At 39.5% G+C, this 63,092-nt stretch overlaps 1 protein-coding gene across 1 annotated transcript; it reads right to left on the reverse strand.

The window, feature by feature from the left end:
• Positions 1–605: 605 nt before the first annotated feature.
• LOC135473374 (uncharacterized) lies at positions 606–60,466 on the reverse strand. The gene is made up of 5 exons (XM_064753224.1): positions 60,399–60,466; positions 58,283–58,360; positions 35,992–36,061; positions 20,399–20,499; positions 606–1,008 (listed from the first exon to the last, which is right to left on the reverse strand). Exons 3-5 carry the CDS (start codon positions 36,013–36,015, stop codon positions 606–608), a joined length of 528 nt encoding a protein of 175 aa, XP_064609294.1. The 5' UTR covers positions 36,016–36,061; positions 58,283–58,360; positions 60,399–60,466.
• Positions 60,467–63,092: the final 2,626 nt, after the last annotated feature.

A 63,092-nucleotide genomic window follows, 5' to 3' on the forward strand; every position in this document is an offset into this window, starting at 1 on the left:
GCTGCGTCGCTCCTGCTGTAGAAAACGTCTGAATATTACATTGTCACTGTACTTGATGATAACATAGGGGTTGATTTAACGAAAAAAGCCACGGAGGAAATTTCTGTTTGGCCAACGTGTATTATTGGGTATCTCCACAGTATTTACATTGACGGGTTACCACGGAGACGGCGTATTGAATACCGTCTGACATCCATAGCGAATACACTGGTCACGGTACCACACCATTCTACAAATATTTTTCGTTTTTGTCGATGCGAAGTGATCGTCATAAATTATAACTGCAACACCTTAATAAGATGACGTCAGAGTATTCCATCATCACAGTTGACATTCAGGCCACCGCTTCAATTGTCAGTCTCGTGTATAACATTGAGATGTATTCAGTGTGTGACATTTATCCGGTGAAAACTTACTGGTAAGTTTGACAGTTCAGAGCCATCGATAACGTTTATCTATTTAAACATTCACAACGTCAACTTCGTGTCGCTTAGCATTAAGCATGCCTTCGACTGGACGACAAAATAAGCAACAGATGATTTCAATGGTGGAGAAGGTCTGGATTCGACAGCCCGTTATTCCGTAACGCTTCCCGTACCAGAGCGTCAGCGAACTGTTACTAGGTTCACTCCCTTACTTCTGGGGTTTACCACGCATGCACATCCGGATTTCACTCTTATGTAGTCCAGACGGTATGGTTCGTCTATTTTGTAGTCCTTCACTATCGCGTACATGTACGTGTGCTGCTGTACACACCTGGAGATGACGTCACTGGGGTTGAGAAATCGACAGGGCTTGTTGGCGACGCCGGCCAGGCAGCGCGTCTGGTAAAACCGTTGTTGTGTCTTATGATCCCGATAAAGTTCGAGAAGACGTCGGTCACGTGACAGTCCACCCCTCAAGGAAACACTTTCCGTGATTGATGGACAACACTCGTCAGCAATACCCGGCTTTTTGTGAATCACAGAAAAGGCTCTTTTGTCCACCGTAGCCTCAGGAAGAGGGTATCTGGAATTCAAACAAAAGAAGAAAACGTTCACATTTGATCATTTAAGAAAGCATTGTCGCAAACAGGAGAAACAGGTTAAACAAAATCAGCGCCCACATCACCCCCCCCCCCCCCTTCACCACCTACTCCAGCACCCAAGAGAAATAATTATGTTCAATTCCGACTTAATTTATCTCTAGTTTATTATTTGGAAGTTGTTAGGAGATGATCAATAATAGTTACCTGCTCTATGGCAACCCTTGGTCCTTGGTCAGTTAACCCACTCCCCAATTTATTTATCTCACAGTGGGTACGGTTACATATAGCTACGTTTGACCATTTATGTCCGACCCTGAGATAATTAAGCCAAGGTGCAAGTTAATTGACGGTTGGTCAGTTTTCAAACACCACCGCAAAACAAGAAACATCACTATTGGTCTGTGATCTCCGTGATTTCTACGGTGAGTCCCAATTTCTTTTCTTTTTTCGTGAGGAGGGTAAAACAATTCTAAGGATGTTTCCTTCACCATATGTACCAGTCGTCAACCAATAAGGACGTTCCAGGTCAATTATCACAAGGCCATTTCCCCAAAACGACGTATAACACAAACCACCAAAGAACTAAGAAAGTATATAAACACGAAAATAGGACGGAATCATGCAAAGAGAAACAGTCAGCAGTTTTAAATGATGTTGGATAGACTCAAGGTATATTCTAGGCAACTGAGCGAAATCAGTATTCAAATCGTGTACCATGTACCAGAGCTCCAGTGAATTCTGCATGATCTGTCCATATTTACTTACAAGAGAATTATACTCATTGTAAAACTTAAAAAACTTGGAGTGAAGGTGTTCGATGGAATAACCTTTACACACTAGTTTTTGCAGTAATAACTTGTGATGTTAATTTAAATCGTCACACAACACGCAGGATCTAATAAATGCTACAAGACGATATATGTACACGCTATGTGCAGGACCCTTCGGTATACTGCTGTCCAAGTAAGGACAATTTACAGTGTCCAAATTGAAACCATCCCTCTTGTCATAAAGTATGCAAGAGAAGAAACCGTTTTGGACTTTGTACAGATATAGGTCCAGATAAGAAGTATCATCTGGAGAGTCTGTGTTTCTCTTTAAATCCAGCGCTAAATATCTTTCATAGCCATATACAAATTGTTTAAAGCAAGCAGATCAGCAATATACCGTGTAGTCAATTAGAAAGATCGGGTTTTCATATGTGACTCATAGATTTTCGCCCACAGCCAATTTTTATGTACATGTACATGTCATATTGATATCTGAACCAGTGGCGTAATCTGTGATCCAAATCTTCTTAAATATGGCGGTGTATATCCGGGTAGAGAATGTTGTTGTAGTCAAGGCCATATTACCACCTTTTTGAAGGGAGTGTGATTTTCTTAACCCGAGGGCGACTTTTGGTGAACAAATGCACGATGGGTATGATTTTGGAAATTGTATCAACTATTGATGAAAGTTTGAAATTCTTAGCGAAAAGGTAAAAGGCGTCAAGTAGTGATGAGGCTGCCAGTGACGTCCCATAGACGCTGCTAGGTTCCCGTCCGAGTTGTTGGAATAGGAAGACAGCAACTTTCAAGAGATTAACAACCCTCGAGCTTATGCCAAGATTTTAACACCTGCTCTCTCAGATTTTGGGTGGGGCCTCCGTGGCTCGGTTAGCGCTCTAGCGCATCGTAATGACCCAGGAGCCTCTCACCAATGTGGCCGATGTGAGTTCAAGTCCCGCTCATGCTGGCTTCCTCTCCGGCCGTACGTGGGAAGGTCTGCCAGCAACCTGCGGGTTTCCCCCTGGCTCTGCCCGGTTTCCTCCCACCATAATGCTGGCCGTCGTCGTAAAAGTAAAATTTCTTAAGTACGGCGTAAAACACCAATCAAATAAATAAATCAAAGTAAGGGCAAGGCAGGCACTGATCCTTATTAACCTTGACCTGTTTGACCTGAGTTACAGCACTGAACGTTAACATTGTGGCTTATGGAAAACTGATAGGATGTGAGGTCTATTGTTATGATCAGATATACAGATATATATCTAGCGTGGCCGCAAATGGGACAAAAATAGTGCAAAACGCCAAAGTAAGCATATGTCATATGTTAACGATAAACTGTAAGCGCAGCTGTCACACTGGGATTATTCTAAAAGTTCTGTTATTAGCTCGCACTTGTATAGTAAAAAAATAGGTTATGAATAAAAGGTTGTGCACGACTAGACCCCAAGAATTTTAAACATGTGGGCATGTTGCTGAGAAATTGGGCATATTCCTGTTCTAACAATTTGAGAATCTGGTATTACATAGATTTAACGTAAAGCTTCTACATTGCCTGGGAAGATTAAAACGGCATGGTCGTAATAATATTTACACCAATTCAAGTTAAGAATGTACTTAAAAATAACTATGGCATGGAAGATACAATAAATATATAGGCATACACCATGATACACCATATGGACAATCGTTACGGTACCATTTATCATATAGCTTACTATAGTGACATTATACTATCACTAAGAAAAAAATAAATGTTTAGTACGTTATTTCATGTGCTTAGGTAACTAACTATACGGCAGCATATTAATATTATTTAAAAGAATCATGGCATCCATTTTAATGTAAAACACAAACATACTTTAAACACGAAAAATACTACGAAAGTGAAGACAGCACGCCAGGTAATGGCCCAGGCGTCTCCCACCAGTGCGGTCGCTGTAAGTTCATGTCCAGCTCAAGCTGGCTTCCTCTCCGGCTGTATGTGGGAAGGTTTTCAGCAACCTGTGGACGGTCGTGGGTTTCCCAATGGCGCTGCCCTGCTTCCTCTCACCATAATGCTTGCCGCCGTCGTATAAGTGAAACATTCTCGAGTACGGCTGAGTACGAGCATCTTTTGGACTAGAGACTAAATGGCTGGCACCTTAATTTCAGGTGGTTGACCTTGCTGGAACACCTTTTTAGCCTCGTACTTCCTTTGACACTTAAAGTGCTTCCTTAGTCCCAAGAGAGGCCAGGTGGTAATATTACACTGATATGAGACATCAAATGAAATATAGCTAGAAGCACGGTTCAAAGAATTTACGATGGATAACAAAATTTAAACCCTATAAGTGAAGAGTCCTCAAAAACAAAATCTTCGGCAGTTTCCGTAAAATTTTTCTCATGTGACGTGATAATATTCCTTATATGACGATGAATCAGGCAGGCATGACGTCGAGTTAAAGGCAGTTATGTTGGAATGACGTCAGACGTGTCAGTGATGAGTGACACCTAGTGTCCTAGCGAGGCAAAATTGGAAACGAAAGAAAACTTTTGTTCCCGTATTATCATCCCAAAAATAACAACAGCGGCTTTAATACAGTGCATTTTATTACAATTCAAGAAAGGAATTACAACTATATCGATCTTTTTCATTTAGCCTTGTTTTTAGGACATACAAGTCTTAACGCTAAGGTAGGTCTTCAGGCTTAACCAAAGATTTGAACGACGGTGATAAACTCTTCCACACCCGTCAGTGAACTTTAACGCCGTCTATCTGTGCCTTAGTTCTGTGCCTTCACACTACATGAAACTACTTGAACTACTACACAAAACGTATATACTTTATCCCTGCAATCAGGGATTCCGAGAAGTCGTACTAAACCTCCAGCGCGACAGGCCATGGCCTACCGCCAGTACCTAAAAGCCGACGACAGGTCATTAGGTGTGTGTACATATACTGTGTTTTCTTGTGGCAGTGCGAGACCAAGCCGCCAAGGTACTGAGGTACACTGAAGTATCATGCCGAAGACACCGTACAAATACGATTGTGAGGGCCACCAAAAATTCAAAAACAAAGGCAGACAAAACAAAACAAAAATAAAACAATACTTAAATAACAGACCGCAGGATTGACTGATTGATTGATTTATTTATTTATTTAATGGTGTTTAGAGCCAAAACCTCTCTTTCGTAAAATTCTTATGTAATATAGGCCCATGTACAGTTCGTAAAGTTAAACGTAAGTATACTCTGGACAGTTTTCATAACATGTACTCATACAACAAACTGACTCAAGATATATTTATGTATAAAGGAATATGGTATTGTTCCTCAGTTAACCCCCCTCAATATTAACACGAAAAAGATTTAAACACATGCTTACAAAGTAGCATAACATCCATGGTCGGTAATTTATCGGCCGCTGTTTGCCAAAGACGGCAGCCGTCTGCCATGTTCGGCCACCGTTTACCACGGTTAGTGCTTAGTATGACGGCTTTGAAGTGTCATGTTTTTTATGAACAGTGAATACGATACATAATATTAAAATAACGCTCAAGAAGCTCAAAGGTTAACCTGTTGAATCATTTGAATAAAACAAACACTAGTTCAGCAAGAGTTTTGTGAGCTTTGATATATCAGGAAGACTTAGTGGCAAGGTAAACAATGTGTATAGTCATATCATCCCGACACAGGGTTGCCATAATCTAAATAGAGTTTCATGGCCGGGCAAAACCCTGTAATTATACTTAAAAACACTCATACAGCTGCGCACTTGAACCTACGTTCAATCAAAATGCAGAAAGTCTCAAAGCCGTGAAATATCACGACTATACAGACCGCATTATGAATTCGCCAAGTCCTCTGGATGTGCTTCACAGCTAAATGAGCCATGGTAAATGTGACGATGGAAGAAACAACTCTATGAAAAACTACCAAACGGAACATGTGCCAGGAGCAATCTTTTGAAAAACCCGTCACACTGGATGGTTATGAAGATATCGCGTGGTTCCACGGGATATTGCGTGGGTGTAAACTAATCATTACCGCAAATATAGGGCACGGGCAACTGTTTCGGTTATCCTTATTTCAATCCGTCCCCTTCATTCTGAATCAGTTTGATTTTTTCAACGAGCTATTTACGACTCGTCATATGAGGCTGGGATTTCCTGACTTTAATCTATTCCCCAGTTCGAGTGCTGTCGATTGTCATGCCTTATATCCCTTAGATATCACTATTTTTGTAATTGCAATAGAATAACGAATATTTAGCAATGCCGGAATGGTTTTCTCTTATTTTGTAAATTGGAAACATGCGATCAATACTAAGCTTATCCATCAACAAGGCTGGCTTTCTGGTTAGCAATCCTGTGTGTAACGTCATTAAAGTTTCTTTTAAAGGCTGATGTTAAGTAAGTAAATCAATATTTTGTTATCTGATGACCGGTGATTAAACAGATAGTGAGAGACTTCATTCCAAATAAGTCTGACAAAAATTCAGCAAAAATGTTTTAGCAGTCATTCAACACGCCAGTGCATTAATGTATTAATTGGTATTTAATGATGTAATCTACACTTCAGTTATACCTTAGTTATTCTGTCATCAACTGTCAAGAAATATCAAAACTACTCAATTTCCCAAGACATTTATTTGACGATATAAAAATGTAAGCTATAGGTCAGGTTAGCAATAAGACTGACTTTATGGCAAAGCTTACTCATTGGACAGTCTTTTAGGTGTCGTTTGAATCATGGTGTCAGTTGAGGATGGTGGTCAATCTTGAGCATCCTTAACGTTTTGGCATGCGTAAGATAAGGCCTGCCGTTCCATTATTTAGTTATTTATTTATCTGATTGGTGTTTTACGCCGTACTCAAGAATATTTCACTTATACGACGGCGGCCAGCATTATGGTGGGTGGAAACCGGGCACAGCCAGGGGGAAACCCACGACCATCCGCAGGTTGCTGGAAGACCTTCCCACTTACTGTCGTTCCATTAAATGTACGTTCAAATAATCCAGTCGATCGTGAAAATTAATACACATTAATAAAGAAGTGATTTAGCATTTAATCGTCGATCTGAATGTTTCTTTATAGTAAATTGACGAAAGTGTCATTCTCAAGAACCTAAAAAACGCTTAGCTGAAAAACATCAGTTGATCTAAAAAATGGAGAAACATGTATGGAGCTTTTTTATGATGGAGTGTTATCGCATCGAGACAAAAAAAAACCTGGTGTACTAGTGCTGGCAGCTTCAGTCGAATGATATTTCGGTGAAGACTAGTGAACAGATACGAACGTAGTCACTGTGGAAGAAAATGTGGCGTGGGTGTGTGACTATAGCTACTCTAACCGCGAGGGTTGCATGGGTGCGTGTAACATTCGCACAGAAACCAGTTGTCTCATAAACCACCAAGTCTTTTGCAGTTTAAAGGGCAATTGACAAATAAATCTTGCTATTTGTCGTGTCAAATAGTGCATATATAATGTCTCCTTTGCATAAAAAACAGGCTCTCGACAATAACATTGATAACGATGTATAACACAACTGGCGGGTTTTTCCGTCTAAATACCTTAAAATAAAAGAATATGCTAATCTACATCGTAAAATATTCATGACGCTAAGTCAAAAGCCTGTCCCCGTGAGTAAAGAGAGTCTACAGAAAACAATATATCAAGTCGGCGCTTTTATCGGAGAGACAGGTTGTCACAGACGTGGGAATCAAGGATATGTAAACCTCCTATCGACAACGTTCGATCAAGCCTTAAAACTCAATTAACACCCACGCTAGACAAATCTTTAAGTTTGTAGGATCACGTATCGATGTGTGATCGTCTCATTCGGGACAGAGATATCTCGTTGGCCCCAAAGTTGAAAGGCAAAATCAACCTGTTTCTCTGCGGACAAAGTCTCAACGTTCTTGCTCTTCGGACGTTTCCGGACTCACACAACACACCAATCGCCACTATTTATCATTTCTTGGTTTTTCAAATCCCGAGGACAATTGTGCTGAATTAGTGCCCAAACAGTGCCCAGCAGGTCGACGACTGGGACCAGCATGAGTGACACACCAAACACGCGGGAAACACAGTGAGACTACGGCGAATGGGATCTACAGGGGATATTTTCCCCTGTGTTACATGTTACATGTTACATGTCTATATTACTGACCGTCAAATGCACGTTTATTCTTATAAATTTCCCAGGTATTGATCAATAACCTCACGCATGGTCGATACTCCGGCTAGCTATCAGATGTCTAACAACACATTGTAGTGAAATACAATTTTGAGTTAACGCTAAAACATCAGTCAAATAAGTTAACAAAATGTTAATTCTCAAGAAGACGATTGGTTACAGCGATGAAAGGGCGTAGATTTATTGATTAAGTTTTGATTGATAATAAAAGTGTCTCACAAAAAGTTGGTGAAACTTTTAGTGGAGTAAGTAAAAGTTTGTGTCGTGCCAGAAAAAATCCTTATTTATCTCGATCTGTTCCGATTTAGACTCGTATGTGCTAACACAAGGTAAACGCTGGTAAAATATCAAGAAATGAAAATGCTGTTAATAGAAAGGACTTAAATTTGGAGAGTAACTAGATGAGTTGTTTTATGTTTTTCTGGGTTTAATTCTACTCAAAGGCATACTTCTTTTTAAAGCGGAAATAGGGTAATTTGTTTAGTTTTGAGACAAAGCGAGGTTTGTGTTTTCCGGCAAACTAGTTCAGAAAACAGAAGTATTGTCATAGTGTACCATTATCATGAGGGAGATATTGAGACTGAACCAGTTACAGGAATGTCTAACTGGAGACGAAAATCATTAAGTGTTTAGAAAAGATTAAATAATGAATACAGATGAAAGAGTTGTAAACATTAAAGATTTGTTATTCGTGGTCAACTATTATATTTTATGCATATTATTGAAATAAAAATAATAATTGACTTAGTACTTATTACAGCAAATCTGACGCCTGTGGGCTTTGGGAATAATTGATCTGCTATTATGTATTTCCAGATATGATAATGATGGCAGATTATAGATTAATAGGAACAAATATATTCTCATCAGTTGGAATCTATTTCTGCGTCATTAAGTAAAATAAAATAGCTGGAAGTTTCAACAAACGCAGACGAGGTGTTGTGGGCCATTATTGTAGGGTAAGAATGAATAGAAATATGTAGATATTGGAAACTGGAGTTATATTAAAAAAAAATGCTTTGATGGTTTTAAAAAAGGGGTAGATATAAGCATGAGTAATATGTTTCTACTAGTTTGAAGAAACTGGCACCATACCGAGACTATAAACTGGCACCATACTATAAAGTCTATTAATAGTAACAACAAGAGTGCTACTACACATATCGCTACAAAAGCAATAAAACGTTACAACGCTTCACGCAAATATTTTGCTTTAAATAAAAGCGACACCTTCCGCATATGGCGCCGAGAGGTAATATTAATAACCCGAAGACAATTCTAAGGTTTAACACAGCTTCACTGTCATCAGGGTGAGGGACTACTACTCTGAACAAAAATAACTTGTGTAATTAAAAACAAAACGTCTAAGGTTTTTGTTCATTCATGCTTTGTTCGCTAGGGAGAAACAAAGAAATTGATCGATAGTATGGAAAAACGTCCTGGTCTTTTACTTTGCCTATTAACTAAGGACATGTGTTTATTATAGTAAACATGTCAGAGGTTTACATAATATTGTGGTGGATATTGTTCATAAACATATAGCCCAGTAAACATGATATCAAGTGTTATGTGTAAAAGCCGAAAAACATGTAAAATGTTTACTACAGTAAACATGTGACATGCTTGCACAGTAAATGTCACATGTTTCCATATTAACATGTCACATGCTTATTACAGTAAACACGTTTAAACTGTAACAGAAATGTGTTTAAAAACGAAACAATTCTATTAGTGTGCAATTCACGTTCCATTTCACAAAGTCAAAAAATTCTTTGGGATTCTTTGACAAACGTGTATCCTGTCGTTTAGTAGGTCTAAAAATTGAGCCGACTAAGCAATTTAGTAGGCCTGGTCACTGCTTGTGTCTTGTGAAACAAGATTACTGCTCACCGGTTGCTTTGGTCCCTGTGATAATATTAAAGGTGCATTACACAATGTGATGCGCACACGTTACGGTGATTCTATCAATGCGGATTCCAAGAGTGCCGTTCAAGAGTGGCTGAGCCTCTTGACACCGCCAGAACACTTGGTAAGTTTTATTGCCATCCAATCAGACAAGTTCGTGTTGGCACTAGGGACCCAGCTAATCACTCGATACGTCACAACTGGGGCTGTTCTCAGATATCCTCCTCCGTTTACCGTCGCTAATTTCTATAGTCAAAGAGTGAAGTGCATCATGAGACATATCCTGCCTCCCACGCATCCATCCAGGGCTACCTCGACCATGGAGCGCATAAAACGTCAGACGACTGGGGACCTTTAGATGGGTTATTCGGGAAGCAAGCGAACCGGATTCGCCGTTTCTTTATATGGCTTTGGGTTGCGTCATTAATTGAAATAATAAGAGTCCTTAGAGCGCATCAATTTATATTTATGTGTTTAATTAGTTAATAAATCATACACGATCTGTTTGTTTGCAACTACCGTTTCTAATGGCAATTTGAAGGGGCATCTTCGTCTTAATAACACACGGCCTTTTGTATATGACTGAATAGAGGAAAAGTCCTTCTCAAGTACTGGTATGACGTACACAATATTTCAATAAAATAACAAACTCATGTTTTGAAGTTAGTAAATCGTTGACTGTGATTGATTGATTGATTGGTGATGCTTGGGATGCGATAAACCTGTTTCGGAATAACATTACAGGTTCCGAACATCATATCATTATAAGTCCCTGTACTCATTATAAAAGAAGACCATTAAATGTGTTTTCTTTACACTTTAATGGGGTTGCCACTGTTGCGTCACACCGAATACCGATATCAGCTCAGGGCTTTCCGCGGTAAAGGGCACTTTGAATGTAAAAACTGAAAGTAGTTCCGGCTGTGAGAGGATGTATATACGAACCATTTTATACCAGGAAATATAGGATGCCTCTCTATTAGTTGGGTAACGGCCACAGGTATATGATAAAATGGAGTTAACGGTTATACATGGAACAAAGCACTGCAGTTTGAAGGGAGGCCTAAACAAGAAGAAAAATTTAGTTAAAATATTCTTTGGTTGTCGCAGTTAATGTGCAGTTATCTGTTACTTCCAGTGGTTTCGCAAGAGATTTTAAATACTTTTTAAAGGTATATATTGCGAGGTTTCTAACCGAACTTCGGTCTGAAATTGTCAATTGTCCAGTCGTGCCTGGCAGAATGCCAGTCATGTTTCCTAAAGCAATTATCACATTGCACGGGAAAGCGATAGCGTACAGTGGTTCATGCAAACCTGTTAATTTTATAAATACATATAGTTGTTGTTTAAACAATCACGCCACCTCAAGAAACGTAGACAAACGTTTTGTACAATTTACACAGGAGAGTGATCTTCCCGTATAATGTCAGGCCGGAATTGGTGGTTGAACGACATATCCAGTGTTGCTAATTAAAGGTACACTATTTTATATTACCTAACTCTACATTTTATCATATACCTTTGGCCGTTACCCAACTGATACAGAGACATTCTATATTTTCTGGTATAGGATGGTTCGTATATACATACTCTCACAGCAGAAACTTCAATATTTATATTCAAAGTGCCCAGGGGAAAGCCCTGAACTAAGACCGGAATTCGGTGTGACGCAACAATAGCAACCCCATTAAATTGTAAAGAATTTAATTGTAAAGGACACATTTAATGGTCTTCTTCTTAGCGCTCAAAGAAACGACAAAAATGTTCCGTACAGGCTGGAGGAAATTATGTAACTTTCAAGACCGAAACTGCCCAAACTACCAATCTAACCCGTTCTACGCATCAAGCATGGTTAACACTGCGAAGCTGTAGTATTTATTAAAGCTCATTTAAAATATTGCTGACCTTCTTGGTGAAAATCCTTTACTTTGTTCCCTAAACAACCTATACACAAGGTTGGACAGATAAATGTTGATCAAGCCTGTACGGTCAGTGATCTGATGAAATTGGTTCGATCAAATTGGTCAAATGAATCCGAAATTTGCCGTTTCCATGAAAGCGGTGTCTTTTGCTTTCCCATCTGATGAATGGGAACAGGAAAAATGGCAAATATATTCGTCGCTCACAGACTCACGACAGTCGTCAGTAGTTTCATTCTCAATTCTACCGCTGTGCCATGATCAATGTTAACTGCTCGTCTTGAAAATTTCCACCCAAGCTACAGCAACGCACGATCAGTTCTTACACGGCCGCATAAGGATGATATTTTCAATAAATGCTGACTTTACATCACTGTTGTAGACCCAAACTTTCAATTCAGTCACCATGATGTACTGTAGCCTTTCCTTTCAAACAAGACTTGATTTTAGACCGTACTGCACGTTGAAACTTAGCCAGCATAATCCACGTCTCTCTCACCTGACAACAGAGCGTAAGGGGGACTCTCGTGGCAAAGGGATTTGACCGCATTTCGTGAAGTCGCGGCCTTGTAATATTCTAAGCTCGTGAATGTTCGCTATACTGATTTATTTTAAATAGTCTGCAACTGAAAACTAATGAAATAGAAATTTTAAGAACATAATCATATTCCAGCTGAAAAAAATAGCTCTTTTATAGATGAACTACGTTTTATCGGAGTGGGGTCTCTAGTTGTAGCTAGTCGGCCTACTGATTGATGAAAAACGGTTCGTTTTGACCACGTATTACGCAAAGATAAAGGTATACGATAAATAGATTACCATAAAATTGCGTGTTCCGCGATGTTGTGTCAGCTCTTGTTGTCTACGGTCTGGCTGTCGCATCATCCTCGTTCTTTGAGATCGGCTGACAGATCGGCCTTAGTTAATTCTAGCTGATACATCATCGCGAATCACACATTGTTATGACAATTTCTTTATATGTGTACATTTTGCACGAAAGCTCATGGTGGAGTTCGCTGTTAGTGTGTTTTCAAGTATACTGCTTGTTTCTATGAAGCCTGATATCGACCACTGTGTTATATATAAAACAGAACAGGCAAGATGACAGTTAAGTGTCAGATTTAGTGCTTTTGACCGAGGCATAAACGTAGCAGATAAATTCACAATTTAAGACGCATTTCACCAAGAAAATAAATAAGGCCAATGTTTGAAAATCCCACCTTTAATTTAAGCAAAATCCCGGATAGGGATATTACTTCTCAGAAGTACACTTGTCCGATTTCAAACAGCTCCTGATGTGAGCTAATATTTATGTCAGCTAATTTGCAGGTAGACATCGATATTTGACATTTAGTACCTTCTCCAATGGCGGTAGGCCTTCCATGAACTACGTGGGTGGACAACTATAACAAGCAACGAACTCCAATCCGCCAATGTACATCGTAAATTACAGCCAATTATTCGATAGATGACCTTAAGTCGTACAGATAATGTTCTCATTTAACTAATCTCTTTGACATCTCTGGCCAGGGCAAGTCGCTCAATATGAGCATTTGCTTATCTATAATTCAACCGGACCGATGCCCCTGTCGCCACTGGGCCTCGTCTCTCGCCCTGACATTTCCGTAGCAGTCAGGGATACAGTCTTGGTTGCGACACCAGATTCAGCGGACTTGCCACGGAACTTGTGGTAAATAGCTATCCAGACATTGGGGTGCCAGAAGTGGGCTACACACCAACATCCGCCAACAACTGGTTTACACTTTGACCAATCAAAAGGGACATCCGCTGTAGGCAGGGGGATGGGAAAAGTCTTTTCAGGGACGACTCCATATACAACGCCTTAATACTCTATTCTGTGTCCTTATTCATACAGATTTGGCCTAGATTATTACAGCCCTAAACTTTTGTTCGTCTCGGCAACATACAAGGATGCATATGTTTTGATTCATACAGTTACGCCATAAGAATTTCACAATGTGTAAAAATATATTGTATAGTTCTACTATAGTTTTTTCCCCTGTAAAATGTAGAGTAAGGCATGATACCAAGACGCTTACAGTGAATTACAATACATAGGGAGTGTTATTTGTAATGAAAATAACTCAAAGTCTGACAAACCGTCAACTGGTTGTCAAGCTGATAAATGCAATGAAGAAAGGATCACGGCCCGACAAAGCTGTCACTGGACATATTTACTTTGTTACGTTGTGAACATGTAACATGCCCACTGAAGTGTTATATTAGGCTATACATTAAGACAGTCAATCCCTGTATTCTTTCCACAAGTTTGATGAATCTGACTGTGAATTGTTATTGAATATTTGTGTTGGTTTATTATTGATATTACATACATGCATTTACGAACAACAGATGACGGGATTAAATTATGTAGCACCCTTCTCCGTCAGCTTACCAATGCGAAGTTTTGCAGCAAACATTCACCAAAAACGTAAATCTCCAACACATAGCGGTGTGAAATTTCCTTAACTTCTGCAAAACAGTTTATAGAAGTCAGTCCTAAAGTCAAGTGTCAAGCCTGTAACATGCACCATGCACAATCGACCGTTTCTTAGTGTACCTGATTACAGTTTTTCCCATCCATAACCCGACAACTGCATTTTTATGCACCCTGAAAGCACCATGAATACCAAAAAAGTTACAAGCATAGCTCAACGAAGATCATTTCGCCCTGTGGAACAAAAAGCTTTCAGACAAAATGGCGTTGATCATTCAAAATCCATTTGATCCAGAACTCCCGCAGCCGTCGTATAAGTGAACGATTCTAAAGAACGGGGTAAAACACAAATCAAATAAATAATTAATTTCTTAAAGATATTCTATGATAAAGGATATAATATGCGATTTAATTTGTATGTAAACTTTGAACAGATATCCTATACATTATAGCCTGCATCAAAGGCTAAGTGTGCAAAATGTACCCATAATTCAGCAGAATGTATCATGGGCTATAGCATTTGAACGAATTTTGCACAGTTTTCCTATGATACATACAACCACTGCACTTTGTTCAGGATATAAAATATGATATAATTATGATATCTTAATGTATTTTGATGCTCATGTTATACAATGAGTATCACTGTATTTGGCATAGTTGTATGTGTCATGTGTATGTGACCTGATATATCACCGTATCCCATCACACTCATTTTTTTTGGCCATACAATACCACAGGAGTTCTCTGTTTGTAAGTTATTAACCTGAAAACACTTCTTACTAAAGATAGTGAAGTAATTTAGCCTGACTTGCTATACAGCAACCAATGACGTGTTACTCTACACAACACAGCTTTCTCAGCACGGATATATTAAAGCAAACATTATGTACAATGTATTTTGCTCGAACTGGTTATAACGTAGGAATTCTAAACCTGGTTGCAGTTTCAGGGCTTCCAAGTAGCCTTCACGAATGGGTTTCATCTTCTGCTTCTTTGCAGAGCAGAAACTTGTATATTAAGATACATAATCCGCTTTGCCAAATCATGGACAGTTAACTACGCAGTTAACAAGTCTAAATGAATGGGCTTACATTGCTCTTCTGAAAAATAAGTACGTCATTAATTTAAACATTTCTAGCAAAAAAACTTTTAATCGTAAATCAGATTACAGGGCATTGAAATTACCTTACTCTTAAAATATTTTTAGACCATATTTTTAAAAGTTACAAACCTAGCAAAAATTAAAATCACTGATTTGGAATCACCGACCTGAAATACATCGGAATACACCGAACTTTTTATGACGTCTTATGTTCGACCAATGGCAAGCTTCTCATTTTTTTAAAATGTATGTAAATAGTATTGCCCTACATGCATATCAAATTTTACAAGAACCCGTACAATGGTTTTGGGTAAGATGTTTGAAAGTTGTGCTCGAAATCCGATATAGCTGCAAACTAAGTGACCTAGGAGAACAAACTTCAAAACAATTAAAGATAATATCCGCTTCCAAATTTCAAAGAGCTGCGATTTGCAGTTTTCTAGAAAATCGACAAAAAGCACCCTCTGGCACAACAGAAACTCCCGATATTAGCTTTCAGCTTGGGGCCTAATAATACGAAATCTGATTTTCTTTTATCATTCTCAGTCCATGTGGCATCATGCAAGGATGGGAAACCAGAGTGTAGCAGTGAGGTGACGAGCGCATATGAACGAGGCCATGAGAGTTTACCAAGGAAGCTATAAGAGTATGTGAAAAGGGTGATGTGAGCAAACTAAAAGGCCACGAGAGGATACCAAGGGCCAAGGAGGCGGTGAGGGCATACCAATGGGGCGATTTGAACGTGTCAAGGAAACGATGAGAGTTATGACCAAGGAGGCGATGTGAGTATACCAAGGAGGCTGTAAGGCCTGGGGAGAGAATACCAAGGGAGTAATGAAGGCATGCACAGGAAGCAATGAGAGCACACCAAAGTAGCGATGGTGAGAGCGTCCTAACGATATAATAGTAATAATTCAGCCTTGGTCCGGATTAAAACATGATTAGTTGGGAAATGTTCCGTACTGGGAAAGATCCAACAGAACTGCGATGATGACGGATCCGGTATCTGTACCCCTCTATGTCCACACGTGTCTCAGTTCAAACGTTCCACTGTGACGTCTTTAAGTACATCTGAGCGGAGGCAGACTCAGCAGTGGTCGCATACAGGAGAAGAGCACAACAGACTGACTTGGTACTTCAACCAGAGCGCTCATTTACTGCGTCAAATGACAGCAAATTAAGACGACGGAAATGCCGTTTCTCAGATTTACAGAGAAAAGGATACAGTATTGCGTTTCCACAAAAAAGTGATCGTCTCAACTTGATTTTGTTACAATTTAGGACAATTTTCTCTCTGATGAGATCGGCCATAAAACTGGCCTTTAGGCGTCAAAAGACAAAGGGATATTCCTATAGCAGATGGTCGGAACTAACTGTGTTGAGCATGTGGCGTGGGAGAGAACTTGGGGCAAACCTTCTAAAGGATCTCTATTACCAACAACCATTAAAGGAGAATCTTCAAATGTTTTTTTTAGACAATCTGAAATTGGTTTCGTCCATCGTCTTTTTTTTCCTTTATAAATTTAAAGCGCTTGGAGAAATCCTATTAATAGGTAGGAAATGTATAAAATATAATTTAGAGATGTACTCTCAGGCAGGAACATATTTGATCCATCCGTATTATCAGACGGTCGATCGTTCCTTCACCATGGTGGCACGGGCTTGTCATAAAGTCAGTATTATGGGTTTATCTTTTTGGCTATTTTACTGTTAATCGCATGGCCCTTGAAAAAAATGCCAGTTTAACGTTACGGGCACTGTTGTTAGGACATGTAGAAAGTGTTGGTTTACAGTAACATATGCGAAATGTAATTGTATGAAATTAATGAAACTAGAAAGTAGCTTGTACATTGTATTCCCAAATTTTTGTACATTTTACTTCTGTTTTGACTTGCTGAGGGCAAAACATATCGGAAGACAAGTGAATGAAAAAGCAACATTCCACCAAATCTCGTCATTTTGAATGGGGTAAATTTACATTTTAAATTTGACTGAATTTAAACTATCTCCCAGAAATGCATGTGCAAGACAATTTTGCATCACTTTACAACATAGATTTCCCAGCAGTGTTTCGATTTTTTTTAAAGTGGTAATATTTCAGCCCGAGCAATGAAAAACAATACCATAGCAGATATGCACAAACATTATCAGTGAGTGTGTCAGGACTTTAGTATTAAATTCTACCTTTTCACCATCTAAAACTAATGGAAATGACAACGTAGTAAATTAAAGGTTTATTCTGCATGTTAATTTCCCATAATTCTTTATTACATATTTCTTTGTTTGAAACTAGGGGTTTTATCTCCAAGTGACGCTCAAATTTTAAAGTGCCAAATGCTCGAAAACACTAAGGCGAACGGCTGTTTATGGACAAAGGGAACAGCCAAGGAAAGGTATTTCATTGGCAAAGGTCAAACTGTGACCACATCGGTGAAATAGGAAGACCACATCGGTGAAACAGGAAGACCACAAGGGTATATAATAAGCAAAAGTAGATTTTTGGTTTAATATCAAGGAAATGCCCCAAGACCTTTTTAAGCTTGTCAGCACTCTCAATTAGCAAAGAACAGAACATCAGTGTAAGCTGACGCCTTTTTCTCTTTGTTACATTACAATATCCCCAACTGAGACCCAAATTTACGAAATGATTAGCTCTAGCATGCTGTCTACCACATTGCTGTTCTATGTATAAAACTTGATGCGCTCGATTGTGTGACTATTTAGCTCACTGTTCAAAACTATTACACAGTTGGTGATAAAACGGGTAAGTGTTAAAGCTCATATTAAGCTTTACATGTTACGGTAAAGGGAGTTTTACAACAGTAGAGCCTCGAACCATGCAACAGTCTATTAAGGTACTAGTTTTATCAGTGTGTTACATTTTCTGTAATACTTGTAATATTTTCTGTAATATTTCTTCCAAATCAACAGTGGCAAGGCCAATTCCAAAAACGCCGCTAAACACAAACTACCAAAGAACTACGAAAATACATAAAGTGCGAAATTAGGACGGAATCATGCCAAGAGAAGCAGTCAACAGTTTCCAGTTATGTTTTAAAGACGTAAGAAAAGTTCTGGGCGAATGAGTGAAATCAGTGTTCAAACTGTGCAGCATGCCAGCATATAAATAGTCGGTAATCAAACATGTATAGGCCTTAGTTGCGTTTTGATTGCAACTGTTCATATATGGAAAATAGGGTGATTTAATTCAAAACAATGAATATATATCCCTTAGCTCCAGGTTAAGCGGAATTGTACACAGTTAAGAAGTGCCGGGGTTTCTGGACGTTCTGTCCAATTTAATTTAAGGAGAATTATACTCACTGTAAAACTAAAGAAACTCTGAGTAAAGGTATCTTCTGAAATAACCTTAACATAAGACACATGATCTAACAAATGCTCCAAGACGGGATATGTACAAACCATAAGCAGGATCCAGTGTTACACTGTTGTCAAAGTAAGGATAATGCACTATAGCAAAAGTGAAACTATCCCTCCTTTTTTTACCACTATATATAGTAGCGGTTTGATATTTACTGAAAGTAAATAGTTTGAGCTAGCAAATGCAGAAAATTTGTTTTGATTAACGAATATTTGATGTTTTGCCATATATCTCCGGTTTAGCCTCTTAAATAAACATAATGTCTAGACTTACCTGCAAGCGACGTTTATCACCATTTTGATCAGTGATGTTTTAGAGGTTCGACAAAGTGAGCCAGACCTAATTCATGCTGTGATTTTGTGACTTTGAGTTTCTAAAAGTAATTACATCCTGTTTGAAAAGCAATCATATTATTTAAGCTGGAAGTCAAGAGGTTCTCTGATGAAGTTGACACAAATGAGAATCTCTGCCATACCCCTTGTGCACCATGCTATATCATGTTAATTATGATGACGCTTATGACGACAGAAAACACACGGGCTGTACACGACTTCACACTTCTTTCGCTAAGGGCATACTGATACTGTTAAACTACACGCATGACACTATATGTACATTGCAGTTGAAGACATGCTGCTATGAAGATGGAATATATATAGATTGTGCAGAAATCTTGACGACTCGTTGCCACAGATAGAGCGTATACATAACACTATACTTTACTGTTGAAATTCTGCTTTTGATCACATGACATTACGCTTTAATGTTAAAGACACGTCGGTACAGATAGAATATATTCAAGGCATTGCACGTTGCTGATGAAGACACGCTGCTCCAATACAATATATATATGATATGGAATTTTACTGTTCAAGACAAGATACTACCAACACGACATTTACAAATTTAGACATGGCTCAAGGATATAATGTACCAGAGTTGGAAATGAAAAATTTTTTTCCTCTGACAAACAGGATCGAAGAAAATTTGTAGCGGGACAAGATTGAAATGTAGTTAAAGAAGATGAAGTTCTGAGTTTGATAAAGTGATACTGATTGGTTGTGTCTTTTCATGATAAACAGGTATAATTCACCTAAAAGCTTTCAACTGACAAAACAAAACAAAAAAGCAGTGTAACTGTTTATATTTTCAGTTGTATAAAATAAGACAATATTATCTTTTTTTCTTTCAGATTGGTAGAAAAAATCAATAAATGGATTTTTATCATTCAGAGCAGCAACTACCAAATTAATAAAGGAATTCACTGATATTTGGAAACGAGTGTGCTTTTTAAGCGCGTTAAAACTGGCTGATGTTTCAGAAAACAATTGGGTTTGTACAGTCTCCACTCACTAAACATTTTCAGCTTAACTGTGTTGAATGCCATCTTTAAACAATTTCATCTGATTGTAAAATCAATGCCTGAAACTGAATCATATAAGTCAAAGTATAGCTAACATGTGACATCGAATTTCAAATAACAGCCCTTCTAGCTTGTCATTACAGGCCTTCGATTGCATTTATTTAAACGTTTTAAACACATAAATTCCTGTTGGAAGAATTCTGGTAGACAGATAGTCCTAATATCGAACATATATAGGCTTTTTCGTAAATAATTTCAGTGAGTTTCCACCTCTGAAACGTGTCACTTACCTCTGGTCTAAGAGTATAGCTTGAAGAATTTTATTCCTGATATTAGTTGGTTTTCCTCCCATTAGGCCCCGGATGAGACAGGGCGCAGCCGCTAATAACAGCTGTGGAGAAAGAATAAGAAGACCCTTAATTTTATTCAGGTTGTTGTTTTTACAAAGTGCTACAGAATATATTACTTATATGACCATGGTCAGCTTTATGTAGAGGAAACCGTGAAACCTACTTCCCCTCGCAAGTTATCTCAAAAATCTCCTGGTGTAAGCCAGCTGCTGTACACAAAAAAAACACTTGTGCTGATATCAAACGTAACAAATTGTGTTGTTTTCATTCAACACATAAATATGTTACCCAAAGAGAAACATGTGTGACATACTCATATTTGTGTTACAAAATAATGATACAAACTTGTGTTGAACAAAAATCAGGTAATTCATGCAGTACAAAAAAAAAACTTGTGTGAATATTGTGTATAACATCCAACACATCTTGTGTTCAATTCCTTCAACACAGGACCTTGTGTTAATTCAAGCTGAAACCAGGTTTTTATTGGAAAGAGCACAGGTTTGTAAGTTGGTACGGAAGTAGGCGACGAAAAAAGTTACTAGAACGTTTTACAAACGTAAAACTGTCTAAAGCTTTAGTCCATGATGATCATTGTTAAATTGGCTTCAAAATGCAAATAAATTAATTTACTATGTATAAATGTCACAAAATATGACAATTGCCTATTCATTTTTGAAAAAGTTTGCAACTGAAGGGCGATAAATGTCACAGCAGACAGTCGAAGCGAAACAACAACAACGGGTGCTTTTTGGTTGTTTGTGGGTTTTAAAATGAATTTTATTCGCTGGCAGAAGCTGACGTAATCCTATCTTTCCACAATCAGTAAATAAACTTCCACAAACGGGACTGACTTCACCCTTAAAACTGAATTATATTCACCTTGGCCACCTTCAGAGGTGATTTTTGGGCTGTCTTTCAAAATTTAGGACAAAAAGTTTTAGTCGATAGCCAAACAGTATCTTTGTGAAACTGGCTAGACGAAAGGGTCGGCTAACTGTGTTAGTTGTCTAAGCGTAGCCTTTAGACTTCTTGTGAAACGTACTTGGGGGTGGTTTGGTGGAGGCAAGTTCGTCTAGAACATTCCTTCTATCTTTCTATTATTACTGAAAACAGCTGACTACTTCTCTTTGCCTGATTCCGTCCTAATTTGAGACCATCTACTGATTGTTTCTATACATGTCATAGCACCATGTGATGCTAAACATTGTCACACCTACTTAAAACAGGTCAATAGAGGTTAGTGCGCTATTTCTTTGGGTATGTCAGTATCATTTTTAGTCTGGAAAAACGCATGAAAAAAATACGTCTTGTATTTGCGTTTTGTCTTTCAAAAATGCGTAAATTACTTGAATATAGTTGACAAGTGCATTAACTCAACGTATTTGGAATAATGTATAATACAAACATGTAGAAAGCTGTAAAGACTGATTTGTTTTTTATATTATCATTTCTCCACCTCCACCTTCTACATTTATACCTAATGTATAATATATATACATACAGGTAAACAGTTGAATTTTCTGATGTAGAGAACAGATATAAGACAAAAACAAGGAAACCGTCTCAAATTTCTACATCCTTGTATTCCAACTGCAGTTTCCAACTTTCTTTCTCACCACTGATACTGAGTGCGGCAGTGTAAAATCATGATTATATACGCAAAATGGTCAGTGTATACTTGACAACAGTGGTCGCTCAAGAACACAAAACCAGAAGCGGAAAACACTCAACTGAAGTTAACATTTTATACCTTAAAGATGTCAGATAAGGATAATTCTGTTATAATAACACATATATATGATTTTATCAAGTTGATCAATGTCTGAAGTGGTATGCATTTTGCATCGAGGGAAGGCACACCCAGATAAATAAAGTCTATTACTATCTGAAGTAGAATGTATAATATATATATTTATATACAGGCCATGTATTTTGCTCTCTTTGTGAGATCCATTATGCTGCTTACGCTGGAAGGGGAATTTTATCCTCAAGAAGAAACCGCCATAGAGTGCATATAAAGGCTTTCTAATAACGCGTCGCCCCCAGGATAACCGTACGAATGTCAATGCGCTACTGGACTCTACACAGTCTGCAGGCGCTCGCTCAGCGATATGACCAGGTGACACTTGTATTAGAGTTGCTTCAAATTAATTTACTTTGTGGGGGGCATTTATGAGCCTAAGGCTGAAGCTGAATTCTGGTAGACAGCGCACTTTTGTTTACAGTTCTTCGGCCTTCCGCTAGACATGATAGCCTTCTTAATAAGATGGCTGGAGAAATGATCCGTCATTTTTTGGGGGACGTGAAATGTGCGCCTACCTATAGGCTCTCAGTCTCCCCTATATCCCTTCCGTGTGCCCTTGTCCTCCAAATACTCCCTTAATGACCAGACGCTGCCTACCACAAATGGTAAACTATCAAAGATTTCAATAAATAAGTTAGTATTTATATAAATGAAGGAACATTTCCCAAAGCAATTATCTCATATAAACAAAGGGGCGGTATTACTCCTCCACATCATAGTTTTAGATACTGCTGCTCCCACAGGTAACTTCCACAACTGTGTGGTACTGCTGTTCCACACCACACTCAGAAACAAACTTTCACAATTAGTGTTTTAGCATTTCATTTCAGTGTATAAAAGACAAACAAAATGGCACGGATATTCTTTAGATTTATTTCATGGAAATGTTGATCTCATAAACTAGATTTATAAATGTCGCTATAAGCGCATGTTCTCTTCAAGAATGCGCGCATACGGTGTGGCTGAGCAGTAAAATGCCAATCACTACCAAGACAACCAGGCCTATGGGAGGATGGTTCCAGCCTCATTGTTCATGGAGTTTTATTGACACTGAGCAGTCCTCAACGCCCTTGGGGCCGTTTACGGTCGTTGAAGGTTTATTGTCTTCAATTTCCAATATGGCGCACGAGTCTGTAGGTCACCCGTGGGAAGTTTGTCAGTAAGTTGCCAAGGTTTGCTGGTTTAACCGGCAGACAGCGGATGCTCATTAAACATCAAACATTCTCACACATTAAACTGACGGTAATTGTGGAAAAAAGTGGAAAGTTTCATCGGTAAAAGTTAACTGCTGTTGACGGTCTCTTTACGAAAAGCCCAATGAGTTTTTCTGTGACATTTTATGGATATGGCCTTCTCGGGATGGATCACTGCTACTCCTCCACATCTATAAAATCTGTGATCCACCGTGTCGAAATTTTTCAACTGTTTCATTGCCTGACTTTTTTAAACGAAAGAGGATGGAGCCTTGTAGCTTAACCACTAATTTCTTCCACATGCATAGTTGCCGCAAACACTATATCCGAAAAGCTCAACAGAACAGTCCACTGTACTGTGGGCGATGTTAGCTTGCAGATGTCCAGTCAACCAGCTATATCCACAGGCGGACACATTTATGGTCGCTATAACTAAGTTAACTGCTATTGATGTGGAATTAACCTAGCGTATCCTATATCGCTACACTGGCCAAACTACGAAATTATTCTGCATAAAAACCGACTGATCATAAATGTGGCTACAAATGTCCAGTATGCTCTTCACAATAAGCGTAGACATTACAGTAAAATAAAATTTTTGTAATACTGATAAATAAATGCATGAAACGTGTACTAAGCCTTGATGTTGAATTTTTCCTGAAACAGTGTGCCAAACTTACTGGTCGTTATACACTGGAGCAAAATGCAATAACAATCTTTCCACTCCATTCATATTAAACAAATGTTTTATATCAAACCTAGTATGCTAAGTCTGGGGGTTAAATGTCAAATAATGTACACAAATAAAAAAGTATCAGCGTGTCTAAATTTTCGTGCGTTTTTTTTCTAGGAAAATTTAGACACGCTGATACTTTTTAAGAACAGGATTATTGGAAATTGTTGGGAATTCACTGAAACGTGCTTTAATTACTTTAATTAATTGCTTTGAAGTACATGTACATTGATGGTAAGTCAAAAGATTCACGTCTTTTCCTGTCGCCCAATCATTACTACTCCACGTCTTCTTAACCAGTTAGGACCCCATTCAAACCTACTTACTAGACCTACTTGTTGAATTTAGCCGTACCCCCTCTGATTCCGGGGATATGAATTTATAGGTGCCTAGTTGGTTAGCGCGCTAGGGCAGCGAAATGACCCAGGAGTCTCTCACCAGTGCGGTCGCTGTGAGTTCAAGTCCAGCTCATGCTGGCTTCCTCTCCGGCCGTACGTGGGAAGGTCTGTCTGGAACCTACGGATTGTCGTGGGTTTCCCTCGGGCTCTGCCGGTTTCCACCCACCATAATGCTGGCCGCCGTCGTATAAGTCAAATATTCTTGAGTACGGCGAAAAATACCAGTCAAATAAATAAAATATGAATTTATATCCCTATAATAGTGTGATCTGAACTCAAGATTCATATAGGCCGTGTGAGGTACAAGAATTATTTCACCTTTTGTGGATACTTGAGAATCTGAAATATACAGCGATAGCTTAAGGTGGTCTAATGCGGCTGCAGGCTGCTGTTTTAAGGGTATAGGTTGCGGGTACCTTGGCAACAGGTCATGACAACCGAAGCTCATCCTCCCACGCATGTCCGGTCTGCCCGGTCAGAAGACGCCTCGCCTTTCAGCTCAATCGTCTAAGCATAATACGATCCTGAAAGTTTCGCAGGTTTAGCTAAGATCGTCATAATCAAGTACTTTAAGCAGCCAAGCGCGTTAACCTGAATTGTCTCCACTAATTTACTAAAAGACTTTATTTCTTGTACCGTCATAGCACCGAACTTGGGAATAACGTCTTCCCATCGTAACTGTCAGAACGATGCAGCAAAGCAAGACCGAGTAAAGTGGAATGTCTTTAATGATTGGAGACACCATCGCAAAGGTGAACAGAGAGATTTAATCTTTTACTTGTACCCCTTTCATAGGCCAGTAGGTCTGGAACTGACTAGTCGCAAAAGCTCGTCCAATGACGGCGTAGATTTGCCGCTTCCTCAGCTATCGTGTTCCAACCGGGAAAAGTGTCTCCTGCGACTAAAAATATCGGCACTTCGAGCTATTTTTATCCGCCACAAACGAGAATGTGCATGTAACAATCAAACCTTAAATACATGAATTTCTGAGGAAATATTTTATGAATGGGCAAAACCGATCGGTTCATTGAAACGCTGCAAAGATTATCGAGCAAACCAGCACGAATTAACAGCCAGTCACTTAGCATTTTGCGGCTACATTTGGCGGTTACAGAGACGCTATTGCCTTCAAGCAAAGCCCGACGTCACATATATCCACTTGAGCTATTACCAGTGATCGATAGCCCAGCGTGAGTGATGATCGGCCCGATTGATTTCTGGGCTATCTCAGCATTACTATTCACTCATTAGCCAACACACTTGACATAGCACAATAGGCCGCCCTCACTCTACATCATCTAAACACGGCTCCCGGTCGGGAATAAAAGGCAATTTCAGTGTCCAAGTGGAGAGTAGCGATGAAACCTAGAGCCTCTGACAAGTAACACGCAAAGCCTTTGACTCTGTGTGCCCTTCCTAATAAAGCGATTCCCAAGGCAAATGTATTAAAACGAATCCCTGGCGTATCCTCCACTTAAACAGAATATATATTCAAAATAGTCCGAGAACGGGATGGAAAACTACATACGTGGGTGGCGGGTAGGCAGTGTGTCATTTTAACGACGTTTGTTTGTCTGGGGATAGATGCTGTATTTATCTATAGTAGTCCACCTGAGTAGAGTAGCCGGAGTAGATATACGTCGATGAATGGGTATTGTTCTAGGTAAAATTTGTCACTGTGTGACCGATATGTCGCCTTTCTTAGGACTGTTACAGTTGGCTTAAACGCCAACTAATGCCAGTTGGTGACATTTAATTTCTAACTTGAAGTGGAGATTATAATTAGCGATAATAATTGTGGTCACCGTGTTTTCCTGCCCATGAATAGTGTTCCATCCGGTACTCACCATGATTACAATTAAAGTCAAAATATTGGTGACCAATGCAGGTTAAGCATTTCGTATTCTTGCTTCGAGTTTAATGATTCACATCACCTTCATTAATCCAATCGTACCACGCTTAAAAGAGACATGGGTGTGGCTTAAGGAGATTACAATGTGTGTCAGCTGTATGTAGTGACAATACGGGCCCGACATAAGGAAATGACAATAAGTGTCTGCTGTATGTAGTGACAAGAAGTCTTTGACACAAGAAGATGACAGTGTATGTCTGCTCTATGTAGTGACAAGAAGTCTTTGACACAAGAAGATGACAGTGTGTGTCTGCTGTATGTAGTGACAAGAAGTCTCTGACACAAGAAGATGACAGTGTGTGTCTGCTGTATGTAGTGACAAGAAGTCTCTGACACAAGAAGATGACAGTGTGTGTCTGCTGTATGTAGTGACAAGAAGTCTTTGACACAAGAAGATGACAGTGTGTGTCTGCTGTATGTAGTGACAAGAAGTCTTTGACACAAGAAGATGACAGTGTGTGTCTGCTGTATGTAGTGACAAGAAGTCTCTGACACAAGAAGATGACAGTGTGTGTCTGCTGTATGTAGTGACAAGAAGTCTTTGACACAAGAAGATGACAGTGTGTGTCTGCTGTATGTAGTGACAAGAAGTCTTTGACACAAGAAGATGACAATGAGTGTCTGCTGTATGTAGTGACAAGAAGTCTTTGACACAAGAAGATGACAGTGTGTGTCTGCTGTATGTAGTGACAAGAAGTCTCTGACACAAGAAGATGACAGTGTGTGTCTGCTGTATGTAGTGACAAGAAGTCTCTGACACAACAGTCTGAATTAAGGAGATAATAATGTCCCTCTGCTGTATATCGTGACAACAAAGCGGGTTTAATCAGTCACATCTCCTTCATTAGTCCAATCGTGTCACGCTTAAAAGAGTTAGGGGTGTGACTTAAGGAGATGACAATGTGTGTCTGCTGTATGTGATGACAACAATTCCCTGACAGAAGGAGATAACAGTTTGTGTCAGCTGTATGTAGTGACAACAGGGATCTTGCTTAAGAAGATGACAATGCGTGTCTGATGTATATAGTGACAAGAAGTCTCCAACACAGGGACACGACAATGTGTGTCATCTATTTGTTGACAACAAGTGTCTGACACAAGGGGATGAGAGTGTCCACTGTATGTAGTGACAACAGGGGTCTGACTTAAGAAGATGACAATGTGTGTCCGCTGTTTGTAGAGATAACAACCCTCAAACTTTAGAATATGACACTGTGTGTCCACTTTATGTTATAAGAGCACGACCCTGTCACAAGGAGATGACAATGTCTGTATTTAGTGAAAATAAGGCTCTGACTTAACCAGACGACAATGTGTCTGCTGTGTGTGGTGACAACAAGTATTTGGCACTAGGAGGTGACAATTCTGCTGTATGTGGTGACAACAGGGGTCTGACTTTAGGAGATGACAATGTGTGTCCGCTGTATGTGGTAATATCAAGGCTCTGACTTAAGCAGAAAACATGGTGTGCCTGGTGTATGTAATGAGAACAAGACTCTGGTACAGGAGATGACGATGTGTGTTTGCTGAATGTAGTGACAACAAGAGTTTGATTTAAGGAGATGACAACGTCCGTCTGTATGTGGTGAGAACAAGACTCTGGCACAAGAAGACGACATGTGTCTGCTGTATGTAGAGACAAATCTCTGACACAAGGATATGACAATATGTGTAAGTTTTATGTAGTGACAACAAGACTCCAACACACCGTGTGTGTACTAAATGTGGTAAAAAATCTCTGACACAAGGAGATGACAATGTGTGCCTGGTGTATGTGGTGACAACAGGGGTCTCACTTAAGAAGATGACAATGTGTGTCTATAGCATGTGATGAAAACAAACGTCTGATACAAGAAGAAGACAATGTGTGTCTGCTAAATGTGTTGACAATAAGTCTCTGACAAAAAGAGATGACAATGTGTGTCAGCTGTATGTAATGACACCAAGACTCTGACTCATGGAGACGACAATGTTTGTAGTCACAAGAAGTCTATGACGCAAGATGATGACAATGTGTGTCAGCTGTATGTGTTAACAACAAGGCTCTGACACAAGGTGATGACAATGTGTGTCTGCTGTATGTAGTGACAACGAATCTCTGACACAAGGAGGTGACACTGTGTGTCTGCTGTATGTAGTGACAACGAGGTTCTGACACAAGATGACAATGTGTGTCAGCTGTATGTGTTAACAACAAAGCTCTGACACAAGGTGATGACAATGTGTATCTGCTTTATGTAGTGACAACGAGGCTCTGACACAAGGACGTGACATTGTGTGTCTGCTGTATGTAGTGACAACGAATCTCTGACACAAGGAGGTGACACTGTGTGTCTGCTGTATGTAGTGACAACGAGGTTCTGACACAAGATGACAATGTGTGTCAGCTGTATGTGTTAACAACAAAGCTCTGACACAAGGTGATGACAATGTGTATCTGCTTTATGTAGTGACAACGAGGCTCTGACACAAGGACGTGACATTGTGTGTCTGCTGTATGTAGTGACAACGAATCTCAGGCACAAGGAGGTGACACTGTGTGTCTGCTGTATGTAGTGACAATGAGGCTCTGACACAAGGCGATGACAATGTGTGTCTGCTGTATGTAGTGACAACGAATCTCTGACACAAGGAGATGACAATGTGTGTCTGCTGTATGTAGTGACAACGAATCTCTGACACAAGGAGATGACAATGTGTATCTGCTGTATGTAGTGACACCAAGACTCTGACTCAAGGCGATAACATTATGTGTCTGTTGTATGTTGTGACAATAAGACTCAAAGAAATGACAATGTGTGCCTGATGTATTTAGCGACAACAAGAATCTCACTCAAGGAGATGACAAAATTTGGCTGATGTATGTGGTGACAACAAGGCTCTGTGGGAGTGATACTGAGTGTGGATAGAGGTGGTGGCATTGGTTGTACGGATGTGTGTAATGATATTGAGTGTATGGATGGAGGTTGTGATACTGAGTGTTTAGATGGAGGTAATAATATTGAGTGTACAGATGGAAGTGGTGATAGTGAGTGTTTAGATATAAGTGATGATATTGACTGTATGGATGGAGGTAGTGTTACTAGGTGTTTTGATGGAGGTAGTGATATGGAGTGTATGTAGGTAGGTAGTAATACTGAGTGTATGGATGGAGGTAGTGATATTTAGTGTACGGATGGAGGCAGTGATTATGTGTGTATGGAAGGAGGTAGTGATATTGACTGTGTGGATGGAGGTAGTGACATTGGCTGTATGGGTGTATATAATAATATTGAGCGCATGCATGGAGATAGTGACATTGACTGTGTGGATGGAGGTAGTGTTACTAGGTGTTCTTGATGGAGGTGGTGATATTGAGTGTATGGAGGGCGGTAGTGACATTGAATGTTTGGAGGTAGATAGTGATATTAAGTGTATGGATGGAGGTAGTAATATTGACTGTATGGATGGAGGTAGTGATATTTAGTGTATGGATGAAGATAGTGATATTTAGTGTTTGGATGGAGGAAGAGACATTGAGTGTGTGGATCGAGACAGTGATATTGAGTGTATGGATGGAGGTAGTGATTATGTGTGTATGGATGGAGGTTATGCTGACACCGGGCCAATCAGTCATGTTTCCTTGCTCTAAGCTCTCACTGCTGAGCGCCAAGGGAGGCAGCAGCAAGAACCATTTTTAAGATCTTTGATATGGCCCGACCGGGGTTTGATCGGGCCTCCTGACTTCTAGCCAGACGCTCTAACTGCCACCGAAGAGGTCTGTAAGTATGGAGGTGGTGATATTGAGTGTATGGATAGATGTGGTGATATCCAGTGCATCGATGGAGGCAGTGTTATAGGGCGCTTCGATGGAGGTAGTGTCAGTGAGTGTTTTGATAGAGGTAATGATATTTAGTGTATGGAGGGAGGTAGTGATATTGAAAGTACGGATGGAGGTAGTGATACTGAGTGTGGATGGAGGTAATGATACTGAGTGTATGGAGTGGGGTAGTGATAGTGTATGGATGGAGGTGGTGATAGTGAACGTATGGATGGAGGTACAGATATTGAGTGTATGGATGGAGGTAGTAATATCAAGTGTATGGAGGAGGTTGTGATATTCAGTGTATGGATGACGTTCATGATATCGAGTGTATGGATTGAGGTAGTGGTAACGAGTGTATGGATTGAGGTAGTGCTATTGAGTGTATGGATGGAGGTAGTTTTTTGTACAGTATCGACAAAGTCCTCACAGTAGATCATGTTGCATTCTAAAAGAGTTTATCGAACACAAGCAAGAGATGTGTATTTTTCCCCTTCCTAAGACTCTTCAATATCACTAGTCCAAGAAAGAAGTGCAAGTGAAAAGGATGTGCAATTTTGACCTCTTCGAAATGCTAATATCAGGACTTCCCCAATAGGACTATAGTCTCTTTGTTTTAGCCAGTCGCCTACATTTAGCTGTCTGTAAAACCAGTCACATTCGCTCCTGAAATTGCCTTCAGTCAGTTACACGCAGCAAACCAGTCTCTATAAATTGACGTGTTGAACGTATATGTCATTACGAAGAAAATTCAGTTAGAATAATTTTTCTAATTCAAAATGAACCAAGAACTCACTGTTTTGGGTGGCGTCATAATTATTCAAAAGTTGCATGCTGGAGAACGAACGTGGAGAATAATTTGTTTTGCAATGGCTGCACCAACAAGCAGTAACACAGCCTACACTGCTGTCTCTGTGAATAGACTACATGGCTTTAATTTCCTAACATCCCTCTCTAAATCCATACCGCCATGAGATAATATACCACAAGTGATAAAATAAATATGGCAAAGTCTGTAACAGGGTTTACAGTTAAGTTGATTGCAGTTTAAAGGGGAAGAAAACTTAAAAAAAGAAGACATCATAGACTGAAAAGAACACATTTTTTTCCATCTGGTGGTGCCTGCTGCATAATTTTGCGATATTTCCTCGCCATGCACGTAAAGCCTAAAAACGGCCAAGCTTCCATAAATCGCTGAGTCGCGTACTCCATCTTTAACACCCTGTAATTTATGCTGGGGGTGTGTCGCCACTCAGCCAATGAGAGTCGTTAAAACTGCCGGCTTGTTCGTGTAAACTCGGAACCTACGTCCATCATTCCGGTTTTTCGATCGTTAGGCGGAAAACGAACTGTACTGTTTGCTACCTTCTGGGAAGAAGAGTTCTACCGGAAATGTACGAACTGCACTTAGGCGGTTTCCGACGGCAATTCTCCTCCTAACACAGAAGACTTCAGGACTAGTTCTTAGGCAAAATGGAGTCACCCACAGCGGATGTTGGCGCAGACTATTTATAATTTATCAACTTGAGGTACATATTAGAATTTTTTATGATATGTACCTGCGAGGAAAAGCATACTCTTTTCAGTGGTATTTGATTGATATTTAAATTTTCTTCTCCTTTAAGTAACTGGTGTCGCCCTCAGCCTATGTTATGAGGGATGACTGGTTTTACAGAGAGCTGAATATAGGGGACTGGCTAAAATAAATAGACTATAGTCGTATAATATCGAGGTTTATGGTGTCTTATTCCACCTGTATTCTTCGCCGCACAATCCACATCTATTTTGCACCCCATATTCCACATGTACTTTCCCCCGCACAATCCACATCTATTCTCCCAGCACATTCCACATCTATTCTCTCAGCACATTCCACATCTATTCTACCCCGCACAATCCACATCTATTCTACCCCGCACAATCCACATCTATTCTACCCGGCACAATCAACATCTATTCTACCACGCATATTCCACATCTATTCTTCCCAGCACAATCCATATCTATTATCCCAGCACATTTCACATATATTCTCTCAGCACATTCCACATCTATTCTCTCAGCACATTCCACATCTATTCTACCCCGCACAATCCACATCTATTCTACCCCGCACAACCCATATCTATTCTCTCAGCACATTTCACATATATTCTCTCAGCACAATCCACATCTATTCTCCCAGCACATTCCACATCTATTCTTCCCAGCACAATCCATATCTATTATCCCAGCACATTTCACATATATTCTCTCAGCACATTCCACATCTATTCTCTCAGCACATTCCACATCTATTCTACCCCGCACAATCCACATCTATTCTACCCAGCACAATCCATATCTATTATCCCAGCACATTTCACATATATTCTCTCAGCACAATCCACATCTATTCTCCCAGCACATTCCACATCTATTCTCTCAGCACATTCCACATCTATTCTTCCCAGCACATTTCACATCTATTCTACCCCGCACATTCCACATCTATTCTTCCCAGCACAATCCATATCTATTATCCCAGCACATTTCACATATATTCTCTCAGCACAATCCACATCTATTCTCCCAGCACATTCCACATCTATTCTCTCAGCACATTCCACATCTATTCTACCCCGCACAATCCACATCTATTCTACCCCGCACAACCCATATCTATTCTCTCAGCACACTCCACATCTATTCTACCCCGCACATTCCACATTTATTCTAATCCGCACATTTCACATCTATTCTTCCAGCACATTCTACATCAATTTTGCCCCGCACATTCCACAGGTATTCTTCCCTACACAATCCAAATCTGTTCTAACCCGTACATTCAACATCTATTCTACCTCGCACATTCCATATGTTTTCTTTCCCACACATTCCACATCCACTCTACCCATCACATTCCATGTCTATCTATATATATTCCACATCCATTCTACCCCGCACCAGTAGGGTTCAATTCCATGTTTTTCAAGTGTTTAGTTTTTAGCAGCCCATTAAAGAAGAGTCTGTTTTCATGAAATTATGAAAGAAAATTGTTAACACACTGAAGATTGTGTAGAAAAAACGCCAAGGTTCAACATAGCACAACTGTTAACATTAACCTTGGTAAGAAGATTTTAGAGGTGAAGCAAGGTAGGTACTCTATGCGTCTTGAGCGCCTTATCCATAGAGCGCTAAACTACTTCCATGCGCGTCGGGGGAAATATGATCCCGCGCCTAGAGGGAAATACAATCGATGGACGTTTACATATGCGCATGTCTTGTATAAAGCGATTTTGAATATAATGTTCATCACCTTAAGAATATCGAGAAAGTTCTAGGCCCACCCGCGCTTCTCCAACGCTAAAGTCCTCAAAGCACAAAGTGAAAAATCATCAAGATCTCAACTAGAGAGGTTCACAGCGCAAGAACAAAATACAAAAATCTATTCCGGGTGACTCCTTGTGAAGACATCGACGACAAGTGAATATTTCATAATGGGAGTTACGTGTGTTGTGAAAGACGTCTGAAGATACAAGTACCATCCTTGAACAGTAGGATCGGATCTCTACTGATATCATCCATGAACATTGAGGGACCATGTCATGATACTTACCACTCCCCCATCATGAACAGCGAGTGACCATGTCATGATACTTACCACTCCCCCATCATGAACAGCGAGTGACCATGTCATGATACACCCATGAACAAGGAGAGACCTGTCATTATATGCATGAACAGTAAAGGACCTGTCATGATGACCCCATGAACAAGGTGTGACCTCTCATGATAATATTCATGAACTATGAAAAAGCTCTCATTATGACATCTATGCACAGTGAAGAACTACTCATGATAACCCCTTGAACACGTAGGGACCTCTCGTGATAACATCCATGAACAGTGAAAAACTTTTCATGATAGCATACACGAACAGTGACAAACCTCTCAGAATAATATCCATGAACAGTGACAAACTTCCCACGATAACATTCAAAGACAGTGACAAACCTCTCAAAATAATATCCATGATCAATGAGGGCCTCTCAGGATAACATCTGTGAACAGTGAGGACCTCTCGTAATAACATCCATGATAAACCTTTCATATGAACAGTTACGAATCTTTTATTATGGCATCCATGAACGATGACAAACCCCCCATGATCACATCCATGAAAATCTCTCGTGATAATGACCAAAGACTGTGACAAACCTGATTATAACATCCATCAAAAGCGACAAACCTCTCACGATCATACTTAAGATTAGTGACAACTGTCTTATGATATCAACCATGAACAGTGACAACCAACCCATGATCACATCAATGAACAGTGAAAAAAAAAACACTCGCGATCACTCCCAACAAACCTCTGGTGATATCACCAGTAATACAGCGCTAATGGTGTTGACTAAGATGCATATCAATCCACAAAACGCTCTTGATGACATCGTTGCACAGTGGAAAATCTGCTATAATAATCAATTTGTATGAAAAACCTCTCATGATGGTGTCGATGCACGGTCAAAACAAACTTGTGATAACATCTGTGGATAGTAACAAAACTGTCTTCATGACATCGATGCACAGTGACAAATTTCTCAGAATTGCATTAACAAACCGCTAATCATGCTTTCTATACCCAGTGATCTTTGAAGCCTGATGGCATCCGTCTTTCATAATATTCAGGTACAGTGACAAGTGTCTCATGATGACATCGATGCACAATGTCAAGTCTTTCATGATGATATCGATGCACAGTGACACGTCTCTCATGATGACATCGTTGTATAGTGACAAGTATCTCGTGATGACATCGATGCCCAGTTACAACTGACTCATGATGACATCGGCGCAATACACCTATGTACAGTGACAAGTGTCTCGCGGTGGCGTCGATGCACAGTGACAAGTGTTTCGTGGTGGCGTCGATGCACAGAGACAAATCTTTCATGGCGACATTGATGCACAGCTACAAGTCTCTCATGATGTCATCGATGCATAAGTACCAGTTCCTAATGACGACATCGACGCACAGTGACACGCCCCTCATGATAACATTGATGCTCAAAATAAAAACCATCCATGTGCAGCAACAAATTACGTCATAAAAGATGAGAAAATGTGCCTCAAGAAATCCTGTATTTATTGTACAGATAACACGCAAGACCCATCCCGTGCTACATTAAAGTCTCAATGTTTTTTTTTATAAGAATGCTTGTTTATATATATATATCTACGTATACTATGTAGCATTCCTATGCTATCATTCTGCATAAATTGACGAATTTACTGTAAACCTAAATGATCCAGCTATCTTCTGTAAGCACTATTACTATGAAGCTATGCTTCTGACAACGTACTGCAAGTATTCTGGTCAAAACGGAAAGCACATATACCCGCTGTTACTTCGTAAATAACATACAGAAACTTTCCTTATATTTCATGATTTCCTCTTGGAGACAAAATACGTATAGCACAATATATGGGCGGGACATTTACTAGTAAGTTTGATTTAGAATTAAAAGTTTCTAGCTGAATGAAATCAGTGGCTAAGACTTCATATGTATTTGCACAGTTAAAACCAAACTAAATTCCCAGTAGACAGAAATAATTGATTGAATGTGTCTACTTAATATCGCCATTATTGATTACAAAACAGTACACAAATTATGTCGCAATTTGCACTACAATACTTACCCATACCACTTTGAGAACGTGCATAATTTCAGCATTGGCCACCACAAAAATCCTCACCGGATTGAAGCTTCTAAAATGGGAAGAAAACATTATAAATTATGTTATAGTGGAACATCAAAGCACATCGGAATAAAACTCTCACCTGTCCATCATCTGGACCAGTAATAAAGGATTAACCTTGGTATGTTCTTTCCTAGACAAGACTGTATTTACAGAATAAACTGGAAAATATCAACGTAGAAACTGGATTAAATTAATCAGGAAGGAATTTAACGGAGTTTTTTTACAAAATGTTGTGGTTTAAAGGCATTCATTATCGAATAAACCAAGGCGCATATTATAGCACGTGTCAGTTCCCGACATACGTCAACAATTAGATTTTCCCCCAAACTTAGTCTTGCACCAAAGCGCGATGCTTCAAAATTTTGTAACTGGTCCCGACAGCGCAGTTGCTAAAGCTTTCGTTTCGGGGGCGGTAGATCCAGGGTAAATCCTGGGTCGGGCCACACCTAAGACCTTAATAAAAGAGGAAGTTCTAACTTCATCCCTCAGCATTAAAAGGATAGGGCAACAACTAATTGACCGGTATCAGTATAATGGCTCGGGCGGCTTACTTGTCTTCGGGTAGTCGTCTCAGTGAAGCAGCACTCGATAAAAAAAGCGGTGGAAATCCGTCCTGCAACAAGGAGGCACATTACATACGACTATGAGTGAAAAATCGTTAAATACGACGTTAAACCTCAAGCACTCACTCACTCACTCAAAATATTGTCCAAGTTTATCATGTTGAAGTCACCCAAAATATTGTTGGTGTCGAACCGGGGCTGATCGCACCAAGGGATAAATCCCGCTCTGATATTTCACATGTATCTATTCATTCGTGATAATGATATATCGATTTCGTTGTATTGTGGCTTTCACACCTACTGTAATACTTTAACGTTGTTCGTAAGTACGTGCTTAACAGCCCGCGTTATGTTTTTATTAAGGACACATACAAAGGATTGTAAAGTGACTCGTTCAGCGAAACAGAAAGACACAATATTTAAATATTCAGTCAGAGAGGTCGACGAATAATCTAACACAATAAAGTGATAGACTGCTAAATTAACTCATGGATCCGTGCATTCTTTGCATTCAATGCGTATGTTTACTCTGCAGCCCAGCATACCAAGTTAATGGTGCGCCATTATATCACAAGTCCTCATCGGATGTGATGATGATAGAGTTGGGCGTTCGTGTTCCTTGTTAGCAAAAGATATCGAAAATATCATAGCATAGAGTCAAAAGCCAAAGCTACAAAAAATAGATCTGAAAGTTGAGTTTGACGATTGCAAAGGATTTGTTTTTAAGCTATCGATTCGCTCGACACTTTGGTAACAGGCAGAAGCGACAGATCGACAAAACGACGAAATAAAGTAATAAAATCTTATTGCAATAAACACGATGCGAATATCCTAAAAAGTGGAATGAGCAAGTGTCGAGGGTTGAGTTGTCGCTGTGACTTGAGCATTGTTAACACTCGCTGAACTCTACACATGTTATGTCTGCAGGCATAAGCGCAGAACATTGGACTTGACAGGCCTACCTAAATTAATAAAGCCACTCCGTTTTCCTATGGTCAACATAACAAAGATTCTGGCTTAACTCCTGCCTGCTGGTCTGACCACTGACCTTTAGAGTCTGAAAGGTGTTAATGACGTTATTACTGGGTTTATCTACCTGAAATAAGCAAACGTCACCGTGATATCCATGAACATAATTACCATAGCACACCGAGTGGCCCGTAGCACATTGGAGAAGCGGAAACTCTCATTTTCTGCTACCCACACTAAATTAGACGAGAACAGCATATAATTACTACTAAGGAAAGCTTGAAAATCCATTGGTAGGTTTGTCTGCCCCTCTCTCGCCAAAAATGGCTAACCTTTTTTGGAAAACTTTGTGGTGGATTTTGATGTGATGTGACGCTAAACCAACACACAAATAAACAGCTGTAGAGACAGCTCTAGTTCGCTGGCCAGCAAAGTCTCGGAAAGCTTGCACACTTATCCCGTTATGTTGTTAATTTTGCTGGCCAGCAAAGTCTCAGAAAGCTTGCACACTAATCCCGTTATGTTGTTAATTTTGTTGGCCAGCAAAATCTCAGAAAGCTTGCACACTTATCCCGTTATGTTGTTAATTTTGTTGGGCATGCTAGGCTATTGAGTAGGGTCGATAAGCAGACGTGTTCAAAGTGCGGCATTCAAACAAACGTTTTATTTTTACTCCCGTTTGGCACAGGTCTTCTTTTTTTTTTTTTGATACCCTGCCGTGTCTAGTCGTTTTATCCGAACACAACACAAAATACGTCAAGCACACTGTCAGCCCGCCTCCATCACTGGATAGACAGCGGATGTAATTAATGTGAAACTGAGCAAATGCCATGGCTTCCCTTCTTGTAATAGGTTGTAAATAGTATGAATTATAAATCATTTGACCGTATAGACCGGAACAGAAGTTACCTGTAGTAAAAGAAGGATGCAACTGGAGTTAGTGGCGCGAGTGATCGATGGCGAACTGCCGACATATGATGTCTTCCAGAAATCACTATCAGAACGGCACGTCTTCAGTCAGAAAAAGGTATTAATTATAGCACAGTCTGCTATACTTAGATACTTGTGTGTATGTTTGGATTTAACACACCAGTAATTGTGAGGTGATGTTCTTAGTGATACATTACGAATTAAGATATCACCACGACTTATCTCGAAGGACAATCGATTATAACAACCATTAAGTTGTCGAAAATTATGTCTAACAATTAGTCGCATTTCCTTTTAAACGATTCAAGAAAGGCATTTTAACTTCTCCCAAGAGTTTGTTAGACGCTAAAAATCAATTATCGCGGATATATTACATATAGATATGTCCACAGTGGGATAGCCGTCAATTACCAGTTTTAATGGCAAACTGGTGGTGTTAAATAGCGAAGATTTACAAACAAACTTCTAAAGTGAGAGTTTCTAAAAGAACATAAACAGCAACAATCACAAGGAAATGTTGAAAGCATATTACAGTAAGGAATAGAACCAAAAAAAACCTGCCTGACTGATAGTGGCGCTGATGTCCTACACTGGAACGTCAGTGTCTGGCCGGCGGACATGAATCCTGTAGAGAGGGCTGCTTTGCCACATCTGGACTATATTTCAGTGCACCTAGAACTTTATAAATGTGGAAAAAATCGGAACTCTCGTAGACGCTGTTTCAGACCAAACAGCTTCTTTACCGATTATACTAGGTGGCTGATACCTCTTGTCACAAACGATCTCAAGTATGCGCGCCCTAGTAAGTCCACAGTCAAATACTGAGTTGGCCGTTCGCGTTCAGCTACACACTTGTGCCATACAGCATGGCGTGGGAGGGGTTCGCCGCTGCTCGAACCATTTGCTTCTTCGCAACCGCATTCCGACAATTACTATGGAAGAAGAAGTGGGATCACTGCCTTTGTGCACTCTCATGGCTGCTAAATGATTTTATGTTTCCCCCGAAATTAGGATGTTAGCGCCTGTTTGACCTTGTTAAGGATGACCGTCGGGCTACACTGGGAAGAGCGGTGATGGAGGTGAAAGTGGGGGTGGGGGTGGGGAACTATAATAATCGTGCCCAGGTATTGATTTGAGTGGACAATGAAGTAGCGTTTTGGATGATGCAGTGGTAATAAGCGTGTCGAAATATAAATGTGTTCGACAATACATGTATTCTCGAAATCGACAGAAGTTTGTCATCGGATCTTGTTTGCAAGTGTAAAAGAATTGTTTACAGTGCCTTAGGCTTTTTTGAGACTAGACCCTGGGTATATAGTGTCAGAGACTTAGTGGACAGGAGGAAGGAAGTGAATTACCAGAGGCAAGTCTGATAGCAGAGAAGCGGACAGACTAGTTCATCAGACGTTAGCACTCACCATCAGACATTTAGAAACGAGATGATATGTACACTGACAGAAGAGGAAAAAAGGCAATTATTTTGAGGAACTTCATCGAATCAGTTGGTAAAACGGTTTAAGGGGAGTTATTGTTTTCTGAATTCTACCGTTTGGGTTTTCCACGCTAAAGGTTATATAATCAGAGACCAGAATGAATGTGTGAGTGGAATCAATCGATCAATCAGTAATTCAGTCAATCAAACAAATAACTAATCATAACTGAATACAATTCTAAATCTATGGATAAATAAGTCAACCAACGCCATAAATTCTAATACATTATATATGAAAAAGACAAATGAGCACAGGGTGCCTTTGTCAAATAAACAATCACATGAACGCTTCTTTGCCTGTAGCAAAATCATTAACGTTGTCTTGAATCGACAGAGGTGTTAAAATGATGTGGGCTATACACATCAAATGACTCCAATGCCTTTAGAGCACAGAATTCTGTCTAGCTGAGATTATAGCCCACCAAACACCCCACATTCAGTAATTAGAACTGTCTCATCACAATATCTAGTTTCATCATCTACACAAACCTCCACTGATTTATACAGCAGACTCAACACTTCAATAATAACTAAAGATTGAACAACCGTGTACTACAGTTTGAGAAATCGAATTTGTGTAATGTAATGTACAGCGTGCCCACCAGGGCTGCTTGTTTCTCAGATTGCCCTTTCATCGGAATTTCTCATAACAGCCATGAGCAAGCATGAAGACAATGGGTACTAAGGTAGTGCTGTTTGCTTTCTTCGTCAGTTACTGCCTAGACGCTCTCCATGCGCGCGCTTATCTGCGCACGTGGGGGTTTAAACAGCCACACCATACACTAAATACACGGTACGACTTGATGTAGGACAACATTTTAATCCAATGGGGAGTTATGCAGAGCTACATGAACAACTGGAGTAAAAACCTAACTCAAGTTGACAAAATACGGAATTTCACCGTTTATGTGTGGCTATTTGTATCATACTGTCGTAGCTGGTCTGATGTTACTCTACAGGCTGTAGACTTTTTTTTATGACAATATGGACAGAGGAAAACTACTGGGCATCGCCTGACAACTAACGGGCCTTATGACGCAAGACGGTAGGAGTACAAAGCTCAACCTAACTCAAACTAAATTAAAATATTCACACATAAAGCAAGTGTTTTGATTATAAAAAAATAATCACACACTGAATAAATCTGCCCTGTTGTGTATTTATAAAGACTATGGTTAGTAATTAGTGAAATGTGGGTTTATTACAGTAGACATGTGAAATATTTACATAGTAATGTGGTGTATATTTTCAATAAACACGAATAGCTCAGTAAACTACTATGTATACGTAAACGTAACGGGTTGATAAACATGTAAATGTTTTTATTATGTAAACATGGCACATAAATGTTACTATAGTAAACACATCACTTTAAACACTTGTAAATCTATATGTTCATCGACTTGCCTTCATGAAAAAGCGGCAAGACGCGTTTGTTAAACACATAAATGTATTTATAAACCAAAAACTGTTTTAGGTATGTACGGCACATGCGAAAGGGTTGGAATTATTCTGTTGACGTCATTAAGTGTATATTTTTCTAATGGTCAAATGTAAATCAAAGTCAATGACCAAGGGCTAAAACCAAGTCCTGAGGAATGGTCCTTTTTAAACGTATGTTGTACGTGTAGGTGATCGTCAAGCTGAACTGCATGGATGTTGAGTGCCACAACAACACGGACATATATTGACATAGTGGGACGGACGGAACACTACGGCGTGCCCCTTCTTCCATGGTTTCCCCTTACTAAACAGATAATTATGACCACAGCTGTTCTTCAAGTTGTGTAGGAAGGAATTTATGCAGTTGCAAACTTCCAAAGTGTGCGCAACTCACTTTTTTGCTTCACTATTCCTTTGAGTTCTGCTACAGGGATATAAATCGACATGCGATTTTGGTATGTTTTAGCTTCCTAGAACAAGACTGGTAAATGTCAGTTATCGCAGTTTATTGAGATGTGGTAATGTTTGAGTAAAACATATACAGCTGCAGGATGAGGAATAAAGATTGTTTTAATGGGCATACACATAATACACGTGTGCTCCTGGACACCAAATGTTTGCATGATCGCTCTGTCCGTGGCAGTCCGTTTCTAAGACTCTCTTGTTTTAGGATGAAAATAATAAATACTTCTGGGATAATATGGCTGTTTATGACCTGTAAAACTTAAATATAGGTATACAAAAATCCGCGAATCTAGCTAATACCCCTCAGTGACAACTACTGTTGCGAAAGAAAGAATGTTTACAAGTGAATGGAGGCACGGGACCATCGATCTTGAAAGAAATAGGTCAAGGTCGATGAAAAACAATGGGACTTTTCTTCATAGGTAGATAATACAATGTGATGAAATTGTTTAAAAAGTTCAAGACGTATCATATTTACAAGCATGTCAAAGATTAACATAAATGATTTTTTGAATGAACAGACCAAAGTCAAAGAAACTAAATAGTGTTCTTTCCAGTGTAGAAGTGTACATGAGGTATAAGTTTCGTAAATCTGGCTTCAATCGTTCAAAAGACTGACAGATTGAGAAATGGACCAAGGGACAGTGTGACGCCAATCGTCACGACAAAAAATACCTGAGTGAAGAATATTCTTTGGAAGTTATATTTTCCTCTGTTTACTGTTTGTTTAATTTTATGTTTGTTTAATTTCCAAATTTCCGATGAAACAATATTGATTAGGTGAACGTTGGACAGGAAATTTACAATAATACGTTCTGAGCAGCTGTTGTTGGTTGTGTTATGGGTGAAATTCGTCACACTCAGGAAGCTGATAAGCTGACACCTGGAGGGAGACAGAGAACTCGTTTCTATGGGCATTGTGTCTAGCACTCTGTGAAAGAGATAAGATGACAGCCCTGTAATTTCACCATAAAGAAGAAATGCATCTGCAAATAACAGTTGTTAGATGCACATAGAATCCCAAGGCGCCTGCGGTGAGCTAAGGGATCCTAGGGTCTAAAGGATATGGGAATTTTGCGACATTATTAGGAATATCCGATTTGGAAATGAGAAATGAAACTACGTTAGAGAAACCACCTAGCCAACAGGCTGCTGCGAGTAATTAACTCTTGGACCATTCTCTAAACAGTCAACTATTGTCAATTTGAGATGGTAGGAAATGAAACAGATAACGCGACGAGTTGTTAATTGTCATTTTGTGTAACAACCTCACCAAGTGTAAATATGGTGGTGTAAGTGCTTTTATCCTTAAAAAGTAGAAAAGATATTTTGTTACTGTGTGTATAACAGTACCTTCTTCTATCGAACAGCTACATGCCCACAAATGAAAGCACACAGAAAAGTTAAACTGTGTGACATCTGTGTAAAAAGTGAAATTGCCAGTGTCTTTCCTCTTGACAGTGTCAATGCAATTAGTGCAACACAGTATAGTGACTTCGACAGTCAAATTTAGCTCGATCCCTCGAGAACAAAGCGTTCTAGGCTAAATCAACATACAAAGCTATTTTAGCTATTTAAGCAAACGCATCCAAAACGGCCGGGTGTATGTTTATCCGCAAGGTATAGCATGGAAGCAAGTTGTCAGTGGCGCAAAATACACTCCTCAAATATCAGCTGTCCCTAAGGTCCTATTGAATTGTCCACGCAAATTGCAGCACGTAGCAAAGAACATGTGTATGGAATATATCGTCATTAAAGGGGCGTCTAATATGGATTAGACAGCTTAAGCCTTCCCTGCACTCAGCTTTCGATTACCAGCTTTTGTATTTCTAGCTGCAAGCTTCTGATATCAAGCGATTCTCTGTGGGTGCTCTGTCGCAATTTCTCTGTTACATCAACGAAAAGATTGGTTAAACATTTTCACCATCTCCGGTGCGCTTTGTACATTTTCCATCCATTTCCATACATTTTCCATCCCCATGTAAAATATCTACACACAGACTGTCTGCTAGAAGGTAGTGATGAAGGAACACGAACTCCATGTAAAATATATCATTACTTTCAGGACAGGTTATAGGTTGAGCATCCACCTTCAGATCAAAATAAACATCCGTGAATTGAGAGGGTTGGCTTAAGGGCAGTACTTTCAAATGGGCATTCATATATAGGGAGTACTGATAAAGCATATAGTGGTGACATTAGGAAAATCTATATATTCGAATCTGATTCATGAATTGTTATTAAAATGATGATTTCAGTTTATGACAGGCTATTCGTGGCGTGTTCGTCCCGTACCAACATGCTGAAAAAAAAAACATGTAAAGAAGTATTCAGTGGCCATTGGAATGTTTAAGTATTTAAGTTATTTGTCTTTGTTGAAGTTAGTCAACAGTCGATGGGAATGTCCAGGTGAGAATATCGGTAAGAACAGTAAGAGAGGTATTCCAGGCACTAAATGTCAGTCAAGGCGTAGAGATAAACATCCAAACATAGCCCGAGCCTGGTCTTATCGAGAAAAACGGGAAACACTCGTCCGTTTTAACTATGTAACATTTTCTCCTGGCCGACAAGTCACCTGTTTTGGTGATTGTCACGTAAGACTTCCATGTATTTCACCATAAATAGAGTATTGATTTTCAAAAGGGCGATTTCCTGTTCATGTGAAAGGTAATCAATCCTATCTTGGGTAATTTATATAACTATTTAACTCCGCTTCATACAAAACCGGCTTGGATTCATAACTGGCTTTCTCATTGTCAGAGTAAAGAGGGCACCACGGGTGATGGCAGTTCTGACATTTGAGGAACGTTTGAGAACACTTGACAACGGCGGTGTGCATAAAGCCATTTATACTATAGCGCTCTCCACCAATCAGTTAACAGTTTAACAAAGACTCCCCTGTTGTACAGCCATGAAAAGTATAGAACTATACTGTATGCCGTGTCGTTTCAGGTGATGCGTGATGGTAACCAGCATTATCTATGTTACTGCTATAGGAAAATATTGCTAATAATTCTAGTGTGGAGATTCGATACACCTAGTGCTAGTCAAAGATAGCAGGCCGCTGATCACACAATTAAGAGGTTTTTATTTATACGCTGGCGGACAGTTTTATGAGTCTGAAGAAACAGTGGTGAACGAGTGACCATTGGCAAATTACTGACAATCTTTACTATGTATGCTGTATCACAGATTTGCACACAATATTACGCAAACGGCCACACGAGCGTCGTCGACTGCTTGTATTTTCATCCAGGCCACGGACAATGAGAACGGGGGATTCTTAAAATGCCCTGTCCACGGCCCGCTTTGCACTCAAACCTCCTTCGTCCTAAAAATGAAAAGCCAAAGCCTCCAACCACCACATCACATTCCGCTGCCATGTTTATAGGCTATTTCATAAAAATTGTTTCGATATACTTAACAATTGACGACAGCATCCGACAAAGACATATTTACTGTGCTCTAAGGTCTAAAAGTGTGAAGATATGACTTGCTGGCCATGAATGTACACAGGCTGACTGATCAATATAGAAATACGCTAGTTAAAAGTGGCAATCATAAAAGACTAGCATAATGTGACTGCATGGGTATTGTGTATGTTTTCGGCATGATACTTCAGTGGCGGCAGCACTTTGGCAGCATGGACTCATCTTGCCAAAAACGCACAGTGCACACACCTAATGATATCTCGTCGTCATATGAATGAAACATTTTTAAGTACAACATATAAACCATCAAAACCATACATATGCATTGAAGTAAGTTTCAAGCTAATACGCAATCGTTTGGAATATACTGTTCAAAATATTAGGGCGGACGCATTCCTATTTTAAACAGCTCGCAATACCTGAGCACTGAATATAGATTTAAGATGTACAACCTGACACACACATGTATCAGAGATTTTATCGTCCCTGAACTATTGTCGATCCCGTTTTACCGGGGGACATATCGCTGACACGCATATTGATTGCTGCTAAGTAGTTCTGGTGCCAATACCCGATTGGTACCAGAAGACAATAATTGACTAGAAGTGTGCACAAGACATTTATAGGCGTGGCAACTGCCTTACGTCATATTTACGTCAGCGAGTACCATATCATTTTCTAACCCCGGACATGATCCTTTGTTTAAGCTATTCATTATAGTTTTGTTTATTAGACACATCAAAATGTACACGGCAAAGAGAAATGGCACTGGTTAGGAAATCAATTAAAGAACAGGGAGTTGACACTCCGTGAAACATTCTAGCTGTCGGCGTCAAGGGCCTAGATGGCGTTGAACCGGAGTTATTCATGGTTGGACGGTTTATTTATATCAAGTACCGAATCGATGAAACTGGGCTTCCCGACCTTCCCCAGCCCAAAGTTCAAAATGTTGTATCCAGAACAAACGTGTGTGTTCACGCATGATAAGTGATACAGTTCTTAAATATGGTTCGAAAACCTATGTACATGGCCGTCGAAAAAAGTGCAACCTTTCAACAGGTGCCATGTTTAGATGATGCCTATAAGCAGAGATATAACTATATATTGTAAAAGACGAGCGTTTGGGTAGTCAGGATTCCATGAAGAGTGGACATATGTTCTTGAATCCTACAAGGCTAGTATTTATAAATACAGCTCAACGTTTAGGCACACACAGAGTACGTATGCAGCGATTTGTAACGATGATTTTCAGCTTTACAGCTGTAACAGTATTCTGTGTTGGAAATTGCGCTTTTTTGCAATTTGATCGCAAATTGCGACCAAACTATACATCGCAAAAAAAGAAATAAGGCCAGATTAATGATCAGGGTGCCAAAGTACGTCGGGTAGAATACATACAGTATCCGTACATTCACCCTAGACATGATTGCATTGTAAATGCATTATATAGCATATGGACTCCCAAAAGTTCCAAATACACTAAATCAGCCTTTTTAACACGCACCGCAAGTCCTGCATTTATTAAGACACACATACAGTATATATATAGCTCTTTGAATTCAGCCGTTTACAGTTTTACTGCAAAAACTGTTTTTGTCACGTGACCTCCAAATATGGGGGAAATTGCACCTTTCCCGAGTTTATCCGCAATTTGCAACAAAACTATGCATCACAGAAAAGACAACAGACCAGAATCATGAGCACAACCTCAAACTACGATATGTAGCATATTTAAATCATTTAAATTCACAAAATTTTGGGCACGTGACAAATTCGGTAACGAGTGCATTTCCATAGTTTAAAGGTATATACATGTAACTGATTCTTGCATGCTCCATATGCCCCAATGTGTTCTATATGCACTGCAAATTTCAGCTCAATCACATAAACCGCTTCTCACGAAAACGACGTGTAAACGCTTTCTGGCAGTGGAAATATAGCGCAAACGTAGGTCAAGCTGAAAATTAAAAATTGTGGAGAAAAACTTCTAAAGTGAACTGGGTTTGTAACCTCAAACTGCTAAATAATGCACTGATAGGGCTGGTAGTATACCGTGTATTAGATTCATGAGAATGGGATAAAAAGAGAAGAAAAAGTAACTGGATTTTAACTGCAGGTCGCTAGATACGCTGTCCATTCCAGTAAAATGGAAATAGGAAGTTGCTCCGAGTTAGAACTGGTGGGCCGCTCGTTTAGAGAGATTGTGCCACTGATCGCGAGAGTGTTCCTTCAATCAGAATACACGTCCTGTAACCAGCAAAACCATAGGTTTCATGCAATCTAGCAAGAAAGCCCTCACGTTATTTAAATGGAAAGGTTTATGTCACATTTTTGTTTACGATTCCAGAGAAAAGGCGACAATTATTTTGGAAGCATTTGTTCTGCCGACGGTACCAAAAGAAGTACCAATACTAGGCTGTGTACAAGAAACTTTGTTTTCTGATTCGTACACGACCTTTATCAGAAGGCAGAGAATTCCTTTCTCTTATACTTGCAAAATGTTTAAACTATCCTTATAATCTGGCAAATATCCTTCTAAGTCGAAAATTTCCAGTGTAACTCCTCTTCATAAAAAAAGAAAATGTACATGACCCAACCAGTTATCGACCTATCTCGCTTTAAAACTGTGTAAGTAAAGTCGAAAGAGAAAAAACTGTTTTCAATTCAGCGCTTTCTATTTCTTCCTCATTCGTCTGTTTCATCGTCAACATTTAGTAGACATATATTTTGATATAGTTAGAGCTTTAGGTAAGGGCAAGTATGTGTATTTTTATTCCTCCAGATTCCCAACGTCTTCGATAAAGTCTGACACGAAAGCCTACTTGTTTATCTTTATAGTTATAGTATTACAGATACCCATCCAAAGCGCTTCAACGATTATCTTACTGATACCATATAGTCATCATCAATGGGACTCAGTGAGACCTATATAAAATACGTGAAGGTGTATCGCAAGGTTATCTCCTTGGGTCGCTTCTTGTCATTTTTATTTATTTATTTGATTGCCGTACTCAAGGATATTTCACTTACACGAAACATAATGCATAATTTTTGCAGGAAACCAGGCAGATTTCTTCTTAGATATTAAAGACTGAATAATGTACGTTTCTTTGTTGACCATAGATCTCGTGCCTGACAATATCACACACATTTTCAGCCTGGAGCTTAATTTAGCATTTACAGAACAATGGTCTTCAAACTGGTTGATTGAGTTCAGTGCAGCGAACACTAAATCTTTGATGAAATCTGAACGCAGATTTCATATCCTTCCTGGAGAAACCAGGGGATTAAACGCTCTCTCCTCGCTCTCTACCTTTCACTTTACATCACTTCTAACCAAAACCTGAAACAATTTTACAGTATTACAGAATACTGATAAAACAGTTCCGCGGGAGGAGACAAGTGATGAAGCAAAGCCTAAACAAGCCTACGTGCCTCTCACATGCTCCAAAGGTGAAGCTTTTCTACTGATTGCAGTGATGTAAAGCGAGAGCGGCACATGCGCTGTAATGAATATGTCCAGTATCTAGACCCTTGTTACCTCCCCTGTGCTAACAATATAGGGTCTAGTACTGACTACCTCCATTGATCAACTTTCCGCTGTTTCATTGGCTGAGGCACTCTCTAGTCAGTGGCGCTACATTTCAAATTTAAAACTGCCAGGGAGAGAGCAATTGCTTGAGAATTCTCCATTTAGAAGCATTACTGTTCCATGATATCACCTGTGCGAGGATACTGCGTCTTGTTTTCGCAGCGTGGGAATCTCTTCTAGGTTAGACACATGTGACGGATATGTAGGCCTACGTGAACATGATGGACAACACAATCTTGACAACCCCACGAAATGTAATTGAAGCAATTTTTCCTTCCTTTGCCACATTCTGTTGGCAAATTAATACAGCAATGCCATCCAAACACACCTTCAGACAATTCACCCGTTTGGGTTACAGGAAATTAAATTTTGCATATATTATTGTAAGACTTATTGCACAGATTTGCACAGACTTATTTTAGATTCAGGGAAAGATGTTAAGTCACGGGAGGATGAATCTGATAACGACAATAGGCTACTGATAGCTGTACGTTGTATGGCCATATGTCTGTAAGAGATTCCCCAAAGACTTGGTCCATAAATAGCTGACCTGTTAGCGAAAACGAGACTGTCATGATTTGAAGAGAGATTTACAAACAGGCTATCAGAAAGCTACCTCGGATGCAAATGGCGGTGTAGTGACCTTGACAATGCATGCCAATCGGGTCAAGCAATCGGCATAATACTTCAGTGGGGCAGCTCCTTGGCGGCAAGGGCTTGCCTTTCACAATTGAGAAGGTACAGTATATGTACACACACCCAGTGACTCCCCGTCGTCATATGGAAAATTGTTAACTACGACGTTAAAACCAAACATACATACTTTTTGTATGTACTACTTGTTCAATTGTTTGACCCATGTTTCTTTTCGCTCCATGTTCTTCCTTTTATTATCGTAATTATTATCCTTTGTAATTATTATTAATGTAATTATTGTTTCAATGTTTTAATTATAGTTATTAGCAGTGGTATTTTTGATTAAAAATTGCAGTTGTAGTAGTTTCACATGTTGCACTATTGGCTGTACTGTATTAAAATAGGCAGCGGATCGTGTTGTTTTTAGTGGTAAGACGCGCTTGGCCTTCAATCGCAACAATACAAGAAGTGTGGGTTCAGAACCGGATAGGAAATTTGTAGATCCTCCACTCTTACTCTTTGTGGGGCCTTGGTCGCAAAAAGCGGTAAACGACGCTCGTGTGTGACTTTGTGCAGTCTAGCGTTCGTTGAAGATCACTTGTCTTCCACCAATGTTATGTCCAAATCGTTGGAAAGTTCGTTAGTAACTTGTCATAGCCCTCCGGTTTTTGCCATGAACTCCGGTTGCCTCTTCCGGTTAAAGTGACCGCCATGGTATATATGAAAAATTCTTGAAATTGTCAAATGAATCAGATGAATTAATACGTGAATACAATGTACAATGAAATCTGTATGTCATTGTATTTTCGACTTGTTTTATAAACAGACTTGCAGGTGGGTGTAATTGCGTCATTTGTGAATCCTCCCAAAGAGTTTTGTACTTGAGTTTGTTTATTATAACCTGTTTTATATTAGTATACATATATTATCAAGCCCGGGGGAAACCCACGACAAATCTGCAGGTTGCTGGCAAACCTTGCCATGTACGACCGAACATGAAGTCAGCATGAGCTGGGTTTGACCTCCTCGCGACCGCACTGGTTAGAGGTTCATGAACACTGCTGGCGCATTAACCACTCGGCCACGGAGTGTTTAAAAAAACAGTTTGAATGCAGAAGGACTAGAAATTTGCATCAATCTATACTTCTAAGTTAATTGGATTTATGTTTCTGAGTATATGTGTTAAAATGCAAGTTCAGAAAAAAATAAAGAATTTTTTAAAGATTGTATGTCAGTTTATGTGATAATTGAATGCTTTGATACACATTTTATGAAGACAGTACCAATAATTTATTATATTTGTTATACGAGTCGAACGGTTTAAAGGACAAGACTGTATAAAAATGAAGTGAGCATCAGGAGAAATACTATTAAAACATATTAAAATATGTTTTAATATAAATTAAAAACGAAATGACAGTGCTAATCTCCTCTGACGTTTGCATTTGCTTTTTTTAAGAATCTTAGCCTTCATTTTCAGGGAGTATTAGTATTCAGCGAATGTGTACATAGCGAAGAGGGAAATTTGTCCATCTTGCAGCATTAATAAAGATCTTTGCCGCACAAATAAGTAAATGGATTTATTTGCATGTTATTTATTTCATTGATTTAGATTACCTCTGTAAGATTTGCTCGTGCTTGACAAATATTTGTAATTTTTTGTAACAGCCCTTGCCAGAATCATAAAGTTTACGTAGGGAAGTTTTAACTCCATTAGTACATTCGTTACAGTTTGAATCATTCTTAATATTACAATGAAAAGAAACCCTTTACATGAAAAAATATTATGGTATAAATTGACAATGAGCTGTTTAATTTTGTTTTCCAATGGTAATTTATGGAAATGACTACGGCTTTTGAAAGGTCTAACACTGGTCAAATCGTCTACGTCTTTGGTTTTGATAATTTGATAAAAAAATCTTGATTTCTCTGGGCATGTTGCAAGAGGTTTTGTCTAATATCAGGACATCACTATTTAAAAGTGAGTGAATGCGTTCTTGGGTTTAAAGTTGCACTTTACAATTTTTCAGTCATATGATGACAAAGGAGTCCTTTGAGTGCATGTACGTGTAATGTGCCTCCTTGTTGCAGGACGGATTTTCATCGCTCTTTATGCAGTGCTGCTTCACTGAGACGACTTACCGAAGGCATTATACTGATTACTGATTATACTGAACGCTAATCGAGGAAGCTACAAATTCCTCCTCTAAGGTCTTAGGTGTGACCTGGCTCTAGCATGTTAATTGTCCAGGATTTCCCCCAAACAGCCTGAGTACCTTAATACATGTATATGTGTTGCTGAGCGACTACTAGACATTACCATATCGCAAACTGCTCTGTACGGAAGTGATCACTGAAAGCCATTCGTAATGACTGCTTGGAAGGCGTTTAACTCGCAGGCAGTTCCAGTTGCTTTTTGGGTTTATCATTGTTTGTATACGAGAGGGTACTCATATGAATAAAAGAATTCAACGAATCCACGGTATTCAAGAGTCGTCGAAATTTCGAGTTGAGATTTCCTGTGTTAAAGATCCATGTAAAACTAAAGTTTAAGTTTTAAGTTTTAAAACTTGTTTAACACGAAAAATTCGACAACGTTCTACTGTGAAAAAAACAGTGTACTATAAGCGCAGTATATGTACTATAAGTACATTCCTACAGTGATACATGTCTTCACCAATATGTCAACCACTGATACGCCCATAAACGTAAACCATTGGCAATTCTGTTCACGCAGAAGAACGCTGTCACAAGAAGATGATAGACCACATGTAATTATTTGCAATGAGGTCACTAACTGAAATAATAAATGCACTTTCTTGATCATAGGTTAATGTTCTCAATGGAAAGACGATCACCACCCTCCGCAATTGACTGAATAGTAAATATTTAATTTCCTAACATGGATATAACGTAAAATAAAAGTGTCTAAAGAGTGAGACGGCCATCTTTTACTCTTCTAATACGTAGGCGATGATTGTCACATGATGAGTGACATGACACATCAGTATTTCTTTCCAGAAGTCTCACCAGTCCTATATGAGACACAATACTATACACTGCCGTTCTGTGTGGTATATCCAATTAGATTTGGAGTCGCACTCGAAATCTTTACCTCCTATTCAATCAGATTTTCCGGAAATGTAAATATCTGTTCCGGTTGTTTGTTTAATGAAATTCTTCATAACTCGAGTGTCTCAATAAACGTCGATGCCAGTTTCTAAGTTGATGGTGGTGTACGTGATGCTGGGTCCCTGGTTTGCCCTGGTTTCCGATCACCTCGAAGGTTAATGGGGCATAGAGCTATAATGCGGTGCTGGGAGGATCCGGTTTGAACGAGGGACTATCATCAGCGATAGGTGAATAATGGAGTCTTTTCATTCCACAGACTTCAGAATTATAAGCCTCTATTTCACACAAAAACGGCTATTAAGGCACTGGAGATGTCCTTGACAAAGAACTACAAGTACAGGTGGGGTGCAGTATGTTTATTATTTGCAATTCAATATATCATGCAAGCACGTATAGATGCTAGTGAAGCATGAAACAGGCAAGAATAACTTGCAATTATCTTTATTTACGTAGCGAATTTAAGAGAACCCTCACCTTTCATGTTCAAGTAAGGCGACGTAACCACGTGTACTCAAGCGCAGTGAACTGACCACATTTACTTATGTACATTACCTGTACCTTACATTTTGATCCAACGTGGCAAAGGGAGGGGTTAAGGTGCTTACATTTAAATGCCTAAATCCACGAAACCCAGGTCCAGTTCCACTGTCACACATTTCCCAGTTCTCTGGGTTTTTGGGGGCTTAGTGGCAATCAGCGTTCAGTGGTGCTCTGTTGTATACATATATCTAATCCATCATTAAGAGTAAATGTATGTTCTACATCGTACTGATAGGATAGAGGAAATCATCCGCTGTTCATCACGTATAAACAGCAAATGACCGGTTCTGACTTGTTGTAACGTTTAATTAGGTGTATAGCCTATTCCTCAGAAAGAGATGGGATCACCATAGCAATACGCCAACATGTGAAACTTGGACACATGTTTCAGTGTCAGTCAATACATATCTGTTTCTTACAACAATACACTTCAAGGCTATTTATTTGACTAGAATATATATACTATCTTTAAAACTTACCGTCATGTTAAGTAAAATGTGACACTTAAGCACTTTTATGTTTGGGATACAGAAAACAATCCATCAGTCAAATTCAACATTAGCAAATCACTGTTAATTTCGCCTGCGTATGAAATAGAGATTTTACATCATGCTGGCGGAAGATAAGAAGATCTTCAACGAACATAAGACTGTATCCCGCTGTCTCGCGCTGTTTTCTAAACACAGCGTTGCGACCTGCACAAGACTGCACCCAAGACATGCTACTGGTTTGATTCCCAGGTTACTGCTTGGTGTACAAAAGATCAGTCCGCATCGGTCATTGACAGGTGTATACCCGCTGTTACCTTGATTCTGTATCCCTATTACAGCAAGTTTAAATGAATGTTGAGAGCGCGGCATGCATGCTATTATCATGTCACAAACATTGGAATGTTATTGTTCCAGGTTTGCGTGTACATAGTTAGTAGATATCGCGGTATCTCTTAACTGATGTATTGAGACACTTTCTGCACATGTACAGTTCAACAATTATACATTTAAATGTAGTACATTTAAATGTGTGATCTTCCCATCCTTCGTTTGAAATTTGTCTGGCCGAACATGGCTTGCTCACGATTTCAGTTCATGATATCAGTATTGCAAAATCGAATAGATAATCTTGGCGTGACAGTCATGGCCATTTTCATCATCTTAATAAGCCTCGATTTTGTTCTGAGAATTCTTTTCTCTTTTCGAAACCTCCTGTAAGATTCTAACTTCTTTAAATGATCCACTGTGGTATCAAATCGCTTGACTGCGTTCTGTATACAACACAATGACTACACTCTTCAACCACTTACGCTACGCGTGTTCTCGATCTGAGAATGGACTGTTACAGTACATACAAATGCGGGAAAATCAGTAGAAGTAGACATGCGGTATGTTGCTACCTATCAGATGTCTCGTTGAGATACGCCATCTTGCACGACATCCATTTCTTGGTAGGTATTATTTACCGGAAGGAATCTTCATCAGGCTGTAATCCTTCACAAAACCGATCACATCTTGATTATCCTGACTTGATGCCCTCAAATCTCTAATTGGAAAAACTTTCAAGCCATGGGGTTTTACGTAGAGTACTTGTAGTGCATACGTGTATAAAGTGGGATTCTACTAGTGTACTAAGGCTTGGTCCTATTACATGGTTTTCATTTCAACGTTGGTTAGATTTGATAATATCAGAGCATTGTGTGTAATTCTAGACCAGAGGTGTCTCATAAATTGTAATTAACATCGCTGCATTTGTTTATATGTTTTTCTTCAGTCTAATTCTGCTTAAGCCATAGTGGTAGGGAACTTGTAAATTGCTACCGCTTCAGCATTTACACGAACAGTGAAAAGAGCACAATTACAAGCTATGAGTGTTACACGCTGTGTCAGTTTGTCCAACAAAATGCATTTTCCACAATTATATAGAAATACGTCCCTCTTAGGTTATATTGTTACAAATATTACTAAAAGCTGAATGAGTTTTAAACATGGGTGGTTTGATGAAGCTACTCTTATTGGGAACTTCTAGCAAAATTTATTTATTTGATTGGTGTTTTAAGCCGTACCCAAGAATATTTCACTTATACGACGGCGGCCAGCATTATGGTGAGTGGAAACCCGGCACAGTCCAGGGGAAACCCACGACCATCTGCAGGTTGCTGGAAGACCTTCCCACTTACAGCCGGAGAGGAAGCCAGCATGAGCTGGACTTGAACTCACAGCAACCGCATTGGTCAGAGACTCCTGGGTCATTACGCTGCGCTAGCGCGCCAACCAACTGACCCACGGAGGCCCCGTCCGCACAAAAAAGCATCTGTTTCCATTCAATCGGTTACAACTGGTGTTTTCCATTGTGCCCCCGGTATAATGCTTGGTCTAGCTAATGATATTATAATGAGCACAGTCCAGCAGCAGACACGTAGACCCCTGCCTAGAAAATCGAAAAAGCTTCAATACACCATTGAAAACTGTTGAATGCTTCCCTGATTGTTGATTGCTTCCTTACTCATGTCAACCTGTAAGAACTATCCACATCTTAAATGGAGAAATGGAGATAGGTATTTCTCGCACCATTTTTTCTTTTACGGAAGAGGCGGATCTTATATTACTTTGCTGAACGTGGAAGGGTTCAAGTTCCGCATGAACTTCAATATTTTAAAGAATGATAGAGGTGTGCTTAAGATTTGGTCGTTTGTATCCTTTGAACCATTTCTGGTACATCCAACACGGGATTAAGCTGTTATTACATGTGATGCTGTGTGCATGTATGAAGGTCGTGAAAGGGAGGTTGCTTTGCACATGTAGCGTTATGCCCGGATATCGCATGGTAAATCGTCAAACAAGCTATATAGTGTCTCAAATTCTCTCTGAAAAGCTCGAATCCACCACATAAAAAGGAGCACAAAGTTCACTTACTTCATACAAAACCACTACTGCGCTTGCCGAGCCACATCTCTATGGGGAGTACTTTTGCTAGATGACCAGGTCGTGTAGAGAAGGGCTCATTTGGCACGAGACAAATGAGATGATGATGCGGAGCAAATCAGAGCATAGTGAGATCGGATATAAATGTGCTGGAATGTGGCTGATGCGGAAATAACTTCCAAACAGCCACGCCGTGTACGTCAGAAGAAGTGTATTCAACAGTCTGTCAGGGTTTTACCTCACACTGGGGTATCCCCATCAGCTAATTTTCAAACTCAACATCCTTACAGAAGTGTGGCTTCACAATGAAATAATATGTGTTAAATAAACAAATGGGTGTTTTACATCAACAGGCCTAGAACAGCAAATGTACAATAATTTGAAAGAATAATGTAAATCTGCGTTCATAATTAAAGTGGAATTTTAACAGCATGGAAAACGAAAACGCGAGTTATATGTTGCTTGCTTAATTTCTTCACCAAAAATTAAGACTGTATGGTTGGATGTTGTTCACGCAAATGTCCTGCCCTGTCCAAGTCCATACCCAGGTCTGCAGCGAACTTCGAGTAAGATCACCGTCCACCACTTACTGCAAACAAAGCGTAATGAATGTAGGGGAATCAAGCAAGTGTAGTGTCCGACGAGAATGAGATTAACCACACATCTCATGTGACACAGGGATTGGAACACGAACTGCCTCACTGATTATATTGAATGTAGTTCGCGACGGTTTGCATTTGTACTTGTTCGTGTATCTTTTGAACTGATTTCAGCGCATCAGTAGTTCGGTAAGACTGGAAAGTTTATATAAACAAGCTCATTCATAACAGCTGCAACATCTCCTATGCACCATTTCGTGTCTTTCTTCTAATTTAGCAAATTTTCAAAAAATACCGACTGCTAGAAATGAAACATTAATCTCTATTAAAAGTCTTATGTATAGAGGGCCTATACAAGTAATTACAAACTGCCGATTGGTAGTTACATGTATAGCGTACAGGTGGAAGGATACAGTTCGCAAATATGAAGGCATAGTAAATGCTCATCTTACAAAAAGTTATGACCCCCATTTTGTAAAGTACAGTTTTAGCTGTCTCCGTCGAATCAGTCTATTTACATCCAGCAAGCGAATCAGTGTACAACCTTTGAACAATCTACACAGTGCAGTAGGCAATATTATGTGAGCAATGCTTACTCGTTAGCACAAATTACGACATAACATCAATTAATCAGGCTACAGAATGGCCAAAGGGTCTGAGTATCACGGTGACATTGATACAATGTCAAAATAGCCAGAACAACACTTACACACGTAGGTATAATGATACATGGTACAAATAACCATGTACTATGGCAAGAGCTTTCGGCCCAATTCAGATAACTTGCATTCATTTCCAGATAACTTGAATTCATTTCAAGATATCTTGAATTCAATTCCAAATATCTTGAATTCATTTCCAAATATTTTGAATTTAAATTCCAGATATCTACAAATGCTTCCCAGATGTTTTAAATAAGAGCCTTTTGTGGATATTTGGACATGTATTTCAGGTATCCGAAACTGTCTTCCAGATATATGAAATTCGGTGCACATATCCGGTGCACATATCCGTAATAGAGCCACACATATCAGAAACTGCGCTAAAATGTACAGACTACAGTGGACTGCTCTGTAAACGGAAGTGGTTCAAAAACAGATCTGCTCATCTGTCATGGCTGATCACAGTGTGGTAAAAAATTTTCTGCGAGGCCTTCAGCGCCGTTTTCTGCAGATATATGGGGACGGATTAGCTCAGCGTTTCTCATAGCCTGAGATAGTTTGCGGCGTACATGGAAATAGTTACAATGTGGGGAACTTTGTGCCCACGAGCGCCCCGTCTCTCGTGTACACCTGCTAATTGCAGCCCACCACCTCATTCACGGGCAGCGCAATGTTAAAGACGAACGAGATTTACCCCGAGATTCCACGTGGTGATATATTTGGGGTCCATACATTTTGTTCACAAAAAAGGGCAAATGTACGTAACATATCACAAAAAGAATTCTAAATATGTCAACTTAACGTCTATTTAATATAACTTAAATTCATTTGGACATATCAGGAAACCATTTTTACATACCTGAAATGTTTTTGTGATATAAGATAAAGGTTATAAACAGCACGAGACCCGGGTCAACCAGCACCAGCAAAGTCAATCCTGTTGATGGCAATGTAAAACAACATACATGCATTATACCATGAATCAGTCAATTAGATACATACTAATGAATGATGCAAACAAAGGCATGGTAATTGTTTTCAACGTGTAATATTCGACATGGTTAGTCTTACATGGTTAGGCTATGTGTTAAATAACTTATGCCATGTCTGACGCTACTATATACATATAAATCTGCTAAACCTAAAGGGCTTGGTATGGTAAGGCGGGGAAACCGCCCCAATGCAAGGAACTGTGCAAGAAACTATACACCTCAGAGCCAAAATTATTATAGCTGTGAGTGACAGCTGTTGACACACTCGAAATGCCACATCTTTTTTCAGTTTTTCAGTTTTACTCTCCTTTCCCTGCCATATATTTACAAAGCTCCCAACATGCATTAAGGCAATGTATAGGTCACATTTCTGTACTTTACACTGTAGAGTGTGGAAAATTATTGCACCACAAATCTAACTTTCTGAAAAATTCTTGAGCACACAGTTATACACCAATCAATTAAATAAATGCACTAATTACAAATGTAACTTTCAGCCTTGTAATGTGCTGTTAAGCAGGGTTTACGAGTGATTTCGCTATAGTTGTCATATGTTACGTATACCATACCTTAACAATTATCGATTCTAATTTATAATAACATTATTTAATGCAAGGCGGCCTATATCTTTATTCACACAAAAGCATGCTCCCAAAGAAAACAAAAAAAACAGGACCACAAAGAACTCGAACTCTGCCTCGAAATGCTACTTCTCGACAATGAGACCGTTAGATCACTGTGCTAAGAAGGACTTTTGCCAGACTACGGCAGAAATACGGATATTAAGCCTGCCAAAACATGACAAAACTGATCACATTATTTTATATTATTTTAAGTCTATGTTTTACGTATGAAGACAAACGTTAATCAAAACGATAGCACAAAGAAATACATACATGAAAGTTTCAGTAAAAGTACATTTCTGGTAAACGTCGAGCTTCATTTGGCTTCTTGTATGCTAAATTACAAAACTGCGCCTGGTTTGAACAAAACATTAGCATTTTTGATCGAGAGTTCACTTTCGGCGGGTTAACTTTTATGGGTGCTTCGACCTAGTTTTATAGGCTACTGCTGATTCGGAGATATACAGAATTGTGCTTGGATCTTGAAATTTGGACTTTCCTATCGTTGGCGTCTGGGGCCGATTCTCCCCCTTACCGTACAAGGTCCTTCTTACTCATCAGCGTAACTAGACTATCCGCTTTTATACCGGTAAATATGGTCTAAATATTTCAAGATAGGGCGTATGTGTGATGGTAGTCTACATTCTGGTATACAGTCGAATGCTACTGGTACACAGTGGAATACTACTGGTACACAGAGGAATACTACTAGTACACAGTGGAATTTTACTGGTACACAATGGAATACTATTGGTATACAGTGGAATACTACTGGTACACAGTGGAATACTACTAGTACACAGTGGAATACTACTAGTACACAGTGGAATTCTACTGGTACACAATGGAATACTATTGGTATACAGTGGAATAGTACTGGTACACAGTGGAATACTACTAGTACACAGTGGAATTCTACTAGTACACAGTGGAATTCTACTGGTACACAATGGAATACTACTGGTATACAGTGGAATACTACTGGTACACAGTGGAATACTACTAGTACACAGTGGAATTCTACTGGTACACAATGGAATACTACTGGTATACAGTGGAACACTACTGGTACTCAGTGGAATACTACAGGTACACAGTGGAATACTACTGGTACACAGTGGAACACTACTGGTACACAGTGGAATACTATTGGTACACAGTGGACTACAACTGGTACACAGTGGAAACTAATAGGCTACATGTACAATGTACAAGTGTATGTAGCCTACCAGGTTACGCTACTCGTGACAAAACCAAAAGACAACACCAATAGACCTATAAACTGATTAATTGAACAAGTTGGACTTGTTTTGAAAGAAACACTGCTCACACATAAAGGTAACAATGTAATGTTACTTACAAACAAGTACTGCTGTTGAATAGATGAAGATGGCTTACTTGCAAACAACAACAGGGGTGATGAATTTGCCATCCGCGATCTCTTCACACGGCGTGACAAGTTGTCGAGGGAGACTATTCATGAAAGAAATGATAAAACCCAGTTACTCCCCTTGATCTGTGATTCATAAAAAGGCGTATTTCCCAGATGCACTTACCGAATACGTGCAAGGGCTCATCGTAAAACAATCGAACAACAAAAGCACGCACTTACGGCTTTAGAGTTCGACAACTTTTAACGCTTGAAAGTCCCGGGGCAAAGGAGTTTTGTGACAAAGAGGACATAACACAATTAAGTGATTCAAGGCTTTCCTAGCCGCTTTGACATTTTTCAGAATCGACTGTTAAAGCATCTATGTTCCAACAGATTAACGCACTGAAAGGTTATGGGTCAATATTTTGAGCTCTGGAAAAGCGATTATGTCACGTTGTCACAGAAAATTATCTGAAACATGGTAATGTGTAAAATTGGGCTTTGTACATGTAACTCAGCATATAAAAAGAGAGGAAAACATGCACATCTCTTCCTCATGGAGGCCTTAAAACACCGCGTCAGACGATCTGCTTCGTTTATGTGTCAAAATCGTCCGCCGGCAAAACTCCAAATCAACTAAAAATAGTATGCGCAATTGTTTCATGAAGCCATGTCTGCATGTTTTCTCGCACAGAGAGCGCTAGAATATGTGGCTTTTATCATGCTGCTGAACTGGAATTCCATTTTTGCGACTTTCCGCATGCTCATTCAATGGCTAACAAATTATTAATTGGTATAAATATATACGTTTTATCAGTCAAAAAAGCGTTTATAACCTTCTGACGTCTTCTGACGTCTGGAATCTCACATGGGGCCGAGGCGGCCCCTGAACCCTCGGCTGTATTCTTGACCGGCATAGTCGCTCCACTTTGTTCTTTTGTTCCACTCTCCCATCTGAAAGCTGGCAGTGTGAGTACATGTTTTGCAACTAACACAGTGCGTTTTCTCATTGCATTTTGTGTTGTATGGAAAGTAAGTCCATTTACATAAAATGGGTGAGCAATACGGTAACTAATTTTGAGGCAAAATGTGCAGGACTTAATTACCGTTTTGATGATAGATATCTTGATTTTTCTCTCTTAAAACACGCTCAGACGTGTGTACCGCTACATAAGCCCTCGGACCCTCTCCCCGTTAGTTGAGACGGCGAAACACACACTTTCCATTTGCTTTCTACGTCCTTGAAAGGTCATGTTCATTGTCGATAAATACCGTACTTGACTTTTTCTCTTATTGGAATATAATTGTAAAATAATCTAACATCAAGTCGATTATCCATTGTCTGGATCAGGTGATTGTATGGTCAATGTGATGACAACACAGCATTTTGAGTAATTCTAGACCAGTGACGTCTACTAAATTGCCATTAACATCACTGGATTTACTTTTACCTAAATCTGCTCAGGCCATGGTGCTGGGAGGCGTGTAAATTGATACTATTTAGGCATTTACATGAACAGTATTTACTGTAGATATTGTGTCTATGCATATCTCCACCCACAAGGAAAAACCTGTCTAGCTAAGGGAAAGGAGTGTGGATTTTGCAGTAAATTCAATCACTTTGAATCCGTTTGCCGACCAAAAAAAAAACCAAACGTCCACAGCATGACACTGGCAAATTTGAATCTGTCAAGCAAGTCAGAAGGGCTGCACACCTTGCTGACTCCAGTTCAGATGATGAATATGTATTCAGCATTCACGGTCACAGTGATGGAATTTTCACAAAACAACCAACAGTATCTGTCACTGTCAACAAAAAAACACTCCAAGCTGTAATAGATATAGGTGCTACTGTAAACATGTTGAGTGAGACAACATTCACACAGCTTACTCCACAGCCGCACGTGAGTAGAAGAAGTAAGTAAATTTTCAGCAAATGTCACTGCCGGAAATAAATCTGTGGAAATAACCTTCTATATCACACCAGGAAACTGCGACACTCTACCCAGCTACAGCACATGCGTTTATCTTCGACTTCTTAATATCACAGAGTGTATTCGTGAAATACAGTACAGTCCTACATCGCTTACCAATGAAATCGTGTCTAAATACATGGATTGTTTTACTGGACTTGGTAATTTAAAAGGTGCTCAAGCCAAACTACATGTGGACAGCAGCGCACAACCCGTCGCTCCCGTTTAATCTGGGTGACATACGACAGCAGAACTCAGACGACTACTTGAACTTGACATTATCGAACCAGTTGGTGATGCACCCCCACCAAAAAACTCATTTCAGATCAAAATTTGTGTTGACATGCGCGCACCAAATGAAGCAATTCAGCGAGAACGACACATAACTCTGGGGTGAGTTCAGCTGCCGAAGTCTTCATGGACCACATCAGAATGGCTCTCCAAGGACTACCAGGCGTTATTAACCTTAGTGATGATGTTTTTCTCCATGCACGTCACCAACAAGAACATGATCGGCCACTTGAGGCAACTTTACAGCGCATACGAGAACATAACCTCACTCTGAACCGTGAGAAATGTAAATGCAGCAAGTCGCGGATTGAATTCTTCGGATATGTGTTCACAAACGATGGCCTTTCTCCTGATCCACAGAATGCACAGCCATCAAAAACACCACCCACCCTGCGAAAGTAACTGAAATTAAAAGCTT

This window comes from Liolophura sinensis, chromosome 8 (genome assembly GCF_032854445.1).
Source record: "Liolophura sinensis isolate JHLJ2023 chromosome 8, CUHK_Ljap_v2, whole genome shotgun sequence".
In the NCBI taxonomy this organism is placed as follows: domain Eukaryota; kingdom Metazoa; phylum Mollusca; class Polyplacophora; order Chitonida; family Chitonidae; genus Liolophura; species Liolophura sinensis.

Excerpts from the sequence above, each read along its gene's own strand:
- LOC135473374 (XM_064753224.1), bottom strand. The coding sequence starts at position 36,015 with ATGCACGTTCTCAAAGTGGTATGG. Across the intron at positions 20,500-35,991 it reads ACGTTCTCAAAGTGGTATGG|CTGTTATTAGCGGCTGCGCC; the intron begins GTAAGTATTGTA and ends CTTTCTCCACAG. Across the intron at positions 1,009-20,398 it reads GCTATACTCTTAGACCAGAG|ATACCCTCTTCCTGAGGCTA; the intron begins GTAAGTGACACG and ends TTTGAATTCCAG.